This window comes from Aythya fuligula, chromosome 26 (genome assembly GCF_009819795.1).
Source record: "Aythya fuligula isolate bAytFul2 chromosome 26, bAytFul2.pri, whole genome shotgun sequence".
NCBI lineage: Eukaryota > Metazoa > Chordata > Aves > Anseriformes > Anatidae > Aythya > Aythya fuligula.
Genome location: NC_045584.1, coordinates 228,552 through 293,493, shown reverse-complemented (window position 1 = coordinate 293,493; position 64,942 = coordinate 228,552). Strand labels below are relative to the sequence as shown.

At 60.7% G+C, this 64,942-nt stretch overlaps 7 protein-coding genes across 10 annotated transcripts in view; 3 read left to right on the top strand and 4 right to left on the bottom strand.

The window, feature by feature from the left end:
• The window catches only part of CDC34 (cell division cycle 34), a 5,496-nt gene extending 4,865 nt beyond the window's left edge, over window positions 1–631 (bottom strand). Inside the window, exon 1 of the mRNA XM_032203695.1 lies at window positions 107–631. Coding sequence (XP_032059586.1) covers window positions 107–148 — 42 coding nt within the window. The 5' untranslated portion in view covers window positions 149–631. The remainder of the gene's footprint in view (window positions 1–106) is intronic.
• Window positions 281–1,906, bottom strand: TPGS1 (tubulin polyglutamylase complex subunit 1). The gene is made up of 2 exons (XM_032203902.1): window positions 1,359–1,906; window positions 281–1,188 (listed from the first exon to the last, which is right to left on the bottom strand). The coding sequence occupies exons 1-2, from the start codon at window positions 1,904–1,906 to the stop codon at window positions 657–659; spliced, it is 1,080 nt and encodes a 359-aa protein (XP_032059793.1). The 3' UTR covers window positions 281–656.
• Window positions 1,907–2,764: 858 nt separating this feature from the next.
• MADCAM1 (mucosal vascular addressin cell adhesion molecule 1) lies at window positions 2,765–5,128 on the bottom strand. The gene is made up of 5 exons (XM_032203901.1): window positions 5,080–5,128; window positions 4,430–4,693; window positions 3,997–4,311; window positions 3,026–3,691; window positions 2,765–2,889 (listed from the first exon to the last, which is right to left on the bottom strand). The coding sequence occupies exons 1-5, from the start codon at window positions 5,126–5,128 to the stop codon at window positions 2,765–2,767; spliced, it is 1,419 nt and encodes a 472-aa protein (XP_032059792.1).
• Window positions 5,129–8,317: 3,189 nt separating this feature from the next.
• Window positions 8,318–21,010, bottom strand: LOC116499081 (hippocampus abundant transcript 1 protein-like). The gene is made up of 12 exons (XM_032203693.1): window positions 20,850–21,010; window positions 19,023–19,118; window positions 17,776–17,838; window positions 16,540–16,667; window positions 15,947–16,061; window positions 15,162–15,380; window positions 14,541–14,654; window positions 14,144–14,215; window positions 13,615–13,727; window positions 13,357–13,454; window positions 12,620–12,786; window positions 8,318–12,534 (listed from the first exon to the last, which is right to left on the bottom strand). Exons 1-12 carry the CDS (start codon window positions 20,931–20,933, stop codon window positions 12,325–12,327), a joined length of 1,479 nt encoding a protein of 492 aa, XP_032059584.1. The 5' UTR covers window positions 20,934–21,010; the 3' UTR covers window positions 8,318–12,324.
• A 3,761-nt stretch (window positions 21,011–24,771) lies between these two features.
• On the top strand, window positions 24,772–29,578 carry SHC2 (SHC adaptor protein 2). Its single transcript, XM_032203850.1, has 12 exons — window positions 24,772–25,305; window positions 26,253–26,323; window positions 26,633–26,693; window positions 26,881–27,000; window positions 27,127–27,180; window positions 27,361–27,412; window positions 27,567–27,693; window positions 27,815–27,995; window positions 28,078–28,144; window positions 28,268–28,429; window positions 28,525–28,826; window positions 28,911–29,578. Exons 1-12 carry the CDS (start codon window positions 24,772–24,774, stop codon window positions 29,037–29,039), a joined length of 1,860 nt encoding a protein of 619 aa, XP_032059741.1. The 3' UTR covers window positions 29,040–29,578.
• A 4,665-nt stretch (window positions 29,579–34,243) lies between these two features.
• On the top strand, window positions 34,244–35,494 carry C2CD4C (C2 calcium dependent domain containing 4C). The gene has a single exon (XM_032203876.1). The coding sequence runs from the start codon at window positions 34,244–34,246 to the stop codon at window positions 35,492–35,494; it is 1,251 nt and encodes a 416-aa protein (XP_032059767.1).
• A 14,900-nt stretch (window positions 35,495–50,394) lies between these two features.
• MIER2 (MIER family member 2) overlaps window positions 50,395–64,942 on the top strand; it is a 16,070-nt gene continuing 1,522 nt past the window's right edge. The window contains exons 1-13 of one of the 4 annotated variants that reach the window (XM_032203872.1): window positions 50,395–50,422; window positions 53,884–53,971; window positions 54,524–54,675; window positions 55,418–55,543; window positions 56,191–56,314; window positions 56,961–57,070; window positions 57,745–57,814; window positions 59,449–59,600; window positions 60,349–60,430; window positions 60,528–60,622; window positions 61,425–61,528; window positions 62,535–62,671; window positions 63,524–64,942. The exon at window positions 63,524–64,942 is cut by the window's right edge and continues 1,522 nt beyond it. In XM_032203872.1, coding sequence (XP_032059763.1) covers window positions 50,414–50,422; window positions 53,884–53,971; window positions 54,524–54,675; window positions 55,418–55,543; window positions 56,191–56,314; window positions 56,961–57,070; window positions 57,745–57,814; window positions 59,449–59,600; window positions 60,349–60,430; window positions 60,528–60,622; window positions 61,425–61,528; window positions 62,535–62,671; window positions 63,524–63,999 — 1,725 coding nt within the window. In that variant the 5' untranslated portion in view covers window positions 50,395–50,413 and the 3' untranslated portion in view covers window positions 64,000–64,942. Of the gene's footprint in view, window positions 50,423–51,686; window positions 51,715–53,883; window positions 53,972–54,523; window positions 54,676–55,417; window positions 55,544–56,190; window positions 56,315–56,960; window positions 57,071–57,744; window positions 57,815–59,448; window positions 59,601–60,348; window positions 60,431–60,527; window positions 60,623–61,424; window positions 61,553–62,534; window positions 62,672–63,523 lie in introns of those variants that run through there. The other 3 variants (XM_032203871.1, XM_032203874.1, XM_032203873.1) reach the window with 3 other exon arrangements.

The following is a 64,942-nucleotide window of genomic DNA, read 5'->3' as shown; positions in this document are numbered from 1 at the left end:
GGCTAGCAGCTCCTCCACACCAGCCACTTCTCACCTTCTGTGCAATTAAGACATTTTTCTTAACACGTAATCTTTATCTCACATGTCTTATCAACCCAGTATTTACCTGTGAATCCTCTCCATAGTCCGTGAAGCAGTGAAGCATCATCCTGCGCTTTACAGGTAGGGGTCAAACAAACCCAAAAGCAGAGACAAAGCTCCCTGCTGAAGCTGCACAACACAACATTGCCAGGCCTAGCATGAAACTGCAGCATATCTGGAGATCCAGCCCCACATTCAGTTCATTCTGGCTCCTTTTTAATTGCTAACACTAGCCTACAGTTTACAGGCCTCCTCACAAGTTCCCAGTTAATGCCTAAAAATGACTTTCTGATGCCAGCAGGAAACAGAGGAGCTACAGCTAGGATAGACACGTAAACATCAAGTGCCAGAGGCAAGTGGGCACTTGGAGTGCTCAGAACAAGGAAAGGAGCATGGAAATGAGCAGCCTCCCTTCAAGCAGACCCAGGGCTCATCAGGCAGTGCCCGACAAGCCCACTCATGCCTCGTTGCCCAGCTCGGTTCCAGGGACTGAAGCCTCCGTAACACAAACTGCTCTGCCCGAAGCACTTGGGGAATTAGAACTGGAAGCAGCGAGTGTTGTTCCCACCTGGACGTTAGTCAACAGGCTTCACTTTTGCAACAAATAAGGCCGTGGCTTTCTTCAAGAACTCCTCCCTGCTCATGGAGGCGCTCAGCTTCCTCTCCTGCAGCGCCCGATCCATGGCCAAGGCCAAGCAGTCCGGCCCCAGCTTGGAGCCCGCCTCCAGGTACCGCACGGGCACCGAGAAGTCGCCGCCTCCCAGCGCCTCCTCCAGCGTGCGCAGCACGGCCTGGCAGACCCTCTTGTCCGCCGCGCCCGTGCCGCCGTCCAGCACGTCGTACAGGGCGTGCGCCTTGGCCACGAACTCCAGCAGCACGGAGCAGGTGAGCACGCCGTAGCGGAAGACGTCGAAGGGGACGGCCTCGTGGTCCCGGCACTGCACCCTGCGCAGCAGCGCGCCCGACACCTCCTGCGGCGCGGCCCCCAGCTGGCAGATGCGCCGCAGCAGCTCGCTGTACAGCCGCCCGTCCACGCCCGGCCGCCGCCGCCGCCCGCTGGCGCCCAGCACCTCGTAGGCCGTGCTGATGTTGTTGTTGAACGCCGTCCTGCCGCGACACGGAGCACAAAACACGGCCTTACCAAGGGGACCCTCCCCGGAACTACGGCTCCCGGCGTGCCACGGGGCGCCCGGCCGGGGACGCGCGCGGCGCCGCCGCCGCGGGGCAGGCCGGGAGCCGTAGTCCGCCGCCCGCTCCCCTCCGCCGCCCGCCCGCACCTGTGGGAGTGGTGGGCCAGGCGCACGTACCACAGCGCCCGGGCCAGGCGCTGCGGCGGCGCCGGGAGCTCCGCAGCCGCCTCGGCCGCCCCGGGGCCGCCCAGCACCAGGCGCTCGAAGTAGTCGGCCAGGAAGGAGACCGGCTCCTCGGGCCGCGCCTCCAGCACCTTCAGCAGCGCCTCCCGCACCATGGCGGTGACGCCGCTCCGCAGCAGGAACTCCGCCTCGCCCCCCGGCCCGCCGCCCGCCGCCGCGCCGAGCGGCTCCGCCGGGCCGCTGCCCGCAGCCGGGGCCGGGGCGGCGGCCGCCCGCCGCTTCTCGTACGCCGCCATCTTAGCTGCGGGCGGCGAAGGCGGGCCCCCGCCATTTTGGCCACGCGCGGAGCAGTCCGCCGGGGCAGGAAGCTCTCGCGCCGCCATCTTGAGCACTGGCAGCCAATCCGCGTGGCGAGCCCGCCGCCGTCGTCGCCTCGCGCATCCAATCAGCGAGAGGGAAGCCGTTGCCATGGCGCTGGGGCGCCGCCGTCGGACGAGGCCTCGGGCCGCCATCTTGAGTGTGGGCAACGGAGCCGCGAGGCGCCCCGGCCGCCATGGCTGCTCCGGGCAGGGGGCCCCGCGCCGCCGGGCGTGGCCGCGGCCTGCAGTGGGGACAGAGCCACGGGAACAGCCTCAGGGCACAAATAAATCCGAATAAAACCAAACAAACCCAAACACAACCAAATAAATCCGAATAAAACCAAATATACCCAAAAGCAACCAAATAAGCCCAAACACACCCAAGTGAACACAAGCACACTCAAATGAATCCAAACACAACCCAGTAAGCCCAAAGCACCCAACCAAAGCCTTTATTTGGCCCCGTGTGGTGCCCTTCTCTGACGCCCAGCGCCCGCAGGCCATGCAGAGCCGCTGCCACCCGTGGTGGTGCTGGGCCCCGGCGCTGTGGCGGCCCCAGCCGAGCTCCCCGGGTCCCTCCTGGCCCCGGCCGCCCCCTCTCGCCGCCCCGTCAGGGCTCGGCTGGAGCCGCGGGGCTGTGGGGACACCGCAGCCTCGCGCATCGCAGCCCCATTGGCACCGCGGGCAGCGCTGGATGCAGGGAGGTGCTCACAGGTCCCAGATCCCGGCCCTACTCCCCTGCCGGCCTCCAGGGCCTGCCTGGGGCGAGGGAGCGCAGGGGCAGCCGTGCTCAGAGAGGTGCAGGGGCAGCTCCCTCCGGGCCTGAGGCTGTTCTTTGCAGGGTCTCAGGGCAGCACCCTGCACCCCACCAGCTCCTGCGGTCCCATTGCTGGAGCCGGGCTGCCCAGCTCCGTCGGAGCTCGGCTTCCTGCAGCTGGGATTGCCCAGCAGCGGGCAGGACGACGGCAGGGACTGGTGCAGTGGTGGGGCAGTGATAGGCAGTCCCCGCTCTTAGGACAGTTCATACTGCGACTTGAATCGCTTCCACAGGCGACGAGATATGACGCCGGTCACTATCAGTCCCAGGAGTGACATCGTTGTTCCCATGGCTATGGCAGGGTCAGCGCTGAACACATCTGCAAAGGCACAAGGAGGACGTGTAGTTGCAGGCACCCAGGGCCGAGTGTAATGCCCCAAAACCCCAGCGCAGCTGCAGCCCATCCCAAGGGATGCGCGTGGGGGGCAATGCAGGGGCCGCGGAGCCACACTCACCGTCCGAGACCACCAGCTGCAGGCTGACCACCTGGGAGTGGTGGCCCTGCAGGATGCACTGGTAGTGACCCTGGTGACGGGGCTCAGCGTGGTCCAGCTGCAGCGTGGAAACGCTGCCCGCCACCTCCTCCCGGTACTGTGACAGGGCCACGGGGGTGCGCAGCCAGCGGACGGTGGCATTGTGAGCGCACTGCGCGTGGCACTTGATGCTCAGGGCCCTGCCCCGCGTCCCGTTGGGAGGCAGCGACCAGATCTGCAGGCTGCAGGCGGGTGCTGTCCCCATCCCCACCGTGTGGGAGCCCTGGCTGGTGCCACCTGCAGCCGTGCCCTCTGCCTCGGCCAGGCCCCCAGCTGTGGGGCTCTTGGGGCTGGAGCTGGGAACTGTGGCAGTGGCTGGACGTGCTGAGGGGCTGCCCACCACGGGGGCCTGAGGAGTGGGGTGCTCCTCTGGGGGGGGTTCAGTAGCAGCAGCATGCTCTGAGGTAGTCTTGGGCTCCTGCGATTCAGTGGTCAGGGCTGAGGTGGGATCACGCATGGGGTCACCCGGCTCTGGGGACAGCGCTGTGGTGGGCACAGGCCTGGTGGTGCTGAGGCTCCCCATCGTGGTTGTCGTGGTGCGGGGGCTCTCCGTGGAGGTGACCACGGCCGCCGGCTGCTCTGCCACAGCTGTGAACACAGAGGGTCCCGGGCAGCCTTAGAGCTGTGGCAGTGCCCATCCCTTGCATTATCCCTGTGTCGATGCCCCCTCCGCCTGCCCTGGCCGCCTCCCCCCCGTGAGCGCAGCACCCTTGGGCAGGGAGCAGCAGCAGAGCGGCACCTCCAGCGCAGCAGCGGGGACAGGGGACTGGCAGTGCAGCACGGCAAGGAGTGCTGTCACCCTCCTGCAGTGGTTTCAAGCAGTGCCTGTTGGTGGGGGTGGGCTCTAGCAGACAGGGCACTGCAGGGACCCCAGCTCGAGCCCCGGCACTCACCCCCCGTGATCACAGCCATCGACGCCTCGCGGGTGAAGATCTCCGTCCCGATGCTCAGTGTCAGCTCGCACCTGAACAGCACGCCCTCCGCCACATCCTCCCCCGCTACCCGCAGCGTGGCCTCGATGTCGAACAGCTCCTCGTCGGTCTCCGTTGCGTCAGGGTCATCCCTCTGCAGCTCTTGGTCCCCCCGGTACCAGGTGACCTCCAGCCCCATTGGGGGGTACACGCGCCGGGCCGAGCAGCGCAGCGTGGTGGGCTGACCCGGCACCAGGGCAGGCGGCTGAGCATCGAGCTGCAGCGTGTCCGGGAGGGCTGCGAGGGGAACCACCGCAGGGAGCGCAAAAAGTGACCCTCGGCCCCGCTTCCCACGGCCCTGGGGAGTTCAGGGCGGTGCAGGGGGGGTGCTGGGGGAAGGGGTGGGGGTGCTTACAGTAAACCTTCAGTTTGACGGATTTCTGGTAGTGTTCCTCGCCGCAGATGCCCTGGCAGATCTTGGTGCCTGCCATGGCCACCTCGGCGCTGTTGATGTGCAGGACGCTGTGGGTGGGGAAGTCAATGCTGCCCAGGTTGGTGTCCAGCCCCTTCCACTGCACCGTGCCGCCCGTGCAGGGCAGCGAGCAGTTCAGCTGCACCGCGTCCCCGTACCGCACCAGCAGCTCCTGCGGCTCCACCACCATCTTGGCGAGCGGTCGTCCTGGGAGAAGGAAGAGGAACCGCGGGGCGTTAGCGAGGGGAACAGACACAGAAAGCGAAGCAGACACGGTTTTGGCTCCCTGTTTGCTGAACAGTCGCACTCAGGCACCACCCAACACCCTTCCCATGGCTGTGGGGGGCACAGCTCGTAGGGGCGGCTCATCACAGCCAACGCTCCTGCAGCAGGAGCCAGCCAGGGCACCACAGCGCAGGCATCGCAGCCAGATCAGACTCTACCACCGAGACCTGCCAGCCGTTTTGTGGGTGATGAGGCCCCACAGCTCTGGGTGCAGGGGTGAGGAGCAAGGAGAGGAGCTCTGCTGGTGGCACGTGGAGCAGAGCCCTGGGCCAGCAGGCAAGGGACCGGCACGGCTCCCAGGCACTCACCGCTGCAGCCCCACAGTGCGCTGAGGAGGAGGAGAGGAGCCGCTTCCATCACCTGCGGGGCCGGGCAGCAGCAAGCCGAGGTTTTCCTTCCTTCCCTCCCGTCGGGGAGCAAGTGCTGCCGGCTGGGGCTGTCCCCTTCTGGCTGCCAGCCCCGTCCCCAGCCCTTCTTAAAGCCCTGCAAGAACCGCCCCCGGCCTTCCCGCCAGCGGGGTATTTCCAGAGGGGGTTTCTCGTTTTGTTCAAAGTTCAGCTCCCACCCAGCTCTGCAGCCCCTTGCCCAGGAGACCTGCGGGGCTCCTGCTGCATCGCACCCCCCCGGCAGCTTCGGGCAGGCGGTGGTGCCCTGAGACTCGCCCAGACCTGCCCCTTGCCCGGCTCTCCCCGCACCCCATCCGGCCGCGGTGCGGGCTGCCCGGGTGCCGCCAGGTGCCCCATGTTCCAGCAAGCAGGAACCCCCCAGAACACGGGGATTTGATTCCTTCTGTGCCAAGAGGCTGGATGCAGGGGGAGGACAGGCTGCCTTCCCACCCCAGCTCACCCCATGCACCCAGGGGTGCTCCAGGCAGGAACAGGAGCTGAAATAAATCGCCCGGGGGCCAGCCAGGTGAGCGGGGTGACACGGGGTGCCTGGCTTTCCACTGCCCCCACAGCCCCAAACCAACCCTGTGCTGTGCGGGGCCAGCAGGGCCCTGCTGAGCTGAGAGGGACGCTTGTCCCCCAGAGCCGTCTCAGCCCCTCGGTCCCAAACACCGAGCCAACGCCGCGCTCAGGGCCGAGATGTGAACCTGTGAAGGCGCAGCCCCCGGGCATGGGGAGGAGGCACCCAGCCCAAGGGGCTGCACCCAGCATTTATTCCCAGGAGTTGTTTTTAGGGACAAAAGTAGGTGTCCGTGGGAAAGATGGTTTTATAGGTCAGAAGGAAAAAGTGTTTTCACGTGGATGTTGGCTTGGCGTTACCCACCCTCAGCAGCTCTCCTTGCTCCCAGGGCAGGCCTGGCATTGCTTCCTCGTCCTTACCCTGCTCCCCGGGCAGAGTCGGGCCCAGCCTGGCCCATCCCATCCCGCCAGGCTGGCGGCTGGGGAAGGTGCCGAAGGGTGAAAGTAGGGGATGCCCCCGCTCCCCCCACACCTCCCCTTGCAGGAGGTGGAAAGTCTGCGCGGGAACCCGCTGCTTCCCCTGTGGGAACACTCCTGAGAAGTGGCTCCAGGCACGGGGCACGCCACTCATCCTTTTGGGACCGAAGGCAATTAACCATCGGACGTGTTCTGGAGGCCTCCCACTGGCAGGGGAAGTGCTCTATAAACAGCTGCCACCAGAATATGCACATTCAGCTGAAGCTGGGGTGATTAATGGCTCTGGGGTTTTGTTCCTTCCATCCTGTGTTAACAGAGCCACTTCCCAGAGCTCCCAGCAGCCGCCGTGGTCCACAGATGGAGGCCTCTGACCCTGGGTCCCCTCGGTGGGGCGAGCCCTGGGCAGGGCTGCTCCTCGCGCCAGCCGGGCTCTTCCCAGCAGCGATGCCCAGAGCTGGAGCCACAGCGGCGCTGGAGTCTCCTCACTCCTGCCCTTGCAGCCCAGAGCCACCAGCACAAGGTTTGGGTGTGTTAAGGCACCTTGCTGGGCCCTCCATGTCCTAAACCCACATCCCCTCAGCCAGCTGTGGCCCCTGCCATTGCCCGGCCCCAGGGGAGCCGTGGGTGCTCACTGCCCTTGCCCATGCTCCCCCCAGACCACCGGGGAGTCGTCCCCTTGGCTGGAAGCGCACACGAGCGATGCTTTTCATCTGTTTAGAACAAAGCTGCCTCCCTCCAGAAAAGGCAAAAAAAGAGAGCGAGATCTATGAGTTACAGACACAGGGCGGGAAGAGCAGGCTGAGGCACTTTGGGACTTCCAAGAAACAGGAAACCTTTAGGGTCAGCGCAAAGGGAACGACGACTTTCAAGAAACAGCTCAAACTTTCCCCCTGGATGCTGAGCACACGCCTTCCTGACAGCCGGGAGGACTCTCGCTCGGCGAGACTCATCCCGGAGGCATTTTTCAGGAAACAAACTTCAAAACAGCTCAGCCGAGCGACGGACCGACGGCAGCGGGACGGGCGCTGGCCCCCAGCACAGGATACCACTGCACCGCCGAGCCGTCAGCACCTGCACTCACCAACGCCCGATACAAGGAAAAAAAAAAAAAGAAGAGAGAAGAGAGAAAACAGAAAAAGCTGTTTTGAATTCTAGGCTGTACTTGCAATATGCACGCCTTCCTTTTTCCTCCAGTGCACTGATGCTGTGTCAACCTGAGGTCTGCCCCCCCACCCATAAAGGCAGGAAAAAAAAAACTACAATAAGCTCAAAAGCACAGAGGAAACAAATACAAAAGGCAATACATTTTACAGCAGATTAATTGCATTTCCAGCTCATTACAGGATATCGGCCATCCAGCAGCACATCCCATCCAAGGTCTGACTGGATCTGCTCATCCTTCTTGTGATATTGTTCACAGCAGCACCATCATCAAGCACTGTAAAAAAAATAAATAAACCACCACCCCTTAAATGAGGAAGATAAGATCTAAATTAAGCCTGCCTGGAAATGAAGACAATGGGGTCTGGGATGCTAATAACCTGGGTCCGGGGGCGCTCCCTGATAATGGCTCAGGGCAGGAGCGAGGGACGGAGGCTGAGCACTGGGCTGCAGCAGCGCTCTGGGCTCGCCCAAACCTGAGAGCAAGCCCCTGCCTGCCCAAGACGCCAGCCCCAGCCCCGACTGCACTTGTGGAGTGTTTTCCTCCCCCCTCCACATCCCAAAGGGGGCCCTGCACTGCAAATATTGCCTGCACATGCTGCCTGGAAAACTCCTGGGTTTTGCTCACGCCCACGGCGAGATGAGCAGCGGGGCTGTGGCTCGGAGCGCCTGGTCTTTAGGCACCAAGACAGGGAGAGCCGTGAGGACAGCGTGGCTTTCATGCTCTGAGGAAGATCCGGATAGCTGCGTTAGCATCGGGGTGAATTTGAATTGATTGCAAGTACTTTTTATTCCAGAATATCTATAAGAAATTGGTGAAAATAACTGGACAAGTTGTGCCCACTGAGGAGAGATCGGAGCGACACGGCCGCGGGTGCAGACGCTTGCAGCCATCCCTTCAGCACAGCCCCAGGGGCTGAGACAAGTCCTGCGCAGAAGCACGAGGCTGACTCAAAAAGCCATCTGGTAACACCGGCGGGGGAAACTGATCAGAACAGAGAGCTTCAACACAACAGGAAAGAAGCAGTTTAATAAATAATCCATCCGAGGGAGAGATTAGCCAGTTCTAAACACAATTTGAACTAAAATAAATACATTTCATTGTTAGCTTAAAAAAGATACAGAAACGCACGCGATCATAAACAAACTTCAGAGAGAGCCATTCTTCGGTGCACACGGGCTTGCCACATGCCCCCACTTTATAGAGATGATAAAACGTTAGCAGCCATTCAAGTGCAAAGAAAAGAATAAAAACAAGTAAAAAGTTACTAATTTGCAAAAGTAACGGCAGTAGGGAAAGCAGTGGTTTAGTGCGTTGTTTGTTTAATGCAACAAGATCAATTTTTAAACTCCGTTGAGCTGCTGCCATTAGCTGTGGTGCTGCAGACGAAGGGCAATTAAGCCCGTTTTTGCCTCGTGTTTGGGGCATTGCTGTTACTGACCTGAATTACAGCTCCCTGCAGCCAGTCAGGTGCTGCCGCTGAACAGCCAGGCTCAGGCATCACACCGCAGATCAAGGGGATTTTCGGAAAAGGCTCTTTTAAAAAAGTTGCATTTTCATATAAAGTAACAAAACTTGGCAATGCTGAGTGCTCTGTACACGTGTTCCAGTCTCCCCACGCGACGCTGCAGAATTACCAGCCCTTCAGAATTAGAGATTCTTCATTCGGGTCCAGTAACTTCAGCTCTGCCGCAGCCTGGCCCAAGCCCTTCTCTCACTCACAAGGCAGAAGGGTGGCTCACGTCCCTGCGTCACGTCCCTGCTCCTAACAGGGAGTGGAGTCGCGGGGGGCTACGGGGCCCCCACCAAACCAAGGGAAAGGAACTCCAGAAACGTGGAAACAAATCCCTGCCCACTCACAGCGCCCACACGAGTGACATCTCTGGGGAGGGCGAGCAGCCCCGCTGCCACGGGCAGCCCCACCTCCAGCACAGGTGCTCAGCACCACAGGCTCTGGGGGCTCAGGACACAGCTTCCCCCGTGTGAGCCGGCCCCGTGCTGCCCCAGCAAAGGGCAGGTGCTCAGGTCACCTCCAGCCCACTACCTGGCACTATGGGACAGTCCCTGCGGCGCTCCTGTGCTGCAGAGGCACACCAGGGCAGGCGGGGCAGGTGAAGAGACCTCGGTGGTGGAGCCTCTCCAGCAGGCAGCCTGCAGCTGAGAGACGCCTCGGGGACCTGCAGCATCTTCTGGCCCCAGGTTTGGGGGCTGAAGAAGAGTCCCGGAGCACCTCAGGCCAGCTACTCATGTGCTGAGGACGTCAGCACCGCTGGGAACTCCGATATCTCGTGGTGACAGAGGACCAAGGAGTGGAGCTCGCCCGCTCCGTTCTGCTGCCCAAAGGGAACGGGAGCCGAGGTGCTGCCGGCAGCAGCAGTGGTGCCAAAAGGGAATGAGATTAGAAACGCATCTGTCTCGATAAACTATTAAATAAAGGAAAGGACTTTTAAAAATATATATCTATTTACTTTATAATATATAAATTACGCTCGTCTTTTTTGTAACGTTCCGCTATATTTTACCCGTGAAGCTGAGTGCCTCAGTGCGCGTGAGGTAACGATTCAGTGTCTCATTCCACTTCGTTTGTGTGTGAGGGACAAAACTACTTCAGTTCATTTTAATGCAGTGCAAATAAACGAATTGCCAGATTTACTCGGTGATACTCCAGCCTAAAAAAGCTATTTCTGTGAGCAATAGAGGTGGGGTTGTTGCCTAGCTCACGTGACTGGGCATTCTTTGGGAAAGGAGTGTGCTGTGCACACGCAGTGCAGCCCATCCCAGGTGGGTCTGGAGATGAGAGGCATCACCACACCGAGCTGGAGAACACTGGAGCACCCAGCACGCACTGAGACCTTCTGCTAGCTCTGTTCTCCAGCCCTGGAAGTGGATCCACGTAAGCAAACCCTCAGTGTCTGAGGGAGCTGCTCGCTGCTCGGACATAACCTACTCTCACCGTTCTGACTGCAGGATCTGGGTACCAGCCACGGTTCGCAGTAAACAAAACAGGAATGACTTCACTTGAACGTCTGCCTCCAGTGACCAACTGGTCCAGACAATTGGTATGCAGACAATATGCTATTAATTCAGCCCAGTCTAGGCAAGCAGGGATTCTACACTGTGAGTATCTGACAGGCTTTTAAGGGACATACGCAAAAATTGCAGGTCTCCATCTGTCCAGGGCCGGCAGTAACAGGCTCCCTCTGACAGCTCACGGAAGAGGTCAGAAGCTGAAAACACCCCGGGGCTCATGTCCCCTGCACGTTCCTGGGGCAGGCAGCCCAGCAGAAGGGAACTGATAGCGCTGGTCCCCACGCTCGTGCCTGCTGTGGCTCAGGGCACCGAGATCTGCAGGGTTGTCCAGCTGACATTCTTCATTAAATCCAGAGGCAAATGGCATCTGTGGTCAGCGCTGCACAGGCGCAGCACTGGCCACGATCACCCATTTGCAAAGAACCGAGACATGAAGTCAGAGCTCCCTTTTGGCCTTCCTCCTTTAAATTACCTGTCCTGAACCTACAGAGGATCGATCGCCACCAGAGAACTTGGCAGCTGTTACACAGATCCCATGACGAGACAGGACTATTTTTGGCCACTGTACCCTCAATTCCCTTAGCAACTAATTTCTTAAGTGTTCCCAGTTTGGCCTTTACTTCCCCACTGACTGCTCAATGCCATTACCTCTGATCTCACTCAAATGAGAACAACTGTTTTCTGGCCACTTCAGTATCTCTGTATCTATAAACGACCAAAGTTTCCCTGCACGTTTGCCTTAGCTCCTTCCATAGCACTCAAGTTCAAGTATCTGCTGCTCTTTTTAGGCTGAGCTGAACCCTGCAGCGGAGGTTACAACTTCATTTTTCAACAAAATGAAAGCCTTCAGAGCAGGCTCAAAAATGCTACGTGGAATCCAAACCTGCAAGTTCAAACCAATTGCAATCATCAACAGGCTCTTTTGGACCGAGAAAAACAAACCACACTCATTATTTAATATCAAGATGGCAAGAGTTTGGGGAAAAAAAAATCAACATGCTTCATAAAAAGTGCTCAACAGCTACTTCTCTGACCTTTCTCTCAGGAAGCCACGCTTTAACAAAGTGCTTAGCAGAGTTTGCTTGTTCCTCCAACCTTTCCAAGAACTATTTTCCAGTTCCACAAAAAGGTTTCCAAAAAATCCTTCTACCTACCACCTCTGGAGGTAGAGACAGACAAATGTTACATCACCGTAACAAAAACCAAGCCAAGCAAACCCACCAACCAGAAATACAAATGTTGTTGACCATCTAAGCATTTGTAATTCATAAAATTGCCTCGCTATCATCTGCCCCTTCCGTCTTGGGAATTAAGAACAAAACCAATTTCTTGTCTAAGCATCGCTTGGACCAGAACGGGCAAATTCAACACATTCTCAAGGAGCGAGGACCTACTTGCAGCTGTTGGCTGTGCAATCTTCCTCCACACACGCACAGTTTTTACTGGTGTATTACCGGAGCACGGGCTGCTTACACTGCGTAACAGCTCCCCAGCCTCTCCCGTGCTGAGGTTAGCCAGCTCAGCTGTGATGGGATCAGCAGCAAGTACCAGTTACATAAGGGGACGGGGGCATGTAACAGATGCCTTGTTTTATTCTGGCTGGCACATGAGTTAGTTCACATTAGAACAAAGACAATGCTAGCTCCTTAATTTTTCACTGGCGAGCTGAGGATTTGGCAGGTCACACCGTGAAGTTCAGTGTTCACAACAAGGGCAGGTTTGCTTTGAACAGCTATCCCTTCATGCGGAGCAGTTCAGTATCTCCCCTTTCCATCTGCCCCAGATGATACAATTCCATTTTTGCACCAGCTGGGTGTATTTGGCTTGAAGGGAAACCCTTTCCCTTCACATGAGCTGTTAGTGGTACAGTCTGTTACCTCGTTTCTTCTCGCCTCCCACCCTCTCTCCCCAGGCCCCAACCGGCTAAGTCCATCCTCGATCTGGAGTTGAGACGCAAGCCAGGTCCTTCCCTCCCAACCTCATACGCTGCTGTCCTCCAGCAGGGGCTCCTTGCCATCCGAGCCTCCAGCCTGCGGGCTGTGGGCATGGGTCTGGGCGCCGTTACTGTGTTTCTTGTGGCTGCCTGATCTCAGTGCAAGGTTGTGTTCCGGGATGAACAAGGCCACCAGGAGCGACAGGAGGACAGAACAGGCCCCAAACAGGAAGGGAGGCCCCGGGATAATGCTGCTCTGTAGGGCAAAACAGAGAAACGGTTAACGCTTAAAGCAAGGACAGAAGCAGCCCAACAAAACGAACGAAAGCCGAAGCGGTTACCTCATCCGTCGGGTTGGCCATGTTAGGTTTGGAGGCCTTACCCAAAGTTTCCACCTCAGCCATTTCATTCAACTCAACGTGGAAGAGATAGAAGACAAAGCCATAGAGAGCTGGCCCCAGGCCATTACACAGACCCCGAATTCCAGTGATCATCCCCTGCACTACACCTGGGGACAGAGTGAGGAAAAAACAGATTTGCCTCCAGCTTTCTGAGGATACTTATTTTATTTAAGGGTGCTTACTTACTTAAAGACAGTACCAAACATTCAGGTCTAGATTGTCACACACTCTGCAGATGAAGCGGTGAGCTGGCAATTAGTTTAGCACAATACCAGATTTCACAAAAAACAAGTAATGCTGTGCTTGTCACTTTCTACAATAAAACGAACGAGGAGGGCACATCAGCAGAACTTCGAGCTGAGTTGGAGTTTAACGCAGCCAGGCCGGAGGGCTCAGGGTCAAAATGGAAGCAGGTGAATGATCAAACAGCAGTCTCCTCTCTACCCCTGCCAGGCGACCCTGAACATCTGCATGCATTATTCAAGAATTCCCTCCCAAAGCACCAGCTACGGCCAAACACCAGGCAGTGTCATTGCCACCGAGTAAAAAGAGAGAGTCTGTAGCTGGCACAAACACTGCTGCCCGCCCCTCCGCCACCGATGCCAAGCAGTAGAACACTTGTGATCTGAAGTGCTGCTGGATGAGCTTGCCCATCAGACAAGTCATCAGGTACTTACCCTGTTGGTCAGGGTCTGCATTCCTAGACACCATGGCGCTGATGGCCGGGAAGGTGATGCTGGACATGGCAGCCACAGCCCCTGCTGCCCACATCATCCTTGGAGAGAAAGAGGCCGCAGTCAGGACGCAGGCTCCCGACCAGCAGCTGCAGACCAGCACCGCAGGCGGAGCAGCATCTCCCTCTGCTGGGGGACAGGGACCTGGCACCGAGGGAGAAACCTGCACACGCCAGTAAAGCAGCGTGGGCAAATGCTTACCAAGGCTGTGATCCGAAGCCATACCAGGCAAGCTGCAGGATCTGGAATCCTAGTCCCAGTAGGATGGTGTTTTTATTTCCTATCGAGCGCATGAGAATTCCCAACACTACTGTCTGGAAGTAAGAGAAAGATAGGTGCTTTCAAAGTAGGTGCAGAGAGATGACAATGCCAGAAGACAAGAGGACAGGAATCAGAGAACTCTTGCTGCCATCTGTCAAGCACAGGCACTCCTCCATTCTAACAACATCATGTTAGAAACCAGCCCAGTCCTTTTTATGGCAGTCAGAGCAAAATCTATGGAGTTTCACAGAGCAATGCGGGGCCACTTCACAGTTCACCACAGTTCGGTATTCAGCAACAAGAGCTACGTCCAAAAGACGAGAACAGAGGGACCACAGGTACCTGTGTGTGGCACTGACGATGTCTGTGTGGCCACAGGGATTTTGAGAAGTCACCTGCCCCCATTATCAGAAGCTTAGGACACTCTCACAACCAGACTGTTAGAGCACAGCCAGGCATCGCTTCTCACCTGAGCCAGTATAGAGAGAATTCCAACTACACCAATAAAGGCTGCCACAGTCTCAGAGGAAAAACCAATGACCTGTAGAAGGGCCAAAAAGGGACTTTTCAGGCAAGACATTTGTACCATGCAACAGAAGCCACTCCACCAATGTCACTAACATTTATTGACATGGCTTATCAGATACTTAAACATTAAACAACCATACGTTCCATTACCTCACCGAAATAAAATGCCTACAGAGTGGTCACATTTTTTAGGAAAGCTGGAACATGTCACTATTAATTATGGTTTCAGCTTTACCAAGCTATTTGCTAAGATTAGGTTCTTGTGTACATGCAGCTCAGACAATATTTCTAGGCCAGGTTTCTGCATTCAGAACCTTCCCTTATCACAAGAGACTGACCTGTCGCAGGTACAGGAAAAAACTGGAGTACTGGCCAGCTTCAGGAAGGTAGGAGAGAAAGACGGTGATGCAGATGAGCAGCACAGTAGAATCCTGACCCACTTTCCTCAAGGACTATAGAAAAGGGGAGGGAAAAAAAAAAAAAGTTAAAACCATTACATATTTTCCAGGTACAGAGAAAGCAGAAATGTTTAAGCTACCTTCTTATATCCAAGAAGTGAACGCTTGAACCAGACCAGACCTGCTTGTTTGGAAGAGCCCCCCATAAACACCTCGTGCTCATAAACAGCAAAGATCGCCCGGCATTTCAGGTGAATATGTGAACACGGTCAGAGCACACCAGACCAGATATTAAAATTACATCAACCTACACCCTGGAATGAGGAATTTTTGCAAGACTTCTGGAGCTGCTCTTAGATGTTCTGTAGCTACACAAGGTCAGTTAGAAGCTGCCAGACAGCTTTAGACGTGTGCAGTCTGCTGTCACTTTAACTCTGTCATGAGTACAGAGTGTTTACCTTCACCTTCTGTGGAATTCATCTTTCATTTGAGAGAAATAGCAGAACTAAAGCACCTATAAATATTACCAGAGTGCAGAAAATCAGCAGTAAGATTACTTACAGCAAATGGGTCTGCTTGTTCCCAAGAGATTGGAGCTCCCCAGGAGACTGGGCGCATTTCTTCTGGCAGGGATTCTGGCACAGCCAGTAGGATGAAACCAATATCCAGCAAAGCAACACCTGAAGCCAGCACAACCACCAGGGTATCACCATAGGCTTGGGAAAGGTATGCACCGATGGCTGGGCTTGTGACCAGACTAGCAGCAAATGTGGCTGACACCTGGAAGCATGAAAAATTAATACAGCCTATTCCTAGTAGAGCCTATTTTCTCCTCCACAGTAACCCGAGGGTGTTAATTTTGACATCTTTGATGGAGATAATCCAGGTGGACCGGGACTCCTGCACACAGGAAGATGGCACGTTCTCTTGGTGCAATCTAGGGTAAGTTCTAGCAAAGGGCAATTAAAACTATCCTAACAATTCATATCCAGTACTTTCAACAGCCCTATAGGAAGGGCACGATCACAGGCTGCTTGTACACATGCTGGCATCACAGCCTGACCTCTTCTGTGGTGCAAAGAAGCTGACAGACCACGGTGGTTTGAAGGCCAGGCAATGATAGGACTAGGATTCAAATCTTGGAGGAATTAGCTCACTCCCTGTGCTCAGTCACAGAGAAATGAGAACAGGGAGACTGTATTATCAGTGACGTGCCTATCATCTTGCAGCAGATACGGTGCTCAGGCTTGTTGTCAGTAAGTATCCCAGCCTAGTTTTATACCGCTCCTAACCACGAAGCCCCAAGTATTTCCTTCGAGAGGCAAGCCCGTTGTCTGGCTCCTTACCAAGCCATACGCCGTGCTGCGCTCATGCTCCTGTGTGATATCAGCAACGTAGGCAAAAATCACAGAAAACGTGACAGCAAAGACTCCGGACATGGAAATGACAGCAAAATACCACCTGAAAGAGACATTACCAAAGGCAAAGTTAGAGAACAAACACTTGGTGGAGTCTACACCTGCTGATTTACTGCCTCTCACGTATTCTTCCTTCTGTCCATCCTATTTCATTGCATCACAAAGGGTTCAGTAACACCGAGCTTCAGTCTCGCCGCCTATGAAGTTTTATGGCCTATTTTCCCCCTATTTTATGGCACGGCACAGGAAGGAAACATTCCTTGATAGCCATAACACACCCCTTAGGAGAACAGACAGCAGGTAAGGTAAGAAAGACTTCCTCCTGAAACTGAACCCTCTGGTGGAACTGGGCACGTGAATCATTCTCCAGGCTGAGGAACGGGGACGTGCCCAGGCTCCTTCTCCATCGGACAGCCACTGCCAGCTCACCCCCAAATGCAACACCAGCAAATCCTCCATCACCCAGCTTCACGCTCTCTCTTCTTCTAAGAACCTCTCGGTTGTAACAAGAGCAAACTCACCATGGACTGATCTTCATAAGGGGAATTGGCGCACATGTAAAGAAGACAGTGAGGAGGAGGAAGGATTTCCTGCCCCAGACATCAGAGAGAGCACCAATCAGTGGGGCACTTAGAAAAGAAAGCAAACCCTAAAAAAAGAGACAGAATGACAGAGAGAAACCCCCTAGTCAAATTCCGATTGTTGATAGCAAGAGCTTTTGAAGATTTAATCTGGAGATAAAAATAAGAGGAGACAATCCATTCCTATTTTCTACAAGCAGGCAACGTTACCAAAACATAACAGTTCATTAAACTGCTCGCATCCTTTTAATGGGAAACAAATCCTCTATCAGCTAGACGCTGCTAAATACCCCAATCACTTCCCGCTCTCTGCAGCTGCTCAGCCTGCAGCTGTGGTCTTCCCATGCACACTCGTGCAGCAGGGAGTCACCCTGCCAGTACCTAAAAAGATGCTGGCACAGCTCCATCACATTAACATCTGCTACAGTTCTAGGGAAAGCTTTCTCTCATAGCTGGAGATAAGACAGACCTGGCCAAGGCCATTGAACAATTTTATTTGTGCTTAATGCCTTTCAACGTCTTTCAGACCTGAAGTGGGCAGGGAAGAGCCTTTACGTGCCAAACTCACCTCCAAGGAAACCTCTCTGAAGCCATTTTTGAGATCCTTCTGCCTGAAGCAGCGCCCAGAAACCTGTCTCGCCGTACTCCTGAGTCAGAACACGTGGCTACCACCTGGTCAATGTGGTTGCCTTGAATTCTGCTCTGGGAATGCCTTCCTAGTTCAAACCACTGTGTTCACCTGCCGTACCACAGCATACTCCTGCTTTGCTTGGAGAGAGCCCAGCGAGGCCAGCTTAGTTCAGATGCCATTGATTTTTTGTTTTGTGATTCTCTGCAGTATGGTTACAAGGTTGATCTCATGCTGATTTAGAATATCTTCAGCTGAAACACACAGCTGCTACAGCCCCAGACCCACACTACCAAACAGCACACAATGCTGTAAATCAGCTACACGAGCTACCCAATCTTCCTGCTCTATCAACTCTTCCTTTCCATTAGGATCGGCAGTGAACAATCCACACTGAAATCTGTGCATCAAACACAGGTTGACATCAGCAAATAACATGGACTATAATGACTTGTCCCTCCTCACACTCATCTCAGACTAAATGCAAGGCCAGGCACTGGTTAGACTTCATTACAGGTGCCTGTAAGAGTGGGAGGAAAATTCTTTACCTTGACTCCATGAATCAGGCCATTCATCAGGAACGTATGCTGAGGAAAAGTCTGATGTAAGACCTAGGGGTGAGAAAAAAAAAAGAGAAAGAGCAAGCTGGCAACTTGTACAAGGTACCGACCCACTTCTGCAGGCACCTGACAGCCAGAAGCCTGGAAGAGCACAGCAGGGAGCACCCTATGAGAGCCCCGCTGCCGTGCCTCCACGTGGAGCTCTACCTCACCTCTCTGGTCTGTAAAGTATTCCAGAACACGTGGGCAAAGCTAAGCTTGTTGGAAACATACCTTTCTCCATCCCTATTCCATCTGATTTCCCACTGTTTACTACATGAGACCACAAAACTTTTCTGTTCTTCTCTCCCACTTTTGTACCACCTGTTTGATTTGCATTTTATACTACTAAGCTACCATTACACACCTCTACACATAGACAGCTCTTCACATAAGCAACAAAGTCTCCTTTTCTGTAGTTACCCAGGTATCAGAGGTCAGCTCAAAAACGTGCATGGCGCATAAGACTTGAGCACGAGCTGCCATACCACCACCACAAAACAAATTCAGGAAGCTGAGCAGTTGTCCTGAGGTTGCCCACTTGGAAGTTTCCAGCTTCTTAACCAAAGCCTAACTTTGTGCTGAACTGCGGAGCTGCCTTCGCTGCTGCTAACCACAACTGTTAAGTCCTGAGCCAGTCACTGATGGGACCTCACAGAGGGAGCACAACCTGACATGGTCGGGAACTGCAGGGAAATCAGCTCTGTGCTCAGCAGCCCAGGCTGTGGCAGTGGTTCAGCAAAAACCAGAGGCAGGGGATGTGGAGTGCCAGCGTAGGGCACAGGGCAGTCTTTGGTTAAGAAGTCAAAGCCTTGCTCAGCTTGCTCTCATTAAGCTCCCACATGCACTTTTGCTTTTTAAATACCTAAAAAAGTGATAAACAGCAGTACATTACAAGCAAGTTCTAGTAATTTCAGGCTTTTCAGATTTGTCAGTCCTCCTTTCTTGAAATCCTCCAAAAGCTTTCAGAAGTCAAACTCCTGCTTAACTTGGAGTAAAGCAATAAGAAAGAAGGATAGAATTGCCCAGAACCATTAGGAAAAAAAACACAACTGTAACTCCAACAGGAAAAAAAATCCACTACACCTTGATTTGTACTTCCTAACTCCCAAGGCCTGCATCCCTACCTCCACCCTCGGCATCCCAAGGTGGTCTCACGTCAGCACGAGGCAGCGCCCCCACGGAGACGCACTCACCGTTAGCATCGGAGTGGTCAGCAAGCCCCAGGCAAAGAACTCCAGGAAAATCACCACCACGGCATGGTACACGCTGGGCTCTCCGATCCCCTGTCGCTGCAAAACAAAGCTCATCGTTAAACAACGCACACATCCTGGGCTGGGACTCGAGACGTGTGGCTGGGCACCTAAACGCCAGCTCTGACCTCGGGTATCCTCGAGGTGATTCGCGACCGGCCAAGACAAACGCCCGCTGCAGCCTGCCCCTCCTGGGCTCTACCAGTCCCTGCCTCTCCTACAAAGCCAACTGCTTTTGTGTTTCTGTTTCTTCCTTCCCACCCCTCCTAAGAATTAGCACCTTTGACTCCGTTGAGCTTTCCCTAAAGGTGACTGAAGCCACCCTTCTTCCACCCCTCCACCATGCGTATTTTGAAGCGGCACGCGCGGAGATTCCGGGAGTTTAGGAGGGTGCCTGGCACGGTGGGAAAGGCAAAGCCCTCGGATCAGTTAAAAAACAAATGAAAACAACACAAAACCCCTCAAGGCCTTGCCTAACTTTCTTTCCTTAAGGATCTCACAGCACTTCTGGGGCAGCGTTTGTCCTCCCCTCACCGAGCCTCGGCTGCCCCTCGGCTGTTCCTGCGGCCGTGCAAACACGCCTGCAGTCCCTGGCTCGCAAGGAGCTGGAGGAAAGCCCCCCGGTTCCACTTGAATGACATCGGGGAACTGCACAGACCAGATGTTCAGGAGCACAGCGTGCTGCTCTAAGGGAACCAACTCCTCGTGTTAGCACCGATGGTTTGAACTCAGTGAGAGGCGTGTCCTTGCCCCGATGCATCGTTGATGAAACCACCCCAGCAATTCAGACAGCTCCCCGTGACTTGCAGGGTATCCAGGAGGCAAAAACAAACTCCCATCAGCCGCACAAATCCCAGACCCAAAAGGATCCTGGATCTGGTACAGCAAACCTCACATCCAGGGGCGTTTCTTCCAGGCCCAGGGAAGGAGCTTTTCCATTAACGCGCTCACAACCAACTGACGCTTCGCCACTGTGCTGGCGATACAGAAATCGTTCCCTGCGCCACACCAACCCGTGCCTTTACCCCCACCTCACCTCCTGCACTCCCTGCTGAGGGACACCCGGGGCAGGAATTCAAGGAACCCGGCAGGTGAAGAGCAGCGTCTCCCCCAGCCCAACCCCCGGTTCCCACAGCCCCCCCGCTGCGGCCACACGGGGAGCCCGGGGGGGGCCGCGAGGGAAGGAAGCCGCTGTGCCGAGACACCGGGCACGGGATCCGTGAGAACGGCCTCGGAACGGGCTGCCTCCAAAACCAGTCAGCAGCTCCGGCACGGGGGGCTCCCTGCCCGGGGGGCGGCCGTCAGCAGGAGGCGATCCCCAGCAGGGGAGGCTCGGGGCCGGTGATAGGCACGGGGCCGTCACCCCCTCGCTCCCCCGGCCGCTCTGCGGAGGGCAGCGGCGCCCCCGTCCCCCCTCCCGCCCCGCCTCTGGCACGGCACCGACCGAGCCTCCGGGCTGTGGGGGGGAAGGCAGGCACCGAGCCCAGCCCAGCCCGGTCCCGGTCCCGGCCGCACCCCGCCGGGCAGCTGCCCCCGCACCGAGCGGGCCCGGGGCTCTCCAGGCGGGCCGGGGGCAGCTCGCCCTGCGCGGGGCGCTACCGAGCACCGGCCGCGGGCGGGCGGCGCGGGGCGGCCTCGGGGCCACGCCGGGGCCCGGCGGCAGGCGCGGAGCGGAGCGGCCGCCCCGGGGGCTCGGCGGCCCCCCCCCGCGGCCCGAGCCCCCCGGCCCCGGCCCCGGCCCCGGCCCCGGCCCCGGCCCCCGCCACTCACGCCGGCCCCGTCGCGGATGACGATCTTCTTGGCCAGCAGCACGCTGCGGTTGAGCCGCTTCTTCTTCTTCTTCTCGCCGGTCATGGCGCCGCCGGGCCGCTGCCGTTACCCGGCCGCCGCGGCTGCCCCATCCTCCCTGCGGCGGGACCGGCCGGGCCCCGCGGGGGCGGCGGGGGAGGGAGGGGGGCGGGGGGGGGGGGAGCTCCGGGCCCGGGGCTGGCGGCGGAGGGCGGCGGAGGCCGAGGGAGGCCCGGCCCGGCCCGGCCCGCAGGCCCCGCCCACCCCGCCCCGCCCCGCGGCCGCGCCCCCGCCTCCCGCACGATGGCGGCGCCGAGCGCTTCCGGCGTCCCGCCGCCACGCGCCGCGCCCCCGCGCCCCATTGGCCGCTCGGCCCGCCGCCGGCCCGCCGATTGGTCGGCAGAGGCGAGGGGGCGGGGCCGTCCCGCCGGGGCCGTGACGCCGGGGCACCCGCAAAGGGGGCGGCGCGAGGCACGACGGGATGCGGCGGGCAGGGCCGCGGGGCATGCCGGGAGGTGTCCCCGCCTCCCCCCCCGTGACCGCCGGCGGCCGCCATTTTGCCTGGGGGCCGCGGGGAGGCCGTGGGGCGATGGCCTCGCGTTCCCCCTGCGCCCACCGGGGAAGCGGAGCGGGGGCGGCTCCCGGCACGGCCCCTGCTGCCCGCCCGGTGGGGGTGGGGCTCGGCGTCCCGCAGGGCTCGCCCCTCCCTGTGCCCCCCAGCTTGTACAACGCACCGTGCCCCACAAGCACCGTGCCCCACACCCAGTGCCCCACACACTGACCCTGCCCCACGCCCCGGCCCTGCACGGCTCCAGCCCTGCCCGGTGCTCGCTGTAGAACAACCCCACGCCAGGGCCCTGCCTGCCAAGCAGGTGGGCGCTGCCGGGGTCCCCGGGTGCTCGCCCCAGCCACCCCTGCCCGCTGCCGTGCCGCAGGATCTGCCCTCGCCACACGGCGAGGGGATGGCGGCAGCGGGGCGCTGCTGGGCAGGGGGCCAGCCCCGCTCACCCCGAGCCCGCTGCTGGGGATTCGGGGACACAGCGGCAGCCGCGGGCCTGGGCTCGGTGCTGCCGGGGATCGGCACTGCCGCTTGCGTGTTTGGCCGTGTGCGCACGTGTCCTCCTCTCCTAATTAATCCTTCATGGATTGGGGAGTGCTTTATGTCGATTCCCCTAATGCGGTGCCAGAGGTGTAAGGAGATTAATTAGGCACGGCTCAGCAAAGTTATGCAAATCGCGGGCAGTGGCAGAGCGGGGTGCCGGCACCGCTCCTCCCAGTCGCCCCCGCACCGCTCCTGCTCTGGGGCCATGGGAGCGGCGCGGGGCAGATGTCCCGCAGTGGCACGGCCCTGGGGGTGCTCTCAGGGCACTCATCCAGCGGCTCTGCCGTGACAAAGGCTGCAGCCATGTCCCCTGAGAAGTGGAAATCAGCCCTGCCTGCTCAGAGCCCTGGCCTGTCCCCCAGGGCTTGTTCCCGGCACTGGACGTGGTGGCCAGGATGGCCCCAAGGCAGGGCAGGACCCTCCCCACGGGGCTGTGGGGTGACGAGATGCTCCCTTGTGCCAGCAAGGGGTTATGGTCTACTCTTGGCTCCTGGAGGCTTGCCTTCAAGTAATGATTAAAAGCAGCCTGAGGGAAAGCCCTTGATGTGAAGCTAACTCCCCAGAGCCTGAGACCAGCTGGAAACGAGATGAAAATAATCCCCTGGCCACCGGGGACCTGTGCAGGAGAGGGGAGCAGCCTGAGCCCCCGTGGGCTGCAGCTGTGTGGGGGCTGTGGGGGCTGTGCTGGCTGCATGGGGGGGGGGGGGGGGGGCCCTGCTGGCTGCATGGGGCTGTGCTGGCTGCGGTGTGGCAGCTCCGAACCCCAGGGCCCAGCCGCAGCTCTGCGGGGTGATTGTTCCTCCACTGCTGCAGCGCCAGGCTGGCGTGCCCCCCGTGCTCCCCCCGTGCTCCCCCCGTCCCCACAGCACTCTGCACGGGGCGTGCGGTAAAATGCTGGTGACCTTCACGGGACCTCGCGTGTGCCAGGAGCGTGTGTGGGGACCCGTGGGGACCGAGCCCTGTGGGGACCGAGCCCTGCTGGGTCCGGGCTGCAGCCACCCCAGGAGCACGCAGGAGCCCAGCTTGTTGCAGCGCTGTGCAGCAGTTTAAAAACAAAAACAAGGAGGGCGGAGAGAGGCTGAGAGAAGAGAAGTGGTTCCTAATATGGCAACAGCAAATGTAATTCTATTACCTTGATTTATTGATTGCACTTAGAGCAATTACTGGCTTTCACCCCGTCACCTGCCAGGGAACAGGAGACAGCAAGGAGAAGGCAAGACAAAGGCGGCCGCGCGTTGCCCAGGGCACTGCAGGCCCCGGGGGAGGCTCGGGTTGTGTTTGTGCAGGGCTGAGGGCAGGGCGGCCGCCGAGCCCCTTTGCCGCAGAGCATCCCGCACAGGCGGAGCGGGTCGGAGCAAACCCTCGAGAGGCTCAGTGGGAACACGGGGCTGGGGGGGCAGAGCTGGGCATTACGGCTTGGCTGGGGTGGGCTGGGGTGGGCTGCACACAGGCGAAGCCCCCGGGGCACAGAGGCAGCCAAGCAGCTGCAGGTGGGGGCTGAGGACCCCCACGGCCCCATGCCCTAGGCTGGAGCAGGCGGGCGGCATCCACAGCAAAGGAACTTTCCAGCCGTGCAAATGGAAAGGCAGAGGAAAGAAAACAGCAGCCAAGGGTGCTCTCAAAGCGAAGAGGCGGCTCTGGGCTCGGTCCCCGATGTATGAGAGTCATGCCGAGAGCCCCCGGCGTGGCGCGGTGCCCCACTGCCTCGTGTAGACGGGGCTCGTGTCCCTCTGCCTGTGCTGTGGGTGGATGTCGTGGGCTGATGCCAGGCTCGACAAGAGGTCTGAGTCCTTTGAATCCCTGGAAAAAAGCAGCAGCCCTGAGGCTGGAGGAGGGGAATGTTACTTGATTGTTTTGAGGTCAGAAAGTCCCTTTAAGATTTTTTTTTTTTCTCTCTCTCTTTCCCTGCTTGCTGCAGATGCTGGCAGAGAAGCAAGAAAATGATTGTGCTTTTTACTGCCTGAGCCCTCCAGACAGATATAAACAAGCGGGAGCCAGACCTGGCTTTGGAGGCAGACAAAATCAGAGTGAATAAGACCACTGGGTTGCGAGGTGCAGAAATAGGCCAGCCCCATTGTGCAGCACAGCCTCCCGCAGCCCCCCACCCCCCAGGCAGCCCCAGGCGCCCCGCAAACGCTTCCTGATGATGAAGATGTAGAAAAGTGGACAAAATGTCCCTGTTGCAGCTGAAGGCGTCGGCTGGGGGCTGCTGGTCCTTTCCAGAAGCCTCCTGCTCGCCGCTCAAGCCGATTGCCACGCATGAGCCGTGCACCCCTCCCTGCCCCGCTCGCCCCGCGGTGAGCCCGGGACCCGGTGGTGGCGGTGGTGGTGGTGGCTGCCCGGCGAGCCCGGGGGGCTGCAGCCAGCGGGGTCGGAGCGGGGCACACGGGGAGCCCCCCCAGCACAAAGCCGTGCCTGGGGCTCTGTCGGCCGGTGCAGGTGCCCTGGGCAGTGCAGGGAAGAGCCCGGCCGGCCCCAAGCGGGAGCGGGCGCGGGGACGACCCCTGCCCCTTTTGGGGGTCCCACCGCAGTGGGGCGCGGGGGAGAGGGGAGGATGCGGGGGGGGGCCGGAGCGGGGCGGGCGGGGGCCGCAGGGGCGGGCGGGAGGCGGGGATGCTCGGGGATGCTCGGGGGGGCCGGGGGCGGGCGGCGGAGCGCTCGCTCCATGACATCAGCGCTCGGCGGCCCCGGGGGAGCGGGCGGGGGGCGGGCGGCGGCGGCGCGGAGCGGAGCGGGGCGCTCGCCCCGGGCGGCGGCGGCGGCGGCGGCGGCGGCGGAGCGCCGGGCGGAGCGGGGCAGGGGATGCTCCCCGAGCCCAAGTATGACCGGTTCCGCGACGAGCCGCTGAGGGCCGCCCCCATGCCGGCCCCGGTGCCGGTGCCGGTGCCGGCTCCCGCCCCGGGGCTGGCGCAGCCGTGCCCGGCGGCGGGCGAGGAGCCGGAGGCCGGCACCACGTTCTGCATGCTGCTGCCCAGGATGCCCCAGTGGAAGTTCCCCGGCCCCGGCGGCTTCCTCAGCCGCAGCCCCTCGGGCTCCAGCAAGGAGCTCTCCTCGCCGGCCCGGCCGGGGGGCGCCGCGGAGCCCGGGGGGGCCCCGTCCAGCCTGGCGGCGGTGCTGGGCGCCTGCGAGCCCGGCTGCTCGGCGCCCTGCTCGCTGCCGGGGCTGAGCCGGCTCCGCGCCGGGGCCGGGGCCGCCAGGAAGGCGGCGCGGGCGGAGGGGGCCCGGCCGGGCGGCGAGGAGTGGAACCGCAAGGGCAGCTTCATCAGCAAGCCGGCGCAGGGCTGGCTGCACCCCGACGAGCGGGTGCTGGGGCCCGGCGTCTCCTACATCGTCAGGGTAAGTGCCGCCGGCCCCGCTCCACCCCGGGGGCTCCCGGGAGCCCCCCCCTCGCCCCCGGGCACCCAGGGCACGCGTCCCGCGATGCCCGTCCCGGGGGACCCCCTGGAGCCCCGCGGTGCCGCTCCCCCGCAGCTGACATCCCGCGACCTGGGCGATGCCCGGCGGGACCCCGATGCCCAGCGGGACCCCGATGCCCGGCAGGACCCCGATGCCCGGCCTCCCTCCAGCCTCCATCCTCAGCGCAGGGCCCTGGAAACGCTCGGGGGGCCCAGAGGCCGCTGGCAGCCTTGGCTGCAGCTGCAAGCCTGGCTCTGGACCAGGCGCGCTGCTCAAGGCTGGGCTGAGGGCAGAGCCGGCAATCCTCCACCTTGTCCAGGGCGGCTGTGTCCAGAGGCTGCGGGCACGGGGTGGGACCCTGGCAGCCACCCCCTCCTGTACAAAGCCACAGTGGGCAGGCGGCCGGGGTGCTGGGGCCAGCATTGTGGGGGTGCCCTGACTCCCACGGAGGGATGCTGGGGCTGGCAGCGGACGCGCCCGCACGGCCTGCGGCCCCTTCTGCCGTCACGTAGCAGCCCCGTCACGCTGCCCGCGTTGTCTGTCTTGGCTTGTGAAGGATGGCACGGGGCCGGGTTGGGCCGGGGACTTGCCAGGCCAGGGGACACAGCCCTGGGACACGGCCACCACCAGCCCCTGTCCTGGCGGTTGGATCCCTGGCACCCGGATGAGTTTGCTGGGTCTCAGCGCAGGGTCTGGGCACGCAGCGGGGCAGCTGGACATGTTGGGGTGGGGAGCGAAATGGTGCTGTGCATGAGAGCCCTGGAGCTGGTGCCAACGGGGGCCTTGTCCCTGGCACCCAGCTCCTCTGCTCTCCTCTCCCTCGCCTGCGCGGGGCTGGTGACGGCAGCCGCAGACTGCTCTGACCTCTGTTCCTTCCCTCCCTGCAGTACATGGGGTGCATCGAGGTGCTGCGCTCCATGAGGTCCCTCGACTTCAACACCCGGACACAGGTCACCAGGTGGGGCCCCGCCGCCACCCCCGCCCAGGCCCTGTGGAGACGGGGGGACGGGGACGAGGCTGGGGGGGGCCCCGCACGCCTCACACTGGGCCAGGGGCAGCGATGCGGCAAAGGGCTCTGCCGCAGATCGATGGGAGGAAAGAGGAGAAGGGAGGTGGCCCCAGCTGGGAGGACGAACCGCCGGCCCCATGACACCGGGGGATGCTGCAGGCGCCTGGGACTGGTGGCCCCCAGAGCTGTGGGGAGGGGAGGCAGCTGGGAAGGGGCTGGGGTCTGCAGCGGTAACGCTGCGGGGCTCGGGGCTTGCAGGGAAGCCATCAACAGACTGTACGAGGCAGTGCCAGGCGTGAAGGGCATCTGGAAGAAGAAGGTGAGTCTCCTCCCGGGCCCATCCTTCTCTGCTCCCCCAGGGCCAGGGCTGCGGGCAGGGTGCTGGGCTGCTGGCTCTGATCGCAGCGCAGAGCCTGGGGTCTCTCGGGCACCCCCTCTGCCTCCTCCACCCCAGGAAGCCTGGTCCTGGGGGGCTGCATCGCCCCCACCCTCCTCTCCCCCATCAGGCTCCCAACAAAGCCCTCTTCTCCATCCTGGGCAAGAGCAACCTCCGCTTCGCAGGCATGAGCATCGCCGTCAACATCTCCGTTGATGGCCTGAACCTCATGATCCCCACCACGCGCCAGGTGAGAGCTGGGCACAGGGGATGCAGCCCCCAGCCCCATCCCAGCCCTCTGCCTCCAGCCTCAGCTCCCGCTGCCAGGCAGGGGCTGGCAGCCCCCCCAGTAACCCCACGGCGGCCGTGCCCACAGATCATCGCCAACCACCACATGCAGTCCATCTCCTTCGCCTCCGGCGGGGACACGGTGAGGCTCTCTTGCCACAGCCCCTCCTCGGCTCCCCGCTTGGGGAGCGGGGACGTGGGGCTGCCCTGAGCCACAACGGGGGGACAACACGGTTCCTGGGGCTGAGCCCCCCCGGTAGCCCTGGCCCCCCTTGCCATGCGACGGGGGGGTGCAGGCCCTGAGCACCCTCTGTGCCTCCAGGACACCACAGACTACGTTGCCTACGTCGCCAAGGACCCCATCAACCAGAGAGGTGACGATGGCCCTGGGGCACGGAGGAGGGATGAGCTGGGCTGGGGGCGGTGTCCCTCAGTGGGGGGCGAGGGGCAGCTTGGGGCTATCCGAGGGGCTGCTGGGGACACGGGGGAAGCCTCGATCTGTCTGTCCGTCCATCTGTCTGCCCGCAGCTTGCCACATCCTGGAGTGCTGCGATGGGCTGGCACAGAGCGTCATCAACACGGTGGGACAGGCCTTCGAGCTGCGCTTCAAGCAGTACCTGCACAGCCCCCCCAAGGTGGTGGTGCCCCCGGACAGGTAGGGTTGCAGCCGGCCTGGGCACCGGGGCCGGTCCAGGCGTCCCCGTCCTTGCCAGGATTGGGGCCGGGCTGGGCAGGGTGTCCCCAAGCCGCCTCTGCTCCCACCACGTCCTGTGCAGGGTGCTGGGGACGGAGGAGTCGGCGTGGGGGGAGGACGATGAGACGGGCGAGCACGACTACTATAACAGCATCCCGGGCAAGGAGCCACCCCCGGGGGGGCTCGTCGACTCCCGGCTCCGGCACGGCACGCTCCTGGGCCACGTCCGTGTCCAGCCCCCCAGCTCCAGCCCCGCCAGCCAGGTGAGCTTTGGGGCCGCTGCCGGCCCTGCAGTGAGGGGCCAGGGCTGGCCCCCCCGATGCCCTTGCTGTCTTCTCTCCCCAGGGCAGTTTAACACTCAGGAGAGAGCAGAGCAGCCAGCTGGGACCACCCTGGGACCTGGAGAGCCAGGGTGGGTACTGCCGCGGGGGGCTGCGGCCGCAGGAGGGTGCTGGGGGAGTCAGGGCAGGTGGGGTCCCATGGGGGCTGCGGGGGGGACCCCGCTCCACCCGGCGGTGATGCCCGGTCCCCGCAGGCCAGCCCTGCGACGGGTACCTGCAGGCGGACGGGCACCCCCTGGGGCCGCGGGACTACGAGGAGCACATGTACGTGAACACGCAGAGCCTGGACACACGGGAGCCGGATGCCGCCTGCGGAGCACCGGAGGAGAGTCCCAAAAAGGACCTCTTCGATATGAGTAAGCTGCCGGGCTGGGGCTGGGGGCTGTGCTGAGGCCTGGCATCGTGTCCCAGAGCGGTGACGGCCCCGACGGCCCCGTCCTGGCTCCTGCAGGGCCTTTTGAAGATGCCCTGAAGCTCCACGAGTGCATGGCAGGGGGAGGCAGCAGCCCCCCAATTGAGGACCAGTGGCCGAGCCCCCCCACGCGGAAAGCTCCCATCGCCCCCACGGAGGAGCAGCTGAGGCGGGAGCCGTGGTACCACGGGAAGATGAGCCGGCGGGACGCCGAGAAGCTCCTGCAGATGGACGGGGATTTCCTGGTGCGGGACAGCATCACCAACCCGGGGCAGTACGTGCTGACGGGCATGCACTGCGGGCAGCCCAAGCACCTGCTGCTGGTGGATCCCGAGGGCGTGGTAAGGGCAGGGGGGCCGGGACGGGGGCGATGGGGCGGGGGGCAGCTGCCTGGGGCTTCAGGGCTGCTCTGCCCCCGGCCCCAGGTCAGGACCAAGGACGTGCTCTTTGAGAGCATCAGCCACCTCATCAGCCACCACCGGCAGAACGAGCAGCCCATCGTGGCCGCAGAGAGCGAGCTGCACCTCCGCCAGGTTGTCCGCAGGAAGCAGTGATGCTGGGGGGTACGTGAGCCCCCGGCCCACCCCCCTGGCACCAGACTCGCTCCAGCCCGGGGCAAAGCCGAGGGAGGCCCTTCTGCACCCCCCTCTGCTCGTGCCTGTCTTCAGGGGCCTCGTGGTGCCCACCTCCAAGGGCCCCGCTGTCCGTCCCTCGTCCCCCCATCCCCACTGCCTCCCCTCCGTCACCCGCACGGGGCCCCCTGCCCCGCGCACGCCCGGACATTTATTGTGCTCAGCGGCTGGGGACAGCGCAGGGACGTGCTGGGTGAAGCTGTCAGGTTCTGCCCGTGGGGCTGCCCCAGTCCTGGGCCAGGTGGTGCCAGCCCTGCCCTGCCCACGTGCCCCCCACCCCTGACACCCCCAGCCCAGCACCCCGCAGCTGGAGGCGTCCTGGCACAAGGGACGTGGAGCAAAGCGGGGTGGCTGCTGCTGGGAGCCTCATCCCTGGGCTCATGGGGTGCGATGGGGCGAGCAGGCTCAGTGTGTGTGCACGTGTGTGTGAGCACATGTGTGAGCGTGTGTGTGAGCATGTGCACGTGTGTGTGAGCGTGTGCAGGTATGCTGGGGGCTGCTGGGGCAGCGGCCCCCGCGCAGAGAGCCATACCTCTCGCCAGCGCTGCTGCTCAGGACCCAAGTCCTGCCCCGGTCCCTGCTCTCTGCCAGGACATTGGGGGGCCCCCACCCGTCAGGACTGTGTCCCTGTTGGGCTCTGCCCAGCGGGGCTGGGCACAAGCACCTCTTGGAGCCAGCGCTGCTGGATTTTCCTGTGGGTCTCACGCTTCCAGTCGCCTTCTCACCAGGAGTGGCCGTGCCGCAGCACCCGCGGAGCCCCTGCAGCCCTGCTCAGCCCCCGGGGGGGGCCAGGACCGAGTGTGGGGCAGAGCTGAGCCTGCGATGCTGGGGTGTCCCCAGCCCTGGGACCCCCCAGGTGCAGTTTTGGCAGGTTTTTATGGCATTCACGGTCCCTCCTCGGGCGTCTCTGGGGTTTGTTGTTTGAGATACGTTTCTAATTAAACCTGGAAATGAGCAAGGCCCCGGCTGTTCGTGCTGCCCCCAGGCACAGAGCTGGCAGCGGGTGCCAGGGCAGCTTCTCCATCACCGCCAGCTCCCGGCCGGTCGCACCTCGGTGGCCGCACCCTGCAGCTGCCCGTGGGCACGCGTTGCCTCCGAGCCCCGGGGTGTGCTTCCAGGGCTGGGGTGCGCGGGGCTGGGTCCTGCGGGGCTGAGCTGGGAGATAAAAAAGGCTTTTGGCTGGGATTGGCAAAGGCACCAGGAGCCCTGCTGGAGCCCAGGGGCTGCGGGAGGCACGCAAGGCTTTCGGAGCCAGGGGCAGAGCAGGGCTGCTGGGGGGTCGGGTCCCCCACGGCCACAGAGCCCCGGCCCCGGTGGGCCTCTGGCTGCAAACCCCGGGCACGGCGGGGCCGCAGCGGGCTCCAGGCCAGGCTCCAGGACAGCTCCAGCACCGACGTCCACGGGGCCCCACTGGTTGCCCCCCGCTCGCTGTGCCCAGAGCTGGAGCTGGCAGCCCCAGGGGAGTGGGGTCACCCCTCGGGGGACGTCCTCCGGCTGAGGGGCCGGCGGGGTGCTGGGTGAGTCAATGAATAAAGTCAGTGCCTAAATAAAGCCTGGTAATGAATGTGTAATTTTCCATTGATAGTCGAATATCTACAGGGATGCAGCGCTTCCATCTCGGCTGCTATTTTTTGTCATGTAGTAATGCGTCTGCAAAGATAATTGCACTGTTCCCTCAATAGCAGAGGCAGGAAAAGGCAGCGAGAGCCCCTGCTCGCTTCTCTGCTGCGAGGAACAAGCCTGCGCCGCGCACCAGCTGCCGCCGCTCCGCACCCAGCCTTTCGGCTGCCAGAGAGGCTGTGAGGAGGCACTGGCAGGGCTGGCACGGTGGTTTTGGGGGTATTTACCCACCTTGATTGAGGTTGTCCAGGCCGATCACTGCACCGCAGGTGGTGCACGGCCCCCCGAGCCCCCCAGCCCCGGCACAGAGGCAGGACCCTGCGGTGTGGGGAGGTGGGCTGGGAGCCACGCAGCGGCAGCGCTCTTGAAACAAAAAACAATTAAATATGAGGCCTTTATTGAGTTACGTATGGACATGAATAATGCAATTGGAGCACCAGTTCCCGGGAGGGCCGCAGCTGAAATTGGATTTCTTTCTCTGCGCTCTGCACCCCCGGAGCAGCCCCACTGCTGGGCTGGGCTGGGGGGGCCGGGGCCGTGCTGCTGTCCCTGGGGGCTCCCCGTGGCTGGGGGGGGGACACGGGGCTCTGCTTCCCAGCCTCCAGCAGATGGTAGCACACTGTCGGCTCTGCCAGGCGCGTCCCCAGCCCTGTCTCTGTCCCCAGCCCTCTCCCTGTCCCCAGCCGGGCATCCCTGCCCCACTGCACCGTGCCCAGGCCTTGCTGGATGCTGCTCCCCTCCAGCGCCCTCCAGCCCAGCCCGAGGGACCCCCGCCCGCCCCACTAACCCTCGCCCATCCCCACGCCCCCCATCATGCTGCTCAGGGAAGGCAGCTCTGGAGCCCAAGATGGGGCCTCGTGGTTCCCCCCCCCGCCTGCAGCCACAGGGAGCTGCGTTGTCCCAGCCCCACGGAGGAGGCAGGAGGGGAAAGGGCCCCCATCCAGCCTTGCTCTGCTCAGTGCTGCCCGGTGGTCCAGAGCTTGCTTTGGAGGCGCTGGAGAATTGTTTTCTCCTGGCCTGCAAGCATTTGTTCTCTGCCCACTTCTGGCTGTGGTCTGGCACCTCCCTCTACGCGCAGTGACTGTGGCAACGCGGCGCTGGAGGCGAGCGCTGGTCCCGAGCCCCGTACCGGAGCAGGGCTGGCTGCCAGCACGGGTGCCTGGGCACACCCCACGTCCCCGCCACGTGCCCCAGCGCCAGCTCCTGCTGTGTGCACGGGGCACTCCCGCTGCCCCTCCGCTGAGACCCGGGGCACTCGAGCTCTCCGTGGCTTTGCCCATCGCTGCCGCCCTGCTCTTGCCCCAGCCGCGCACCAGGACCAGGTGAGCTCAGTGCAGACGCTCAGCACCCTGCTCCCCCTCCACACCCCAGGGACCGCTGGCCCCAAGCCAAGTGTGCGGGCAGGGCTGGCCCAGCTCCAGCGCTCTTTGTTATCTCTGGGGAACTCAACCATTTCTGCACCTTATTTACCTCCTGTTGCACAAGGGTGGAGGAAAGGTAAACACCAGCCTTTGTTCACCATCTCCCTTTTCCTTGAGCTTCCTCATCCTCTCTCTCTTTCTTCACCCTCTGCCCCCCAGCCAGACCCCGGACTGGACGCCGTGCAGTGCCAACCCCTGGTCCAGCCATAACGCTGCCATCTCCCCTCCTCAGTGAGAAGCCCCAGCCCAGCCCCACTCCTGCACCCCCACACCCTGCTTGCCACGTCCCTGTGGCTTCTCCCAGATTTGTGCCAAGCTCCCCTTAGGTGAAGGCCACTGCTTTGCCAGCATTACTGCTCCCCACCAAGCAGGGCGATGCCCCAAGGATCTCTGAAGCCGTGGTGCCTGCCCTGCAGGGAGCACCCCCAGGGTGCTGGGAGGGGCCTCACATGGGGGAGGAGAGCCCAGCAGAGACACCAGGCAGCGCAGAAAGCAGCAAGCAGCCAGGGAGGGGACGGCTGTTCTCCCAGCCCCGGGGCACCTTCTCCCTCCCCGCCTCTCCCAGGCGCAGCCAGAGCAGGCTGCCGGCCCTTGCTGGGCTCGGCGCATCCTTCTCTTTTCATCAGCTCAGAGGCAGGATGCGGAGGGAGCCGAGACCTCCCACCTCTCGCACAGTGCTTGGCTGCAGCAACCTGCGCTGAGTGAGATCACCAAGCCGGGCCTTCGTTTCTGGTGATTACATCAAGCCCTTTGCTGTCGTGGGCTGGTCGCGAGGAGAACGGAGCCTTCCCCGCAGCCTGGCAGCGCCCCAGGGCAGGCACCCGGGAGAAACAAACGCTGTCCCCATCCTGCCTGGAGCACCACCGTCCCCAGGGTTATAAATCCACAGGGCGCCCGTGCTGGGGCTGATCATCCTGGCCTGAAGGTCGCCTGCCCACTCGGCTGCTCTGTGCCCGCAGCGATGCTCCCTGGACCCCCTGACGTTTCGCCCCCTGTGCTCCCAGCACCACCGGGCCGTGTCCTGCCCCGCGCCCCCCTGCCAGGTGTCAGCCAAACGCGTGCCGTGCGGCGCTGCCTCCCCCGAGCCTCCCTCCACGGCATTAAACCACTTGATGCTCTCAGCGGGTCCTTGAGCTCTGAGCTCCTTGGAGTGCTGTTGGCTTTGTTCGGCGCTTTGATGAGCTCGAGAGCTCGGGTGGGTGGGGGGGGGGAGCGCGCCGTGATACCGGGGGGCTCCATCCTCGGGGGGCTCCTGGCTTGGCCCAGGGCGGGGGGGACCCGGGGGCACAGCGGGGCTGCTGCCGGCTCGGGGGTCCCGGCCCGGTCCCGGCGTCCCCGCGGGCACACGGTGGGAGGGTCCCGGGGGCCGGGCAGCCGGGGGTCCCGCTCCTCGGTCTGGAGGCGGCCGGGGGCCGGAGCGGGGACCGTGCCCGGGGCGGCCGACGGGGGTCGGCCCCGCCGCCCGCCCCCTGCGGGCTGACCCCTGCCCGCCGCGGCCCCGCGCAGCAGCTCGGGGGGGGCCCGGCGCGGCGCGGGGAAAAGCGGGGGCGCCGCGCTCGGAGGAATACGGCGGCGGCGCGGCGGGGAGCGCGGGGCCGCCCCGGCCCTATAAAAGCGCGTCCGCGCCCGGCAGGCTGCGGCGGCGGCGGCGGCTCCGGTCCAGGTGCGGTGGCTCCGGTAACGGTGAACGGCAACTTCCCGGTGGGGCGGGTGTCCCGTCCCTCCCGTCCCGTCCCGTCCCGTCCCGTCCCGTCGGCTCCGCCGTGCGCTGCGGGGTCCGGCGGGTCCCGGTGCGTCCCGGTGCCCGTCGGCGCGGCGCGGCGGCTCCCTCCCCACCCCCGTCCCCACCCCCGGGCTGCCGGGTGCCGGTCGCGGTGTCCCGCGGCGCGGCCGGTTCCCCCCCGTCCCTCTCGTCCCCGTCCCTCCCCTGGGACCGGCGGGTCCCGGTGCCCCCGGTGCGGCCGGATCCTTCCCCAGCCTCGTCCCCGTCGCGCGCCGGGCTGGCGGCTCCCGGCGTGCCGGTGCCCGGCCCCCGGTGACGGCGCTTCCCATCGGGTCTCTTCCAGCCCCGCAGCCGGCGGCGAGATGTGGCTCCTGGAGCGGCTGCGCGGCGTGGCGGAGAACGGCGGCTCCCGGGGCGCGGGGCCCGAGGAGTCCCCGCGGGGTTCCCGCTACAGCAACGTCCTCACCCCCGACAAGATCCCCGACTTCTTCATCCCGCCCAAGCTGAGCGCGGCGCCTGCTGAGGCCGAGGGCTCCGAGCCCCCTGCGCCGCCAGCCGTGGGTCCCTCCGCCTCAGAGCAGGACCTGGCGGGGCGCAAGCCGCCGCGCAGCCCCCGGCCGCCCAGCCGGCCCCGGCCGAAGGCGACCGGCCGGCACATCATCCAGATCGAGAGCGCCGAGGACTGGACGGCTGAGGGGGGCTTTGGCACCAACGCAGACCCGCAGGCGCAGACGGCCATGTCGCTGCCCTACGTGCCCAAGGCGCAGACCTCCTACGGCTTCGCCACGCTGGTGGAGAGCCCCCACACGCGGCGCAAAGAATCGCTCTTCCACAGCGAGCACAGCAGCCTCTGCCCCTCGCCAGCCACCTCCCCCAGTGCCCAGCGCAGGGCCAAGCTCAATGGTGAGAGCGGGTCCCGGGCGCCCGCCGACCTGGGGGCAGCCCTCATGCACCCCGGCCGCTACTTCAGCGGCGGCGAGAGCGACACGTGCTCCTCAGCCGAGTCCTCGCCCTTCGGCTCCCCGCTGCTCTCCCGCTCGGTCTCCCTGCTGAAGATCTTCAGCCAGGAGAGCCAGTCCAAGGTCATCAAGCTGAAGCACTCGGTGGCCCGCAACAGCTCGCTGTCCACCGACGACAGCTCGGCCGACACCAGCCCCAGCGCCCAGCGCCGCGCCAGGAGCGCCCCGGCGGGGGGGCAGCCGCCGGCAGCCCTGGACCTGCCGCAGGGCCGAAACCGCGAGCACAGCCTGCGCCTCAGCCGGGGTGGCAGCCTGCGCCTGGCCGCCGACTACGACCCCTCCAACGCCCGTCTCCGCGTGCGGCTCATCTCTGCCGAGGACCTCTACGACGCCCTGGTCGACGTGCGCAGCATCAACTGCTGCGTCTCGCTGTGCCTCAACCCCGGGAAGCTGCAGAAGCAGCGCAGCACCATCGTCAAGAACAGCCGCAACCCCAGCTTCAACGAGGACTTCTTCTTCGACGGGCTGGGCCCTGGCCACGTCAGGAAGCTGTCCCTGAAGCTGAAGGTGGTCAACAAGGGCAGCAGCCTGAAGCGGGACACGCTGCTGGGGGAGAAGGAGCTCCCGCTCACCACCCTCCTGGCTGGCCTGTAGGCAGCCCCGGAGGGAGCTCGCCCGTGGGGCTGGGGCGCGGGAGGGCAGGGGCCAGCCCTGGCCCCTCTGGCAGAGGGTTCAGAGGGGCCCCCCCAGAGGAGGGCCGGGGCCGTGGCGGGTCTCGGGTACGGAGGGCCGGGTCCCTGGGCGCGGTCCCACCGTGGGGCGCTGCCAGCGTCAGCCCCCCCGCGGCAGCCGCAGCCTCTCCCCTCCGTCCCCTCCCAGCTCCGCTCCTGGGGCTGCGGCTCCTGGCGCCCAGCGGGAGCCGCAGGCCCTGTCCCCATCGGGAAGGATGGATGTCACCTGCTGGGCTCTTCCCTCCCTGGGTTCTGCGGTCTCCAGCTGGCCGGCACACAGCTCGGAGGTGGGTAGATCCCCGTAGCATACTTATTGCTGCTTCCCTCAAAGCCTCAGCTCCCGGAGCGAGGCGATGGCGTGGATCTCGACTTTAATTTAAAAGTCAAGTTCGTAGTCTTGGAGACTGCAGGGAAAATACTGCAGAGGTGACCCAAGACCCAGCCTGGGGGTCCTGGGAGGCAGCCCGGGGACTGGCTGGGACCCGTGGTCTTTCTGAGCCTTTCCTGGACCCTTCCTGGGCCTGCGCAGGGCACGCAGGTTGTCTCTGCCCAACACCCGCAGCCTCTGGGGATGCCTTCCTGCCTTGAGCGATGCCGTCCGCTGCTGACCCCCCCCCCATGGGTGACAGCTCCAGGAGCTTTAGGGGCATTTGGGTCTGCCCAAACCCAGGCAGGGGCTGCCAGGGGCTGGCGCTGCCAGATGGGGGCCCAGCACCCCCTGCCCCGGGTGCATGGGTGGGCACGGGTACTGGGTGGGTGTCCCAGCAGTTGCTGAGCACTGGTGGCCATGCACCTGGGTGGCACTGGGGAAGGGCAGCAGGCGGAGGCAATGAGCTCCCTTCCCCTTTGCTGCCCACCCACCTGTGGGTGCTTGGGGGCTTGTGAGTGTCTGCACCCCCTGGGAGGGGGAGATGCAGCCCTAGGGGGGACCTGGACCCCAAAAGGGTCTGTGCTGGCCCTGCAGCTCTCCCCGGGGGAGTGGGCGCCCCCATCGCTGCCCCCACCCTGTCCTGTCCCACCCGGCCAGGGACACCGAGAGGGGGAAATGCAGGTTGGGGTGTCTGCGGGTGGGTAAAACAGCCACCTCGTTGTTGTTGGTGTGGTGTTGCCTATCGCATTGGGTTCCTGCATGTTTTTGTGGAAGGGAGCAGAAATAGCAGCGCTCCTCTGCCCCGTCCCAGCACGCGTGGACACACGCACACACGTGTCCCTCTGTGTTAACCTCTGTTGGTGGCGGTTGATGTTCCTTCCTTGTCCTTTGCAGCAGATGGCAGATTTCAGTGTTGGCTATTTATATCTGAGGCTGATCTTTCCCAGCGCGTTTTACTTCTGTCTGTAAATATGTTCCAGGTACGCGAGGCATGGTTCTGATAGCGTGATGTTTGCATGTCGGGGGGATTTGGGGTGACCGTGGCTGTTTTTCGAGCTTGTGGATGAAAACAAACCGTGCAGGACGTGAGGAGCAGGCGCAGCCCTGTCGCAGGGGATTTCCCACCTGCTGCTTCCTGCCCCAGCACCGACCAAGGGGCGCCTGCCCCCGCCCTCCCTCCTGCCCCGCGGGGCCTGGGCTCAGCCGGGGGGCGAGCAGGGGGCTGTGAGGGCTGGGATGGGACCTGGGGGGGAACCTCCTGCACCAGGGCTGGTGGGGACCCCAGGGCACCATGAGGCACATCTGGGGGCACCCAGGGGCTGGAGACAGGACCGGTGCAAACGTTTCGGTGCCCACAAAGGGCTGGGGGTGCCACGGCCACCCCTCGGCAGAGCTGTGCTGTGTGCCTTTGGCTCTGGGGAGGGGGGGAGGCTGAGAGCAGGGCCCAGGACTGCTCCTTGGCTTGGGGCTGGCCCCAGGGGAAGACCCAAGGGCCCGGCAGCTGGTGCCATCCCCCCTGCCTGTCCCGGGGCTGCCTCACCAGAGCGTGGTGCTGAGCCCCAGGGTGTGCCGTGCTGTGCCGGGTGGGTGGATGTGGGGCCAGGAGTGTGGCATGGTGGGGTCCTTCCTCCCTGTAGCTCTTTTCTAATGTTCCTGCTTTGATATTTCTGTGGCTGGATTTAATGACGCATTTTTTGGAGTGAAAAAATATATTAATACCTGAATGGAATGTTTGTTTACAGATGACTTCCCCTTTCTAGTGCAATAAAGGCATTTCTAAACCAGATGCGGGTGGTACCCCAGCTCTTGGTGTTCCCTTGCTTTCCATGGTTGCAGCTGCTGGGCAGTACCAGGGCCGAGCCACCGGCACCACCTCAGGCCTGTGCCAGGTCCCCCGTGATGGGGAGCGGTGGGGAAGCAGGGCAGGGCCCCTGCAGAGCCCCATCCGTGCAGCAGTGACCTCTCCTCGTGATGCTGCCTCTCCCCACCAGCTCTGTCCTGTGGAGCTGCAGGTGCTTTGGGGACACCCCAACATGCCCGGGCAGCAGCGGGAGCAGTCCTCCGGGGACGATGTGGTGATGGGGAGCTCCAGCTCTTGTCCCCACCCGTGCCATAGGGGTGCCAATGGCAGTATCACGGGGGCAGCCGCTCCTCTCCCCGCAGCCGTGCCCCCCCGCCGAGCCCATCAGCCTGGGCTGGGCACGCAGCGCTGTTCCAATGGGGCTGTCCTGGCACCAGCCCCACAGCAGCACCGAGGTGGAAGCCCCCGTGCCCCTGCTCTGAGTCCTTCACAGCTCAGCCCCCAGCCCCTGCGCTGGATCTGCCCCTCGGGGAGCCCCCCGCCCAGCCATGTGCGTCCAACAGACTTTCCAGCTTATTTTTTCCCCCGCCTTCCATCTCTAAATCTGCTTTTAACCAGAGGCCATGAAAGAAAAGAGGGAGGTTTGTCTGTTACCTAAATGCCATTTTTCTAATTTCCACCACTCTAATAATTTGTCATTTTTAGTAGAAATAAAGAATAGGAGCACTACACAGATCCGCCCTCTCTCCTCCGGCCCCCACAGAGCAGAGAAAGCAGCACGGCGAGAGCATGGCAGGTGCCAGGAAATTTAAGTAGTTCTTTTTCTAGAGGTGTAAAAGCTACAGCAGTCAGCAATAAAAGGCGGCTGATTAAGTTAGGCTGAGCTAGATGTGGATGGGTCAGCCTCAAAACACCAGAAATCCCTGGAAAGTATTCAACATGCAGAGCAAACAGTCAGAGGGGCGCAGGGGGACGTCTTGTGGGGGAAGATGTAGCTCTGAATTAGAAACCGAGTTGTGGGGGAGAGAAACGCAGCTTCCAGCAGTCGGGACTGGCCCCGAGCTGGGGTCGGGCACTGGGCTTTGTGCTGGAGGCTGCCGGGGGCCGAGGGGGGGTCCAGGGGTGGGCAGGGGGGTGCTGGGGCCGATGCTCTGGGCCCTTGGCTGGGGCAAGGCTGAGCCGAGCCACACCGATCGCTTTTCTCCTGCAGGTGTTTGGGTGCTGTCGGGGCTGGGGGAGCCCCGAGTGCCGTCGGGCAGCCCCACAGCCCCCACCCTGCTCTGATGCAGCTGCTGGTTCCAAAAAAAAACCACACCACACACACACACAAAAAAAAAAAAAAAAAAAAAAAAAAAAAAAAAAAAACCAAACCCCAAAGCTTCTTCCCGTTGCTTGGCAACCCCTCGGCCGCCCGGTCCCGCTGCGGGGGCCGCGGGGCTGCCCCGGCCCCACCGGGGTCGCTCCCCGGCTCCGTGCTGCCGCTGCGGGACCGGCACCGTCCCGGGGGGGCCGCGGGCGCGGGGCACGGCGCGGCCCCCCCCCCGAGCACGCCCCGGCTGCACGCGAGCATCGGGCTCCCTGCGGCACGCTCGCTCCTCGCCTTATTGCGAGCATCCGTCCTCACGGCGCGGGGGGCGGGGGGCGAGGCTCCCGCTGCTACCGGGGGGGGGGAGCGGAGGTGAACCGGGTCCCGCACAGCCTCGCAGCCGCTCCGGGCCAGACACGAAGCCGGAGGGAGCTGCCCGCGGGGTCCCAAGCCTGCCCGAGGCAGACCGCGCTCCTCAGGCCCCGGGGACGCGGACACCGGGCGGCTCCGTTCGGCCCCGCGGCGCTGCGAGGCCTCAGGGAGCAGCACGGGAGCAGCAGCCGCTGGGGTGTCCCCGGGGCTGGCAGCGCTGCCGGTGCCACCGGCTCACGCTCGGGTGATTTTGCTGTTCCGGGTGATCTTTGCTCTCGCACTTTGAGGCTGGCAGCCTGACAAGCACCTGGGGCCAGGGCACGGATCCTGCCCCAGGAAGGCAGGGAGCGGGCAGGAGGTGCCGCCTCGGGCTCCCCACCCGCCCCGGCTACGTGGGCTGGGGGGGCCTGGGATGAACACGAGCACGGGGCTCGGACCCGGGGCCTGGACACGCGGAGCTGCGGGACAGGCGAAGCCCCAGGGGCTGTGCTCAGGGAGAACGCGTCCCTCGGGAGGCGAGGGGGAAAGGAAAGCACCGTGGCTGCTCTGCAGTGCGAGGGATTTCTCCCGACCTCTCCTCTCTGTCTCCAGTGACCTCCTCTTTTCCAGCTGCCTGCTGGAGTTTTAAAGGCTACCTGTGAAATGTTTGCAGCATGTCCAAAGCATCAAGTAGGCCCAGGTGGGAGGGAAAAAAATGGCATAAACAAAGCAGACGGGAGGATTTGTTAAACGCCAGCAGCTGCTGGCAAACACTTTAATATCAGTGCAGACAGGCACCGATCGATACAGCAATTTGGGGCCGCTGGCTGATCTCTGCGCGGTGCCCGCAGCCTCTGCCGGCATTACAGCTCCGGCGTGGGGTGCTGGTGGGGGGGCTGGTGCTGGTGGGGGGGCTGGAGCTGGGAGGGCTCCGGGTGCTGGGAGGGCTCCGGGTGCTGCGGGGGTGCTGGCAGAGGTCGAGCTGGTGCGGGGGGGCAGTCAGAGCTTGGCTCTCCCCCCACCCGCCCCCCAGATTTCGGGCAGGGGGACGCACCTCCTGCCGCGGGCTCCTCGCGGGGCAGCGGCCGCCCCGTGGCCGCCGGGGTCCTGCCTGCGGCCGGGAGCCGGGAGTCGGGAGCGGGGCCGCCTCCAGCGGCGCGGGCAGTGCCCAGGGACCGCGGTGGCCGCGCCGCGCGGAGCTCGCCTGGCATTGCCATGGCGATGCAGAGAGAACGGCGCCCGCTGCCAGGCGGCGGAGCGGGGAGGGCCGGGAGCCGCGGGCAGCGCTCGCCCCGGGAGGGGCCGCGGCCACGCGCGGCTGCAGCGGGGGGCGAGCGGGCAGCCCCCCCACGCCCGCCCCCTGCACGCTCGTGGCGGCCCGGGGGCTGCTGAGCTTGTCCCGGCCGTGAGCCTGTGGAGCGGAGGTGGGGCCGCATCGCACCGCGCTGAAGCCCTCAGCACCCCTCGCAGCCAGGACAAAGCCAGAGGTGGCACCAGGCAGCGTGTAAATATACAGACAGACATATACTCGAACCCTCGACTCTCACCGCTGCCAGGTTATAATTAATTCCTATTTGCAGCTCAGTCCAATTTCCTTCACACAGCTCCCAATTCAATCCAATTGCCGTATGAGATTTCTGTAATCACTAATCTTATCAAGCCCATCAGTGTGAAGTGAGAACGCTGCAATTAGCAGGACCAGGAGCAGGGCGGAGTGGAGCAGCAGGTGATGTGCTGCTCAGCGAGTATTTATTTCACCTGTGCCAGGGGAAAGATGGTGCTTGGCCAAGCGTGTGCTGGGGCTGTCCCTGGGCTGCCTGGGATGGGCTGTGGACGATGCTGGCGGGGGGAACAGGCTCAGCCCTTCCAGCCCCACTGCTGGGAGGCAGGGCTGCTCCTGCCTCGCTTCTTACCCCGCCTGGGTCCCCAAGTCCCAAAGGGGAAACTGAGGCTCAGTAGCGATGCAGGGGAGTGCTGAGATGCTAGCTGTGGCAGGAAGAGCCTGCGGGTGAGGCACCGAGCGCTGCTGGGCTCCTCCGAGGGGTGCAGTGGGGCTCTGGCCACCCTCTGGAAGCACAGCGCCGAGACACCGGTGAGGAGCCAAGAAATGCGAAGTTGATGCTGGCGGAGTGTCCTTAAACAGAGCTGCCTGCGCCGCTGTTTGTCACAACAGTAGGAGTTAAAGACGAAGTGTCAGCCTGGATTCTGGATTTCCTGGCTCTGCTTGCCAGCGCCTCAGCCCCACTCCCTTTCCCAGCCCTGCTCACGCTGCTGCTCGCTCCGTGTCTGAGCAGACGGAGGCTTAGGCTCTAGGGGCAGGAGGAAGCTGTTCACATCCTGCCTGCCCTCCCACCGAGCATCGCCGGCCTTTTGGCAGTTGCAGTGGGAGAGGCTGCTTTGGTCCTGTCCTGTCCTGACCCCGTGGGGACCAGCTCAGTGCCCACCCCACCAGGCACCGCTGCAAGCCCCGGGAGCGCCCTGTGCTGCAGCCCCTCTGGCCTGGCCCCATCCCGAGGTACAGCTCGGGGGGATCCTGCCCCACGCTGCTGTCCGCGTGGTTTTGGAGCACTCTGTTTTCCTCCCACTGCCACTGGCTGGCTGCCTGCAGCCACAGGGGCATTGGGTGGTGGGATCAGGCCCACCAGCCAGGCTGCTCGCTCGGGCCCGGCTACCTCGGTGCCACCGGGGCCCTCCCTGCACCCGCCGGGACCGGGGGGGGCGGCAGCGGGGGTGAGGGGCGGCCGCTCGCCCTGCTCGGTGCAGAGGCTGGTGCAGATGCTGGGCACCCCGGGAGCGTTGCCGCACACCGCTCCTGTGGCACGCGGGACGCCCCCGGCAGCATGTGGAAGGGCCATCAGGGTCCCCATCGTCACCACAGCTGCGGCGGCCACGGGGCTGAGTGGCACGGGCGCTACCAACAGCTCTCGCTGCGCCGCCCCCGGCCGTCTGTCGCTGCTGACACTCACCGACAGGAATAAACTCCAGCACCTGCCATATGCTTCGCTACCTCTGCTGCCTGTGCTCACTTGTTACTCGCCGTTTCAAACGACGGGGCTGCGTCCGCGTGGGCTGTGCCCCTGTCAGCAGGGAGGAGGGGTGGGGGCAGCTCCGGGGGCGCGGGGTCTCTGACGGCTCTGGGTCCCTGCCTCCTCCCCAGCCCACGGGTGAAGCCCGGCCGCCTTCCGCCCTGTGCAGGCACGGCCGCTGTGCCGGACCCGTCCCGTGCGGCAGCTCCGCGGCCCGGCCTGGGGGCGATGCGGGATCGGGTCCCTCCGTGCCAGCTCTGCCCCTGCCGCTGGCTCGCGGCCGCCGCCGCGCCTCGCCGGGCACCGACAATGCCCCCGGCCGGGCGCTGCCGCCGAGCCTTTGTGCCGGAGCCGGGCACGGCGCCTGGCGCTGCGCTCGCCCGCCCGGGAGCGGGGCGCCGGCGGCACGGGTCCATCCCCTGCACCCCGAGGTGGGCCGGGGAGCCAGGGCGGTGGCGGCTCCGGGTCCTGCCTGGCCGCTGCCCCGTCCCTGGGGGATGCAGCACAAGCCCGGGGGCTCGGCAGGATCGGCCTCCAGGAAGGAGATTGAATCCGCTGCAGAGGCTCTGAGCCGCCAGTCTGTTCCCTTCCCTCCCGAGCTGCTCCGTGTGTTTAATGATCCCTGCAGCTGGGAGAATTAATCTCGTTTCAGGAGTGGATGTACCAGAGCGCAGCTCCCAGGCGCGGGGGCTGGTGGGGCTCCGAGCAAGGGAGCGACCTTGGCGGACGGCGCCGGCCGCTGCTGGCCCCGCGTGTGCCGGGCCCCCGGGCCGAGCTCCAGCCCCCGCGAGCCCCGGAGCCGCGCAGGAGGACGGGGAGCTCCGAGCACGAACAGCGGCCGCCTGCCTTCCCGTGGCATCCCGCGTCCTGCGCGTGGTGCTAATTGCACCATGCAGCTTTGATTCCTGGTTTTAATTGCAACCTAACGAGGCCGGGGCAGCAGGAGAGGAAAACATCGAGCTTAAGGGAAACAAATTGGGAGAGAAAAGAACATTTACTGGTGACTAATAGGTCTGTGGATCGGCGCGTGTGTTTGCCTGCCACAGCGCGGGATGCTGCCAGCACGAGGAGGAGAGGGGATTTCTTCCACGCGTTTGGCAAGCCGAGCCGCCGCTTCATCCTGGGGCCCGTGCTGTCTCTGGGTTATTTTTAACCCCTGTTGCACAAAAGCTGCCCCCTCATCCCCAAACAGTGGATTTTGACTGCTTGCACAGGGATTGGGGCTAAATCTTCTAATTCTAACAAATGTGCCAGTTTATACACTGGGCTGAGCTCATCAGAGGGAACCAAGACTAATTTGGTGCGGATGACAGGAGGAAATTTCTGGAGCTGGCTGCCATCCTGGCACCCAGCGCCGGGGTGCCCGCTGCCTTGAGCCAGCAGCACCGTGGCCGGTGAGGGCGTCCCGGGGGGGGGGTGAGCGTGGGGCTGGGGTGAACGGGGACCTGGTGGGGATGGGGACTGGGAAGCGGGGATGGGGACACGGTGGGGTGTGGAGAAGGGGCTGGGGCTGGGGCTAAGGGCCGGGGATGTGCAGGCAGAGCCGTCTCTGGCCCCAGCGGTGCCTGGTGCCGTCCCGCTCGGCTCCCCCTGCTGCGGGTGCCTCCTCGGACGGGCAGCGCGGCCCCGCGGGTGCTCGCACGGAGCTGCTGCGGCTGCGCACCGCGGAGGGCTGGGATCTCGTTACCGAGCTCTTTGACTTCGAGCATCTTGGAAACCGATGCTTGCTAATAAGACAAAAAGAATGACAGCAAATAAGCCCAGCCGCGGGAATGTGGCCTTCTCATCTAGCATTTTTTATTCCCCCACGTTCTCCCCCTTCCCTGCTTTGCCACGGATAGAAGCCACTTTAATAAAATTATTAAATAATAAAAAAAGCTGTAGCCCCCACCTCGATGCAGCAACCATGGAAACCGGATCAAGGGGACACCTGTACATTTCCATTCTGGGCTTCTGCTATCTGAATATACAGAGGAGCACTAATTAAAAACCCATCGCTAGTGGCAGCAGAGGGAAGGCGCTGGGCCCAGGAGAAGGGGGTGCGCGGCTTGGAGGCGCGCCAGGGATGGTGGGCGGAGGAGTGGGTCCCCAGGAGGGGACAAGCCATCCCCTGCTGCCACCCCGATGCTCTCATCTCCCTCCTGGCTCCTGCAGGAGGAACGTGCGTGTGCCGGCCGCCAGTGGTGGGGAGGACGAGGCAGCCCCAGCCCCGCTGCTGCCCTCGGTGCCGAGGGGCTCAGGGGACCCCGTCCCCGGGCCTGGGGACACGTCCCGGCGGGGCAGGGCAGGGTCGGGCCGCGGGGCCGTTGGGTCGGGGGCAGAGCCCCACGCCGGGAGGAGCTGCGCTGCCGCACCGACACGGGGTGCGGGGCGGGGGCAGGCGGAGGGGGAGCAGCTCCGGCGGCGTCGCCCCCCGGGGCTGGCACCGGGCGCTGCGCCATCGCCTCCCCGGCGGCGCTTTGGCACCGGGGCCCCCCGGCCGGGGGCGGGAGGGCGGCGGGCGGCGGCGCGGGGGCGAAGCAGCGAAGCGTGAGATCTCGCACCTCCCACGGGGAGGGCGAAGGCTGCGGGGAGGCTGCCCCCCGGCGCCGCCAGCTGCCTCCCTCCCCGCACCAGCGCCGTGCGCGGGGCCGCGGGGCCGGGACGCGGTGGCCGGGCGGGGGCGGCAGCTCCCCGGCCGCGAGGGCAGGGCTGCGGGGGCCGCTCTGCGCCCTGTGCTGTACGCCCCGGCTCTGCACTGGATTTCGGGGGCTTTATCGCCTCCCTGGGAGGAAGCTCCTCTCCATCTCGCACGTGTGCACCCAGGAGGAAAAGGCTGTGTTTAACCTGCAGGTTTATTTTTGCCGACAGCTAACGGCAGCGCCTGGAACATTCCCCTGTTTGGAGTTAAATTTTGCTAGAGCTGAGTTTTAGTCATTGTTGTCAAAAGCTGTCTCCTCCACATTTATTTCTTGAAAAAGCTCCTGGCGTTGAGCCGCTGAGAGCCCTGTGGCCCAGGCCCGGTGCCTCCACCCACGGGACACGGCCGCGGCGTTCCCTGGGGGCCGGTGGGCAGCGAGGCTGTCCCCTCCCCTCAGTACAGACGTGGGACTCGTGCCATCATCCATGTGGTGCACAGAGCACAGTTCACAGGGCCCTGACTGCCGCTGGACTCAGCTGCGCCTGTTCCTCGGCCCCTGCCCAACCACAGAGCTTGCTCCCCTGGCACGGGGCTGCGGCCGTGGGATGGGGGCTCCGGCAGCGGGGGGGGGTTCCTTACTCCAACCAAGAGCTTCCACCAAGGGGTGGTGCTGGGGGGCTCAGCAGGGGCAGGTGGGTCCCGGCATTGCCTGCTGCCTGCCCCACCACTGCCCGTTCCTGCCCACTGCTGGCCCCACAGCCCCAGCAGACAGCTCAACTTTGGGGAGAAGAAAATTCCTCGTTTCCATGGGAACCGGAGAAGGAAAGTTTCTGGGGCTGGGGCTGGGATGGAGCCAGCTGGGACGAGAGCGGCAGGGCCAGCGGCACCCCAGGGCTGGCCACGCTCTCCCTGCTCCCCTCCTCTCCCAGGGCCGGTGGGTGCCCGTCCCGCTGCCAGCACCTCGCGAGGCACAGCCTGGGCGAGCAGCTCCGGGGGCTCCTCGCTCCCCCCGCGCTGTGTCGGGCGCGAGCTGACATTTCGCTCTGCAGCTCAGCGCGTGGCGATGCAGAGAGAGCTCTAATCTGCTCGTCTCCTCCTCCCCCTCTTCCCAGAGGCAGGAGCTGTGGCCGGGGAGAGCAGTGGGGCTCTGGCTGCTCCTGCTGGGCTGGGGGATGGAGGGGACAGAGGGGACAGAGAGGACGGAGCTGTCCCAGTGCCTTCCCTGCCGCTCCCTCCCATTGGGCTGCAGGGCCAGGATGCCGGCAGCAGAAACCGAGGGTGGTTTCGGAGCCCCCCGGCTTCTCCTGCCTCCTCCTCCCGCTGCTCCCCGCTCTGCCTGCACCCAGGCCGGCAGCAGCCCCCCAGCAAAGGGCTGGGCCCAGAGCCCTGCGCCTCTCCTTGGGGTGCCCGAAGGGGCCTCGAGGGCAGCACAGGCAGCGCCCCAGGCCTGGTGAACAGCCCCAAAGCTCTGCCTACCCACCCAGCCATTGGAAACCCCCAGCTCCAGCCCCATAAACTGGGACCCTGCCACCCAGCCCAAGGCACCCCTGGTCCCTGTGGACTGTCAGAGTCCTGCCAGGCACCCGGACACCCTATGCAGCCCTGGTTCCCAGTGGCTCAGCTCCAATTAGCGAGGCCCCTGTTAATTTTTCCTGCTCAGCAGCTCCCACCAGCTGTTAATGAGCTCTCACTGTCCCAGCCACTGCCAGCCAGGGGCAGGGGTCCCACAGCCCGGGGGTCCCGGCACCCTCCTTGCATCCACAGGGCCGTGGTGCGAGGCCGTGACACCATGGATGTGGGAGCAGGGTTAATGATGCCCTGAGATGGATCCGACCTTGCCACCTTCCCACCTCCCAGCTTCACCTGCGGCTCCCTTCTCCCTGCCATTATCTGCATGGATGCCTGTGGATTTCATTTCCATATTCATGGTGTTTTAATGACCCTGTAATGTCTTTATGGTCTGCAATTAAATGTGGAATCTTTTTTTTTTTTTTCCTTCTTCTGCAGATTAGCATCTGCATAGGATCATTTGTGGCATTTGAGCAGAGGAAGGGAAGGCTGTGCAAGAGGGAGATGGGGTTAATTAAACTTCAGAAATCAGCGGGCTCCAGGCTGCTGCTGTCTGCTGCTGGTGCTGGGTGGCCACGGCTGGGGGGGGGTCCCGGCCACCCTTGGGGCAGCTCCTGGGGGCTGGCAGGGCTCAGCCAGGCACACAGAGGCTCTCAGGGGTGGCTCAAAATGTGCCTCGAGCTCCCAGCCAGCAGCAGGCCAGGATCTGGCTGCTCTTGGCAGGGGGTCCTGTGCCCATCCCAACCCCGAGCCCCCCTCTTCAGCCCAAGCCCCCCGACAGTGCAGGCGGCTGTCCGTCCGTCCTCCAGCGTCCCAAGGCAGGCAGGCAGACGGACTGACCGCAGCTGGGAGCAGAGCTACCCCAAGCAGGGCCAGAGCTGGGGGCAGTGGGGAGGTGGGGGGGTGGCTGCGGCCCCCCCCCCCGCAGAGCAGAGGCCGGCAGGGCTCCAGCAGGGCTCCAGCAGGGCTCCCATCACCGCTCCTGGAGCTAATGCAATGGGCGTCTCGAGGCCGCAGCCGCCGCGGGCGATGGGCCGTAATTGGGTTTCAGCTGCGAGATGGATGGGGCCGGGCTGCCAGCGAGCGGGAGGAAGAGGAGGGGGCAGGGTTGTGCTGGGGGCAGCCCCCCCCCGCCACCCGCTGCCCCTCTGCAGGCTGCCACCAGCCCTGATCCCACTTCACTTCATGGGGCGTTGGGGACGGGCAAGTGCACGGGTGTCCTGGGGGGCAGGGACCCCCTCCACTGCCCCCAAACACCAGCGGGTCTCTGCGCCCTTGCTGGCATGGCCGGAGCTTCTTGCCAGCCTTGTCGCCACCTCCTTTCTTCACAGACAGGTTTGGGGCCAGATCCTGCTCGCTGGAGCCCAGAGGATGCTCACAGCCCCCCAGTGCTGCTGTGAGTAAAACCGGAGTGGGGGCTTGGAGGGTTTGGGTGCCTCCGCATCCCCGTGCACCTCTCCACGTCACCTCTGTGACCTGCAGCATTGCCTCTGTTCTCCTTTGCAGGAAGCAGTTGTGTTCGTTACCTGCACAGCTACGCCATGGGGGCAACCAGGTAGGGAAATTGGGGCAGGAGCTCGCCCCCCACGTGTCTTTCCAGCAGAGGCACAGGGGAGGCTGGGGCTGGCAGGGGCTGGGGGGCTGCGAGCCCCGGTGCTGGGGGGGGACTCTGCCCGCTTGGCCCTCCCTTGAGCTGTGCCCCGGGTGCTGCTGCCCTGGTCGGGGTGTGCGGGGAGAGGACCCACGCTGCACCTGTCCTCAGGGTCCCTTCTGTCCTCCCTGCATCCCACTCGGGGCTGGCAGTGCCAGCAGTCCCCAGGTGCTGCAGGTTCCCCGAGTCCAAACGCTTGCCTGAAAGCCTAAATGAGGAGGTTCTTTGTGAGTAGCACAGCTCCATCTAGCATTCGTGACAACTGGTGCTCCTCTAAGGCTTAATTCCTAACTACTATTGCGAGAAGTGCTGAGAGCCTGAAGGCAGGCTGCAGCACCCTCCCTGGCTGTCCCACGCACCCCGCGGCGAGGCGCAGCGTCCCCTCTCCCCGGGCAGGGGCCAGGCCTCGCCCGTGTTCATGCAGCTTTGTCTCACCAAAACTGCTTTTTGAACCCGTGTAAACTCTTCTACACCTACAACACCTTCAGGCCAAAATGTTCCTTTGCTGACATGTGAAGTGTGGAAGTATTTTCTTTGTCTCAGAGCTGCAGACCTCACCTGAGAAGAAGCACGGCTCACAAGGCAGAGGAGGGCAAGGAGGGCACGGTCAGCTCTGCCTGGTTCTGCAGCCAAATCACCCCTGGCTTCACCCAGCACCTCTTACCCTCCGTTTTGCTGTCCTCGTCCGCAGAATAGTAAACCAGAGTGCTGGGAGATTCAAGGGCTCTGCAGCCTGGTGCCGTGGGCTGGTTGTGTGCCACTTTTGGGATGCTGGCTGAAGGGGGAGTTACCGCACCTGCTAATTCTGAGGACAGAAATGAATGTCCTGGGCAAAGGAAGCGTTGAGAAGGGTTTTGCCATTCCCTCAGGCAAGCGCAGCCGCTTGGAGAGCCTCAGCCTGGCAGTTGTCATCACAGTCATTAAACAGAACACCAGAAGCTGGCACAGACACGGATCCAGGTCACTGGAACTGTGCTTCTGGCACGGAGCTCGTGCACTGGGTGGCGCGGGGCAACTGCTGTGGAGAGTCAGGAGAAGGGTGCTGCAGAGAGCCCTTCCCTCCGAACTTCTGGGACAGTGCGGGGCCCTTCATGAGGCTGAGGGAGAGCTGATGGCAGCATGAACTCGGGCTCGCACAGGAGTCTGCGGCCTCTCGCCTGTGTTCCCTGCAGGGTTGGGGATGGGTAGCACACGGGATGGGTGCGGGCAAGGGCCCCGCAGCAGAACCCGTACCAAGGGCACACGCGGCAGCTTCAGCCGCCTCGGAGCGGGGCTGCTTGAGCCTCATCTCCACCCCCCGGACGAGCAGCAGGGCTGCTCCCAGAGTAAATCGCAAACAGGCGGAGGGCCCGAGAGCTGCCGCAGAACAGTCCCATTTCCCCCGGTCCTGACCCCAAGTCCAGGCTTCTCTGCTCTTTGTGGCGATGGCGCGTACGGACGCGATCTTAAGAGCCAGGCGGGAGGCAGCGAGCTCTGGGGAAAGCTCTCAGACAGGCGAGGCTGCTCGGCCCACGGAGCAAACAGCAGCTGCCCTCGGCCGGGCCCCTGAGCGCAGGCACGGAGCCGTGCGGGGCAGGGCGCTGCCCGGGGCCCGGCCTCAGGGGCGGGGACCCCCCCGGTGCAGCCCTGGGGTCGGCCGGGCCCGGCGGCTCCATCCCCGGGGCCGCCCGGTGCCACCGGGGCCGCGGGCCCGGCCCGGGGGGCGCTCGGTGCTGCGGCTCGGGGCCGGCCCAGCCGGGAGGCAGCTGCCCGAGCCTCCGGTCCGCGACCTCAAACCCGAACCGAGCCGCGGGGCGCTGCGCCGGGCCCGGGGCGAGCGGCGGCTGCCACCGGGACCGGGACCGGGACCGGGACCGCCACCAGGGGGCCGGGCCGGGCCGGGCCGGGGGGGGCGCCGCGGGTGCGCCCAGCCCCGCTGCAGAGCCCGGGGCCGGCCCCGCAGCCAGGCCCGGGGCTCCCGGAAGGCGCCGCCGACCCCGGCCCCGGCGCCCCCCGCCCCCTGACCCCCGCCCCCCGCCCCGCCGCGCCCCCGCCGCTCCCCCGCCCTCGCGGCGCCGCAGCCAATCAGCGGCCGCCGCCGCATCCGGGCCCCGCGGCTCCCCCGCCCCGCCCCCCCGCCGCCGCCGCCGCCGCCGCTCGCGCCCGGCCATGGCGGAGGTGAGCGCGGAGCCGCCGGGGGGGCGGGGGGAGCCGGGACTGGGACCGGGACCGGGGCCGGGACCGGGGCCGGGCCGGGGCCTCCCCGCTCCGCCCGCGCCCGGCCGGGGCCCGGGGAGCGGCGCCGCGGAGGGCCCGGCGCTGGGCCCGGCGGGCTGGGGGGGGCTGCGGGGACGCCGCGATGCCGCCGGGCGGGAGCGGGGCCGGGGCCGGGCGGGGCCGCACGGGCGGGGTCCGGCGGCAGAGAGCGGAGCCGCGGCCCCGGGGCTTTGGGGCGGGCGGGGCGGGGCGGGGGGTCCCGGGGGGGCGGCTCCGGGGGGACCGGGTCCCGCCGCCGCCCCCGGCACCGGCCTGCGGGGCCCCTCCTGCCCCGGCCGTTGCGATCCCCCCCCCTCCGTGCCCGGGCACCCCCGAACCGGCCCCGCTGCTGCCCGCAGGGCCCCGCCGGGGGCCCGGGGTCATCGCGGGGCTCCCGGGAGCCCCCCGAGCACGGCTCCGTTTTCGGGGTGCTCCGCGGGCGGGGGCTCCCCTCTGCTGCCCGCCCGGCCCCGTGCTCTCAGCTCGCCTCAGCCCGGGGGTCCCGGGTGAGGTTGGGCCGCGGAGCCTCGGCCTCCTGAGCGGTGCAGGAGACCCCCCCGCGTCCTGTCCTTCGCTGATTTTTTTGCTCTTTCAGACGTGCAGGCTGCAGAACAAACCTTTCTGCCCCTACCTCTTCCCCCTGGCTCCAGCCGGGGCTCGCAGGACACGAATCTGTGTCGCGTGGCACGGATGGGGCAAAGGAGTGAGGAAAGCTTCGCTCACCGACCCTGATGCCCCCTCCAAACTAGCTGAGGAAATCGCTGTAGCTGTTCAAACAGGAGGGCTGGGAAAGGAAACCCTCTCTCTTTTTCCTCGCTTTCTTGCGAGAGCCGCTTCAGCCTGGAGGGCTTCGTGTGGCAGGGCTGGGACGGGCGCAGCCAGCGCGGTGCTGGGACGCGGCCCTGGGCGTGCGAGGAGCTCGGGCCCTTCCTCCGCAGCGCTGCCCGAGGCGCGGCCGTCGCTGCGTCTCCTGTGCTCAAAAGCTCGAGTCCAGAGCTGAGAAGGGAGAGCTGAAGTCACCTGAAAAGGCAAAGACAGGAGCCTGCAAACAGCCGACACCGGTGTAACTTCTGGGTGAGGGAAGTTGTGCTGGTGCCTGAGAAGCAGGGAGCGGCGGAAGGAAAGCAGCGGCAGGGAGCGCGGGGCTGCTCCCCAAGGCTGAGTGACCCGCGGACGTGGAGGCGCTGCTCCCCAGCATCGGGGGCACCCTCCAGGTAACCGAGTTCACTGCTGTGACCTCGTCTGAGAGCCCCCGTGGTGCGGGGACGCCTGGTAGCGCCTCCTCAGCGCTCCTGCCGTCTTTCTGACGCGTGCAGTGCTCTCGGCTTTCCCCCGCTCCTCTGCCTTGTTCGTCCTCGTCGCGGTCTTCTGGATTCGTGAATGATTTGGGGGTTGGTTCAGTGTCACACGTTTAAATTTGGGTGTACAAGTGGGCCGCTGTCTCTGTCTGCCACTTGTGTCTTCTTTCCTCGATGCAAATGCAGCAGCGCTGATGGCTTTGTGGTGCCTCTCAGCAGTTCCTGCTTGTCCTGGTGCTGTGGTGCTGCTCTGGGGAAATAAACTCCTGAGTAGTTAGGGACTTGTCATCCTGGCATCCTGACTATTAGTCCTCGTTCCAGCACTGATCTTTGACACAAGATCTCATCGATGCTGAGGTATTCTTGACATCTTCTCAAGCCAGCCCTTCCACGGCTGACAGTTTTGGCCTTCGTTTCCCCGGTCCTTAGCGTGCAGCCCCGTATCGATCCTGGCGGCAGGGAGGCGCAATCGATGTAGCGGTCGTGGTCTCAGGGAAGAGCTCTGCAGATCACTCGAGGCAAAAGAGAGAGCGCGTAATCCACACCCGTGCCCTTTTCATGAAAATGGGATTATTTGCTTGGGAGGATTTCTCCAAGAGGGCTTTGTGCGTGGTCACATCCCAGCAGGGCCCAGAAGAGAGGCGCTGTCACCTCCTGAGGTGGGAATCCATCTCCTGGCGTGGCTGTCCCCACGGAGGTTGGCCGAGCCCTTTCCATCCTCGTCTTTTGCTAGCCAGGAACTCCTCCTCCCTTCTCTTCTTGGCTCGTGTGGCTGTTGGGCTCCGTCTGCAGCCTGACGAGGTGGTCTCCAGGGGGGCTGTCCTGCTGCTAATGACCAGGCACCGGGGACGGTGAGTTAAAGCTCGCTTCGGCTGGGACTGGAGGCATCTCTTCAACGTCTGGGAAGAGGAAGGAGCAAGAATTCCACAGCCGCTTTCAAGATCCTCGCCCTCCCTCCCTCTCTCTATCTTTCTCTCATGTGGGAGCATCTTCTGATGCCTTCCAGACCGGCATCGTGGCAGTAATTACATCTCGCAACCAACCAGCTCTGAGTTGTTACAGAATTTGCAACGCGCGTTGAAACGCCCGAAGGCACTCATTCAGAGCCCAAAGTCCAGGGTGGCTTTTTTGGTGTATACCTGGCTCTGTTGGTAGAGAATCCGTTGGGATTTGAACCTGTGCTGTATTTCCTTGAGTTCTCAGAGCCTTGTGCAGAAGCACTGGGGGTGTCCTGGCTCCCCCTGCCTGAGAGGGGAGCAGCGGGAGGTAGCTGAGGGCCGTGAGGAGGTGTCAGTGCTGCCGGGGGGACCGGCACTCGGAGCTCCTGCTGCAGTCAGAGGCTCTCAGCTCAGAGGCATTGCCTAATTACCTCCTTGCTCCCTACCTAGGCTGAACTTGATGAACAGCATTTCCAGCTGCATCAGCCCAAGGAGCTGCAGATGTTCGGGCTTGTTGTCCAGGCCTCAGCCCCTGTTGCTGCCTAAACTTCTGACCGAGCACCACATGCCAGAAAGCAGGTGCCTCCTCTCGGTGTCTACCTGTCTCATCCTCTTTCCACCTCACCTCTGCTACTTCCAGCCCCCCTCACTGCCCGCTCAGCTCTGAGTTTCCTTGCTGACCCCTCTGAGCCTCCTGGATGCGGCGAGGCGCTGGGGGCAGCTGGCGTGCCGTTGATAAAAATGCGGTGTTGGAAGCAGCGTGGCATGGGTGTGCTTAGAATGATGGCTTAGGGTCAGAATCCTTCTTTTAGGTAAGATGTAAGCCATGAAGACCTGTGGTCTTAAACTGGTGAAGGGATAAATTATTATTGGAAAACTGAAGGTAAACTGGAAACGCTGCCACATGCGCTTAGAGACCGAGGGAAAGGTGATGAACCCCGAAGAGAGGAGCTGTGGGAGAGCTGTTAAATAAACCTGGCCAGAGCTCTTTTTGCACAGCGGTTTCCAGTGCTACCCTGTGTGTGTTTATTAACTTTTGCTTTGAAACTAAACTAATTGCGTTTGCTGGAGGGGTTAAGCGGCTGGAGGTGCGTTACCCTTTAAAAATGGAGAGTTGTCTCAGCCATGTTCTTCTCTTTCCTTGAAGGCTTCGGTGGGCAGGCAGAGTCCGAGGGTGGTGCCGTACCCAGCCCACAGCCTATGTCCCGGAGAGCCTGGCCTTCAGAGTGCTGCAGGTAAAGCCACGGTCTGTGCTTCTGTTCGTTGGTCTGGTTGCCAGAGAAAACAGGGCTCCTGTGCTCAGCCTGTCCATCCCCTCCCCTTCTCCTTCCGACTTGTTTGGAACCTGGTGGGTGGTTCCGATCACACTTGACAGGCAAGAAAAGTCTTAAAAATGCCAAAGCTCCCAGAAGCGTCTGTGCTGGTTCTCCCAGTAAATAGTAATTATCCTAAAAGTGCCTTGAGTGAGGGGAAAGCTGCAGTGTGCATTCGGATGTTGTCATATCAGGGAATCCAGTCAGGAGAGAACCATAAATACTCAGAAAACCTTCAGGTACATCTTTCAGTCAGTCATGGGGCTTGCAATGTAGGAGCCAGGCTTTGCTCACGGTGCTCACGGAATGACTTCTGCTGGTTGTGCTTCCCAGCCCCTCTCACTCCTTTCTGCCTGATCTCTTCCGCTGCCTTATCATGGCCACACATGCACGAGGATGGGTCAACCTGAGCTTTGTCACGTTTTAAGATTTGGTTCAGGATGATCCAATGCCCAACTTCTTTAATCCCTGCAGTTGTGTCAATGGGCTCAGCTGATCACCGACTGAACCTAGCAGAGATCCTGTCGCAGAACTATGGTGTACGGGAGGAAAGGGAAGAAGAGGAAGATACTCAGGAGAAACAGAAATCCTTAGAAGAGCTGGAGAAGAGTTTCAGTGCCTCTCAGGTAAAGGCGGGAGGGGAAGGGAAATTACCTGCTGGATTTTCTTGTTTTCTTTGCCAGTGCTGGTACCATAGATCTTTGTGAGAAACTGTCTTGCTTGCTCTGACGGCTGTGTGCTGTGTTTTGCTCCACCCATCAACAGGTCTTAGGTTTAAATTTGGGTAGCAAATAATTGGTTTGCCAGCCGGTGACAGCAGTAAATTTTGGAGACTTTGTCTGCCAGGTAGGTGCTCTGACCACGTGGAATTCCTTCAGCCACCCTGCTGAAGAGCCATCAGCTGCTGGGCGATGTTCTTTCCGCAGAGGTGATGGATGTGGTCCTCCAGTGGGTAGTCTTTGGGGAGGCCTCAGAGGAACACAAAGCACCTTCCTCACAGATTATCTCTTCGGGTCTGGCACAAGAATAATGCAGTGACTTGCTGCAGCCCTTCTGTATAAATACAGTTCTGCTCTTTGGCAACTCTTCACCAGCATGAAACCTAGTATAAAAATAAACATATTCTAAGAATACCCTTGACCGTATTTGTTTGGGGTGGAAGTTCCAGGCTTGTCCATACCTTTAAGACCAGGCTGTGGTGGGTCCTGGTGGACATGCCTCCTTCATTGTGCAGCACTGCCCAAGGCATTCAGAGCCCCCAGAAGAGCAGAGCTGCTTTGACTGCCTCTGCAGGTGTGTTCGCTGCAGCTGCTGTTGTTCTCGGCGATTGTTCCATTCCTGATGAAGCTTTGTCTTCCTCTTGCTCAGAACAGTGAAATGCCATTTGAGGAGCTGCTTGCACTTTACGGCTATGAGGCATCTGATCCCATCTCTGAGCAGGACAGTGAGAGCAATGATATTACTCCAAATCTCCCAGATATGACTCTGGATAAGGTAAGAGCAGCTGTCAGCTCGGGTGTGTGCTGTTGGGCTGTGCTGTAGGGTGCTGAGCTGGCGGAGAGCTTCAGGTGTCTAGTAGCTCTCCCCAGTGGAGCTTGGAAAATGCCAGGGAAGGGCCTGCCTAGTTCTGGTGTCCCAGCGAGGGGGCAGAAATGTGAGTGTGCAGGGGATAGAGGAGACTGGGGGAAGGAGAGCTGTTTTGAAAAGGACGCGGTAAAAATCCTTTATGGAACGTAGGTAACAATTCTTTGCACGTAGGTGGGTCTGTGGATGGTCAGGGAAGGTTTGTGTCTTCCTTCTGAGCCAGCTGATGTAGAAAGTTGTTTCCTTATGGGGTCTTTGAGCTCTGTACGCTGGGTGGGGGTCTACAGAAAAGGCCTTTTGCTCCTTCTCTCTCTGGCTTCCATAGGAAGCCATTCTCCTCTTGATGCTTATAGAAGTGCTTCTAGGGAGGATAATCCAGGGGCGGCAGGGAGTGCAAGGCAGAATCTGTCTTTGAAGAAGCTGTGGGAGGGTGAGGAGGACTGTGGATGTGGCCGCCCTTGGCCAGAAATGTTTTACTGTAGGCCTCACACACACCCACCCCCTGCTTTTTTTTTTTTAATTTAAAATATTTTTCACTTTCTTGTTGTTGTTAAAAGGAACAAATAGCGAAGGATTTGCTTTCAGGGGAAGAAGAGGAGGAGACACAGTCTTCAGCTGATGATCTGACTCCATCCGTCACATCCCATGATGCGTCAGACCTATTCCCAAACCAGCCTGGCTGTATGTGTTGCTAATTTCTAAGTAATTGTTTTGTACTTAGATGTTTTGTGCAGGCTAGGGCAGGGACATATTTCTTTACTTTGTCACTAAGTTTCCTGAGTTACGTTTTTCCATGTTCTTTCTGGGGCTGCAAATAAACCTGAGTGCCAGTGGGTTCACCCAGCACCAGTTAGGATGTGAGTGTAGATGTGCAGGGGGATCAGGAGCAAATTGTCTTTAGCTGTAACTCACAACATTGTTAAGGTGAGAACTGTTTTGCTGCCTGTTGTAATTACAATCTGCTGGGTCTGACACCTCTACAAGTGAATACATTCGGTAGTGCTACTGGTCTGATACGTTGCGGCAGTTCCTAAACATTAGAATGTGCAGGAAGCCAGAGGGAATGGGAGACTTGGTATAAAGTGATCTTATTCCTTCTGCTGTCTTGCAAAATGAGGGAGTCTGAGTTCTCCAGGTTGGTTGGCACCACCTGCATGGCAAGTGTGCAAATTGTCTTATTTCCATTTTCTGCTTTTAAATATGGGTAAGTAGTCACTGAGGACCATGCTGAAAGTAACTTTAAGACAGAAAATAAAGGGATGGGAGGAACATAGAGCAGTAGTAATAAACCATTTCATGACAACAGATCTCTTCCTTTCCCACAAAGCAAACAACTTTCTTGCTGATGAAGACAAAGAGCCATGTTCATCTCCATGTGCTTCCTCCATGGCTGAGGATTCAGAGGAGGACTCCATCCCATCCAACGAGTGTAAGAAGGTAAATGATCAGAGTGCATCCAGAAGGGGAACTGAGGCAATGGGCCTGAATTTGGGGAAAGCATGACGCCAAAGCACTGTGGTATTTCCCCAAGAAGTTTTCTTTCTTTATCTTCCTTTTGCTCAGTCTTGCATTTTGTGGAAGGCAGTGGCAGACATGGGTTGCAAAGTGTATTTTTTATGTGATCTTGAAATCTGCATCTGAAACTATTTTCTGCTTCAGATATGGAAAATGCTGTTGTTGCCTTGGTAAATCAGAACTGCAATCCATAGCCCTGTAAAAGTGAATTGCTGTGCGATGTTCCCAGTGGGTTTTACTGAGGGGGAACCATCATATGAAAGAGAGGAGCAGACTTCCGAATTCATCCTGGTTATGAAGGTTGCAGGAGACCTTTAGCATTTCTTTATCTCCAGCTCTAGCTATTTGCTATATATCTTTAACATTAAAACTGTGTAAATACCTAAGGTCCCTAAAGTATGATCTGGTTGGTTGTAAATCTTTCCAGTTACCCTATAAAGTAAGTCAAGGCTCCCGAGAAGTAATGGTGACACTGGGGACTGCTGATATATGTTGGCCTCGTGGTGTCATAGCCCTTAAATCATGCGGTACACTTCATTGCCTATGCGGAGTGTGTTCCATTTCGATTTACTGACTTCTCTGTGATGGTGTTTCAGGAGATCATGGTTGGACCTCAGTACCAAGCCACTGTTCCCATCCTCCACTTGAACAGGCACAGTGAAAAAGGTAAGGCCACTTGCTTTACGTATCTTGTTTGGTTGTAGGGCTGCTGGCCTGGCCATTTGAAGGGGCTCAGTTCACCAGTTCTGCTCTGCATGTCTAGGCTTAGCACTTCTCAGTAATGACATCAAAATTTACAGCTGTACCTAGGCTAGCTTTTAAACTAGCTTATCTGAATTTGGCAAGTGACACAGCTACAGACACACAGTGAAGACTGGCTTGGTGGGATGACAGGTTTGGAGAAAGGGGGCTCAGCTGTAGCCAAAGAGGGAGATGCTCTAATTTGTTTTTCTCTGACGTCTTCCTGAAGTAGCAAGAGTGTTTTTCATGTAGTACTCCCTGGAACTAATCAGTTCCAAATGTGGTAGCGTGTCTGCAGAGTAGATAGAGTTGCCTTGATTTGCAGATTGTCTAATAACTAGTGTAATTCTGGCAGCAGCTTGTTGAACTTCTGAAGAAGATAGCTAACAGAAAACCACCTCTTTAAAAATGACTCATTTCCTCCCTAGTTCTTTTAACCTAGCAGACTAAGCAAATGATTTAAGGAGATAAAAGTTATCAGTTTTGCAGGTACCATTTCAGATTTTCTTGCTGTAGTTCTCAGAACTTTTTACTGTCACTTAATCAGGAAGTTTACGATACTCTCAGTACTTCTGTACTGAAGACCATGGATTTAGTGCCTGTTTCCCGTAGCCTGTACATTTGCATCAGTGCAAAATGAGATGAAACTTGCAGTAGATCCAGATGGTGGTCTTCTGTGCCCTGTCTGTACTTCCTCTGACCTGATTTTACATGGCTAAGGAGTGGGTTCCTTTGCCTGTAGAAATAGTAGAAATACACGAACAAGTAAATCCCATAGGGTGCTCATGTTATTATGACCCCTATAACCTCCCTGTGTCAAGGGGGTTGGAGTTAGGTGATCTTTAGGGTCCCTTCCAACACAAGCTATTCAGATGGTTTTCTGAATAGAAAAATCACTGTATTTCTGATTATTTTTATTGCAGAATCTCTTCTTGCTTTCCTCTGTGCTGCAATTTTACTTAACCCTCTGTCTGCATGGTTGTGTGCTTTGTTCTCATGGACCAAGAGCAAGAACCACTCAGTGCTGCAGTGTGCTGCTGCTGTTTTGTCCAGGTGGAGCAGCTCAGAGGAACGTGACAGCCTTACAGATGCTTAGTTTTGTGCTTAGGACAGAGGGGGTCTTGAGCCTAAGCCAGGCTTATAGCTCAAAGCTGCCTTTGCTTCCTAGTCCTTTTGTTTACTATATGTGGGAAAACACAACTTAGAACATGGGGTTTTTAAGTTGCCACGATTGATGAATCAAAGCAACAGCCTTTGAGAGCATGGTAACAAAAAACTTGTCAGCCAACCCTCTGAAGAAGCGGAAACCAGACGAGCCTGTGCCTAGGGCTCTAAAAGAGGTATAAGCAGTAGTAAGCTTATCTGCCTCCAAAATCAGGAGGGGAAAATGCAGCACGTTCACACAGATGGTCGTCATCCCTAGTGCCAGGTTAGGAGTCCAAGCAAAGATTTTCTCCCTTCTTCTGCCTCTGCCAGGCCCAGACACGCAGAGCATTTCTTAAAAGCAGTGGGATTCTCTGATTAGCTTATTTCGTTTTTTTGTTTTTTTTTTCTGTTAGTCTATGAAAATGAAGATCAGCTGCTTTGGGACCCAAACATCCTTCCTGAGAGAGAGGTTGAAGAGTTCCTATATTGTGCAGTGAAGCGGCGGTGGGATGAGCTGTCTAGCAGCAGCCTGCCAGAAGGAGAGATGGTGAAGGACAATGAACAGGTAAAATCTCGCAGCCAGAGATATTAGAACGATGCTGGCGTAGTGGTGCAGCACTTCCTTCAGAGATCTTGAATGAGACCCACTTGAAAAGAGACTGGTATCTAACTTTTGTGATCCTCTGCTCCTGCTTCATGGATAAGTGAGAGTGCCTCCCAAATGGAGTCTGAGGGTCTTCACTCTGCTTTTGGGAAGACAGGAAATGGCTGCAGTGGGTCAGACCCTGCCTAGCTTAGTACTTGCCTTCTAAACCTGTTTGTGGAAGGCATCTGTGGATGCTTGTGGAAAATGTGGAATGGGCAGGGCAAGTAAAGGACAGTTAGTTTTGACTGTATTGTCTTGGTATCCCAAAATCTCTGAGACAGAGCTTGCAGGAGGACAATTTTGGATCTGTTCTCTATAAAATTCTCTGTCGTCTTTTGAAGGCGGCAGAAGATCAAACATCTAACTAAGAAACCAGAGCGGTTGTGTTTCCTCTAAGGTAGGCAGGTTAGATTCTCACAATAAGCCCAGTATCTGCAGAAACACGGGAGCACACCTGTAATCCCTCGAGTTGCTGGTAGAACTGCGTCGTTTCAGTCCTAGGGTTTGTAATGCAGTTCTGTGAAAAATGGAATGATGTATGCTGGCTGCCATGCTAGGTTAGTGGAAAAGTGGCTCCTGGGAAAAATAAGTTTCACAAGACAAACATGAGTCATGCAGAGGTCTGCTTGCGGTGTGTTGCTGTCAGTCACTTTCTTTTGTTTTCTAGGCATTGTATGAACTGGTTAAATGCAATTTCAATGCAGAAGAGGCATTACGGAGGTTACGGTTCAATGTGAAAGTTATCAGAGGTGAGAACCCCTATGTCTGGATTCCACTCCGAACACTGAGGCACGTGTAACTCCTCCAGATTCTGTATGCTTCCTCCAATCCCTCTTTCTGCTGTAGATGAGCTTTGTGCCTGGAGCGAGGAAGAATGTAGAAATTTTGAACATGGCTACAGGGTCCATGGGAAAAACTTTCATCTTATCCAAGCAAACAAGGTAAGAATGTTCACCCCTGCATCACAGTAAGACAAAGGGAACGAGGCAGTTGCATTTGCACCAGAAGTGTATTTTGAGCCTTGGCTGATGCAGGAAGTTCAGGACTGCTGAGTTCCAATCCCAGGCTTTGTGTTGACTCATGCTAGCAGGTGATGGGCTGTTCACTGCCCTGCTCTGCCTTATTTTCCAGGTGGGAGAAGTCACAAACAACACTGACCTGCATGAGTGATGTCAGTTAATTACTGATTAGCCCTTTCTGGAGTCTCAAAAGTTCTTTCCAAACTCTCAGCCCTTGCAGTACTTCTGTGAATGAGTGAGTTGAGCATGTGGATGTTTTGTAAAGTCCCCTGGGGTCCTCTAGAATGAAAGATGCTGTCGTAGGGAGAACTGGGCCCCAGGACATATGCTGCTATGCTGGGAGTTGGCAGAACCAGAGAGTCCAGTCCTACCACTGATTCACTGTGGGCATGTTGACACTGGCCAGTGAAAATGGATGCAGGTTTGCTCTCTTGGTGTTAAGCGTGCTGCTGGAAGTGCAGGAAGGTCCTGCATGAATGTACTGTGTGTGAACCCACACCGGGGTCTGCGAGAACAATTGTGCACCATGGGGAGTTACTCCTCTGGCCGGTTACTGCCTTGGAAATCTCGGTATCTGCTTCTGTTCTGCAGTGCAGATGTGTCCATAGCAATGTAAATCGCTGTAATGCACTTCACTTGCTGTGCTGATAAAACGGGTGAATAACCCTTGCTCCACGAAGCGCGTCTGGATGCGTGGCGCTCTGACTGTGGTGTTTCTCCTCAGGTCCGCACCCGGTCAGTGGGCGAGTGCGTGGAGTATTACTACATGTGGAAAAAGTCAGAGCGCTATGAGTACTTCACTCAGCAGACTCGTTTAGGAAGGAAGAAGTACGTCCTCCACCCTGGAGCCACGTGCGTGGAATATTCTCACACTAAAATTAGTAATATTAACCTCCCAGTGAAGATCCTGGCTGCAAAGCACCTCTACTTTAAAGGCGGCGCTTTCTGCTCTAGAAGGTTTCTTGGGTGGGAGCATGCAGAGGTTCATGGGGTGTTCTCGGAGCATAATGCACTGTTAGCGTGGGAGGGGACACTTAAGCAGTTACTTGCTTGGATGTGGACTTTCTTGTGTCAGAAAATAGTGTTTTCTTTCAGATAAATGCATTCACAAGAAAGATTAAGGTTATGGTCAGGGATTCAGGGCTGATCTCAAAAAGTAATTCAGTCGGATGCAATTTTGGGAAGGGATTTTTTTACATACAAAAATACCCTGTTTCTGATTATTGGAGAATTAATTTCTTTCCCTGCAAATAACCTTCGAGGCAAATTCTTTGCTTTGAAATATATGTTAATTACAGCAAATACTTTTCAAAAAGGTTGAAACTGAAATGTTTTAAGAGGTCAAAATGAAATATTTAAGTTGAATCAATTAAAAATATTAGCTGTTAGAGCTTGAAAAATGTTTAAGTCTTAGCTTTTTTCTTCTGACTCAAGACAGGAAAATACCTGAAATCTCAAATTTCCCCATGGTAGAAAATATTTTTTTTGTCTCTTGCTCTTTGCTGGCATGCTGACATTGTCACAACCCAGTGCAATCATCCCATGAAGCTGGCTGCTCCCTGCGGAGAGTATTTGGCCATTTGTTTTGTTATGGAAGAGTCAGAGAGCCGGGGGGCAGAGCTCTGTGTTTGGGAAGCTTCACAGCCCATTCTGGTTTGATGTGGGCTGGTCTCAGGCACCCTGACTTAACCGTGGGTATGGACATTCCTCCTCGTGAGGCCTCTACAGCCCTGCTGCTTTATTTGTTGGTGGGTTTTAATCCCAGTCACTGTTTCTCCTGCCTGTATCTTTCTGCCCAGCGGGTGGTCACAGTTCTGTCTGTCTTTCCCCACAGGGATTACGCCGACAATGACTTGGATGGGGGTGAGGTAGAAAACGCCAGTCGTTCTCGGAGCTCCCCACCGATTCCCTCTGCCACCAGCTGCCTGGACTCTCACTTTGGCCAAGATCAGCTAGCAATTGAGAGCACAGGTAACTGCCTTCTCTTCTGTCTGCCACGGGGACAGCTCCCCTCCCCCCCTCAGCAGCACAGACCCTCCTTTGCCTTTCTCGTGTTGCTGTTATCCAGCCGCTGCTCTTCTCCCTGCCCCTTGCCGGTGTGCTCCCTTTCTGCCCTGAGTCAAACGCCAGCCCTGGGCAGTGTGGTGTAGGTAAAGGAGGGTTGCCTGTCCCTACGCTGAGCAGTACTGGCTCCTTTAGAGTTGGTCCTGCTTCAGATGTGGAGGGACGGCCTAAGTCGTTCCCAAAGCAAGAGAATTTGTGTGAGCTTTGGGTACCGGAGGCAGGCAGTTGCTTTCAGTGCACCTGCCTTAATTAGCGGACACTGGCACGTCCTCCAGAGGTGGATTTAAAACACCAGAAGTCAGTCTGTGCCTGTTAGCTGCCGTCAGAGAGAGGTGGCTGTAAGAAGACTCACAGAAAGCCTGAAACGGGTTCATTCCCTCTCTCTGTCCTACCACGGACAAGGGCTTTGTGTTAGCACCAGCCAGGAGATGTACGCTTGAGGGGACAGGATTTAGGGTTGGGTTCATCTCAGAATCTCATTTGAGGTTTCCCTTAATTTCCATAGAAATACTGGTGGCCTCCTGTCTGCTGCCTGCATCTTGCCTTTCTTTGGTAGATGCTGTCAGGAGTTTTGGTTGCTATAATAAAGAAACATCTTTGCCATCAAACAAATACTGTTCTGGTTAGGTGGGATTGAGCTGGATTCTGGTTTTTATACGTTATGGACTGACACTAGTTTTATTTCACTTGCTGCCTCCCACCCTTTCTTCCTCCCTGTCTGTCCATCGTCCGTGCACTTCCCTCCTCTGTGGTGCGCAGAGCCTCTGAGCGTGGAGAGCACAGCCTGCAGCCTGGGCAGCATGAGCGAGTCGGGGCAGGGCTATGAGTGCAGTACTCCTTCGGAGACGAATTGTTCCTTCGACCCCGCCGAGGAGACCTCCTCAGGCACGCTCTCGGCTTCCTGCACACGGCATCCTGTCACCCCCTCCGACACGGGGCTCTATGCTTTGCCGCCGGCAGGACCAGGACTAGCAGAGAAGCAGGAGACGTTGCAAAGCTCTGGTGAGACGATAACCATGGACTTCACTCTCCCTGCAGACATTAATGAGGGCTTACCTTTAATTGCTGGCCCTGTGGATTTGGACAGAGACACAGAGGCAGTGGTGGCCCCTGCGCAAGTGTCCTTATCGGTCACAGATTTTGGCCTCATTGGCATTGGAGATGTAAATAGTTTTCTGACTGCTCATCAGGCCTGCCCAGCACCCGTGGCTCGGTCAGAGCCCTTGTCACAGTGAGAGTCTTCAGTCACAAACCTGTCACAAATCCACCAAGGACTTTGACCTGACTGAGTGAAATCCTGGAACTTCCACTGTTCTCTAGGGACAGTATGGAGCTGTTGGTCAGAATCCGTCTTTCCATCCTCCTTGATCCAAGGCTACAGTGAAACCAAACACGTTTCTGCTCCAGCATGTTCCGACACAATCACACAAAGCTGGTGGCCAGCTTGGGTGAGGGGGGAGGCCCACGGCCCCCCATTTTGTTGACCGTGTGTCACCCCAGGTCTTGCCAGGCTGTTGGGAGAGTCCCTGCCCCCAGGACCAGGGAGGTGTCCTCTGGCTCCAGTGGAACGGTCTGAGTGCAAAAATGTGTTGAGAACAGGGATGTGTCGCAGGCACTTTGGGGCTGGGGCAGAGGATGCAGTCTGGAGGTCCAAGAGCTTAGGAAGTCAGCATGGAGCACAGCCTGCCTGGGCTGCAGGGCTGCTCACCAGTGGAGATGGGCATGGCGACGCCAAAGGAAGGTGAGGAGTCGTGGCTGCTCACCCGCACGGTGTGCTGCAGTAGCAGTCCTTCTCCCCGGGCCCCTTCTCACAGCTATCCTGTGCTCCCGAGCTGAGGACCGTAACAGGCGCTCGCAGTCCTGCCTTCAGACCTCCCGGGGCTGTGCGTTGCTCCCTGCCCACACTGCCGCCAGCTCCGGCTGGGGTGTCGCCTGTTCCAGTCCTTTGGCTGAAGCTTCGGGTCTCGGAAGGGGCGCTGTGCGGTGCGGCAGTGTTGTGCATGCTGAAGCCCGTCCCGCCTTCCCTTGGGGTGCTCTGCCATGAACTGGGCCAGGGAGATCTTGAGCTGGGAGTCGAGGCGGTGCTAGACCCAAAGTGATGTTGGCCTTCAGTGCTGCACTGCTGCCCCCTTTGTTCTTGGCGGTGAATAACTCGATCGTTTCTGGCCCTGCTGCACT

What these genes read in the sequence shown, in the direction of transcription:
- C2CD4C (XM_032203876.1), top strand. Translation starts at nt 34,244, where the DNA reads ATGTGGCTCCTGGAGCGGCTGCGCGGCGTGGCGGAGAACGGCGGCTCC.
- TPGS1 (XM_032203902.1), bottom strand. Translation starts at nt 1,906, where the DNA reads ATGGCGGCCCGAGGCCTCGTCCGACGGCGGCGCCCCAGCGCCATGGCA. An exon ending in CTGGCCCACCACTCCCACAG is followed by an intron (nt 1,189 to 1,358) that starts GTGCGGGCGGGC and finishes GTGTCGCGGCAG; the next exon opens with GACGGCGTTCAACAACAACA.
- SHC2 (XM_032203850.1), top strand. Translation starts at nt 24,772, where the DNA reads ATGCTCCCCGAGCCCAAGTATGACCGGTTCCGCGACGAGCCGCTGAGG. An exon ending in CTGGGACCTGGAGAGCCAGG is followed by an intron (nt 28,145 to 28,267) that starts GTGGGTACTGCC and finishes CGGTCCCCGCAG; the next exon opens with GCCAGCCCTGCGACGGGTAC. An exon ending in TGGTGGATCCCGAGGGCGTG is followed by an intron (nt 28,827 to 28,910) that starts GTAAGGGCAGGG and finishes CCCCGGCCCCAG; the next exon opens with GTCAGGACCAAGGACGTGCT.
- LOC116499081 (XM_032203693.1), bottom strand. Translation starts at nt 20,933, where the DNA reads ATGACCGGCGAGAAGAAGAAGAAGAAGCGGCTCAACCGCAGCGTGCTG. An exon ending in GCAGCACGGCGTATGGCTTG is followed by an intron (nt 15,381 to 15,946) that starts GTAAGGAGCCAG and finishes TCATGCTTCCAG; the next exon opens with GTGTCAGCCACATTTGCTGC. An exon ending in TGCAGACCCTGACCAACAGG is followed by an intron (nt 12,787 to 13,356) that starts GTAAGTACCTGA and finishes CTCTGTCCCCAG; the next exon opens with GTGTAGTGCAGGGGATGATC.
- MADCAM1 (XM_032203901.1), bottom strand. Translation starts at nt 5,128, where the DNA reads ATGGAAGCGGCTCCTCTCCTCCTCCTCAGCGCACTGTGGGGCTGCAGC. An exon ending in CGTCAAACTGAAGGTTTACT is followed by an intron (nt 4,312 to 4,429) that starts GTAAGCACCCCC and finishes TTCCCCTCGCAG; the next exon opens with CCCTCCCGGACACGCTGCAG. An exon ending in GATGGCTGTGATCACGGGGG is followed by an intron (nt 3,692 to 3,996) that starts GTGAGTGCCGGG and finishes CTGTGTTCACAG; the next exon opens with CTGTGGCAGAGCAGCCGGCG.